The 70,302-nt window shown below is 31.3% G+C and overlaps 8 protein-coding genes across 14 annotated transcripts in view; 4 read left to right on the top strand and 4 right to left on the bottom strand.

Annotated features, from left to right (window-relative positions):
* The window catches only part of LOC111279394 (uncharacterized), a 4,335-nt gene extending 1,301 nt beyond the window's left edge, over positions 1 to 3,034 (bottom strand). The window contains exons 1-6 of the mRNA XM_089756716.1: positions 2,675 to 3,034; positions 1,942 to 2,484; positions 1,319 to 1,468; positions 875 to 1,060; positions 348 to 769; positions 1 to 139 (exon numbers count right to left, since the gene is read on the bottom strand). The exon at positions 1 to 139 is cut by the window's left edge and continues 487 nt beyond it. Of these exons, the coding sequence (XP_089612842.1) occupies positions 1 to 139; positions 348 to 769; positions 875 to 1,060; positions 1,319 to 1,468; positions 1,942 to 2,484; positions 2,675 to 2,864 (1,630 nt within the window). The 5' untranslated portion in view covers positions 2,865 to 3,034. The remainder of the gene's footprint in view (positions 140 to 347; positions 770 to 874; positions 1,061 to 1,318; positions 1,469 to 1,941; positions 2,485 to 2,674) is intronic.
* Positions 3,035 to 29,500: 26,466 nt separating this feature from the next.
* On the top strand, positions 29,501 to 35,846 carry LOC111279599 (lysine--tRNA ligase, cytoplasmic-like). Of its 2 annotated transcripts, none has more exons than XM_022866559.2 (17): positions 29,501 to 29,612; positions 29,748 to 29,826; positions 30,322 to 30,390; positions 30,498 to 30,663; positions 30,769 to 30,862; positions 31,760 to 31,845; positions 32,490 to 32,599; positions 32,679 to 32,741; positions 32,889 to 33,014; positions 33,105 to 33,387; positions 33,501 to 33,597; positions 33,683 to 33,839; positions 34,591 to 34,734; positions 34,821 to 34,889; positions 34,984 to 35,127; positions 35,322 to 35,373; positions 35,579 to 35,846. In XM_022866559.2, exons 1-17 carry the CDS (start codon positions 29,527 to 29,529, stop codon positions 35,590 to 35,592), a joined length of 1,839 nt encoding a protein of 612 aa, XP_022722294.2. In that variant the 5' UTR covers positions 29,501 to 29,526; the 3' UTR covers positions 35,593 to 35,846. The 2 variants fall into 2 exon arrangements, with proteins under 2 accessions (XP_022722294.2, XP_022722293.2); XM_022866558.2 differs by having other exon boundaries at positions 35,576 to 35,846.
* Positions 35,847 to 43,000: 7,154 nt separating this feature from the next.
* On the bottom strand, positions 43,001 to 48,333 carry LOC111279291 (disease resistance protein RPS2-like). Of its 2 annotated transcripts, XR_016334508.1 has the most exons (4): positions 48,258 to 48,333; positions 48,053 to 48,140; positions 43,684 to 47,627; positions 43,001 to 43,567 (listed from the first exon to the last, which is right to left on the bottom strand). XR_016334508.1 is itself a non-coding variant. In XM_089756032.1 (3 exons), the coding sequence occupies exon 3, from the start codon at positions 47,620 to 47,622 to the stop codon at positions 43,801 to 43,803; it is 3,822 nt and encodes a 1,273-aa protein (XP_089612158.1). In that variant the 5' UTR covers positions 47,623 to 47,627; positions 48,053 to 48,140; positions 48,258 to 48,333; the 3' UTR covers positions 43,001 to 43,800. The 2 variants fall into 2 exon arrangements, 1 of the variants encoding a protein (XP_089612158.1); XM_089756032.1 differs by having other exon boundaries at positions 43,001 to 47,627.
* A 225-nt stretch (positions 48,334 to 48,558) lies between these two features.
* LOC111279292 (putative disease resistance protein RGA4) lies at positions 48,559 to 53,475 on the top strand. 2 transcript variants are annotated; one of them, XR_016334509.1, is made up of 3 exons: positions 48,559 to 51,862; positions 52,398 to 52,577; positions 52,745 to 53,475. XR_016334509.1 is itself a non-coding variant. In XM_022866311.2 (2 exons), the coding sequence occupies exon 1, from the start codon at positions 48,640 to 48,642 to the stop codon at positions 51,811 to 51,813; it is 3,174 nt and encodes a 1,057-aa protein (XP_022722046.2). In that variant the 5' UTR covers positions 48,559 to 48,639; the 3' UTR covers positions 51,814 to 51,862; positions 52,398 to 53,475. The 2 variants fall into 2 exon arrangements, 1 of the variants encoding a protein (XP_022722046.2); XM_022866311.2 differs by having other exon boundaries at positions 52,398 to 53,475.
* Positions 53,476 to 53,770: 295 nt separating this feature from the next.
* On the bottom strand, positions 53,771 to 54,940 carry LOC111279392 (receptor-like protein kinase ANXUR2). The gene has a single exon (XM_022866381.2). It carries the CDS (start codon positions 54,938 to 54,940, stop codon positions 53,771 to 53,773), a length of 1,170 nt encoding a protein of 389 aa, XP_022722116.2.
* A 942-nt stretch (positions 54,941 to 55,882) lies between these two features.
* On the top strand, positions 55,883 to 57,855 carry LOC111279698 (large ribosomal subunit protein mL43-like). Of its 2 annotated transcripts, XM_022866703.2 has the most exons (5): positions 56,012 to 56,027; positions 56,199 to 56,243; positions 56,534 to 56,613; positions 57,306 to 57,412; positions 57,560 to 57,855. In XM_022866703.2, the coding sequence occupies exons 3-5, from the start codon at positions 56,534 to 56,536 to the stop codon at positions 57,730 to 57,732; spliced, it is 360 nt and encodes a 119-aa protein (XP_022722438.1). In that variant the 5' UTR covers positions 56,012 to 56,027; positions 56,199 to 56,243; the 3' UTR covers positions 57,733 to 57,855. The 2 variants fall into 2 exon arrangements, with proteins under 2 accessions (XP_022722437.1, XP_022722438.1); XM_022866702.2 differs by lacking the exon at positions 56,199 to 56,243 and having other exon boundaries at positions 55,883 to 56,027.
* A 1,531-nt stretch (positions 57,856 to 59,386) lies between these two features.
* Positions 59,387 to 61,627, bottom strand: LOC111280059 (small ribosomal subunit protein eS4-like). The gene is made up of 5 exons (XM_022867213.2): positions 61,559 to 61,627; positions 60,850 to 60,927; positions 60,584 to 60,764; positions 60,179 to 60,276; positions 59,387 to 60,043 (listed from the first exon to the last, which is right to left on the bottom strand). The coding sequence occupies exons 1-5, from the start codon at positions 61,559 to 61,561 to the stop codon at positions 59,615 to 59,617; spliced, it is 789 nt and encodes a 262-aa protein (XP_022722948.1). The 5' UTR covers positions 61,562 to 61,627; the 3' UTR covers positions 59,387 to 59,614.
* A 3,995-nt stretch (positions 61,628 to 65,622) lies between these two features.
* LOC111279914 (uncharacterized) lies at positions 65,623 to 69,747 on the top strand. Of its 3 annotated transcripts, XM_089756442.1 has the most exons (7): positions 65,623 to 65,979; positions 67,027 to 67,098; positions 67,212 to 67,279; positions 67,974 to 68,121; positions 68,217 to 68,300; positions 68,647 to 68,739; positions 69,561 to 69,747. In XM_089756442.1, exons 1-7 carry the CDS (start codon positions 65,947 to 65,949, stop codon positions 69,564 to 69,566), a joined length of 504 nt encoding a protein of 167 aa, XP_089612568.1. In that variant the 5' UTR covers positions 65,623 to 65,946; the 3' UTR covers positions 69,567 to 69,747. The 3 variants fall into 3 exon arrangements, with proteins under 3 accessions (XP_089612568.1, XP_089612569.1, XP_089612567.1); XM_089756443.1 differs by lacking the exon at positions 69,561 to 69,747 and having other exon boundaries at positions 68,280 to 68,300; positions 68,647 to 68,906; XM_089756441.1 differs by lacking the exon at positions 69,561 to 69,747 and having other exon boundaries at positions 68,647 to 68,906.
* The last annotated feature ends 555 nt before the right edge of the window (positions 69,748 to 70,302 follow it).

Here is a 70,302-nt window from a genome sequence, read left to right as displayed (position 1 = left end):
ATGATGTAGCAGTGTCTCTCATCCATTTCTCCCCTTCCTTCACCAACTCCTTATGTTCATCATCAAACACTTCTCTTGGAGTTTTTTTCTCAATGTTTCGTTCTTCCAAGAGTAATGGATGGACGAACCTTTCTACTGCCTATAAAAAGACAAGAAATCATAAGAAATTTTTTAATACAGTCAGGGTATTTTAATGATGATAGACGAAAATAGATAAATTTAAAATATTTTTAAAAGATGATAATTTAAAATTTAAAATTTAAGAATTACTAATGAAAATAAAATATCGCACAAAAATCATAAATACGAAGTGTAATTTACTCCTAAAGTTAGTAAAGATCTATTACCTTGAACCATTGCATCTCCCACTGCATTTGCAAAGCAGCACCGTTAATATGCCTAGAAGGTATACACCTCCCAGCTAAATGCAGTATGTTTTCTTTATTCTTGCATGGATAACTTGCCACCCATTTTTGGGATAGACCCATTTTGTAGATCAAATTGAAAACCTTTTCTCGGCGATGTAAAACTGCAAGCTGAAATATATTGTAATTGTTATCGTCATAGAACATTGTTGAAGCTGTATATACTTTTAAAATTTCTTCGACTATCTCTAGAATTCCCAAACTTGCAGCTTTCAAAACTGGTAATTTTAGTGCATCTGAGGCATTGTCGAATGTCCAAATAACTCCCGCGCACATTGATTTGACAACTTGACGAGCTTGCTCATTCATCAACTTGGTTTTATAAATGCGTTCGACCCTTGGACCTACCATTCAAGTGGTATGAAACAAAACTTTATTCAATATTAGGGAGAAATGATGAGCTAATTTGGTGTAAAAAATCAATAAATCTAACTAAGTTAGAAAATTACAGATTAAACAAATTATTAAAAAGGCTTGTCGTCTGCACTGCTCAACGAAATTTGTTGAGCTCTTGATAAGTTCTCCACCATCATTTGCAGAATTCTCTATAGCTTTATCAAGAATATTAATACGCAAAGAATCATCATTTTCGGGTTGAATGGACGGAATAGCAACTTCATTTGTCACTGAAATGCCTGCAAATTGAATTTAAAATTTAATTTAGTTAGATTATATAATTATTGTTAAAATGTGATATCTAATAAATTTAAAATTCAAATTTCAGCATACATAATTCCTTCAATTATCTTCAAGTTGTGATTTTTTTTTATAAAAAAAAAATAGTGCAAATTAAGTTTCAGAAAGAAGTTAGAATAAAAAGAAAGGTTAAATTATTTGTGAATAATGAACCACATATAAAACTTATGGATAAATATAAATGTAAAGAGACGAACCTTTGTATATCAAGCGTTCCCAAAGTCCAAACTTACATGCACTTTCAAATCCGAGAGGCTTTTCAGCCAATTGTTTTAGAATTCGTTTCCTTTGCTTGAGACTATCACGACCTAATTTTGGATAACGTTTAAGCATATCAAGAGCTGTGCCTGTTGATGCAAATATAGACTATAGTTTAGAGAACAAATATAAAAGCACAAAAAGTTTTTTACTTGCACTACTTTTCATGTTTCTTTTAGTAAAGATGCTAATGACCACTCAAGTAAGACCTAATGTTAAAGATGAGCATCTTTAGAAAAGTTGTAATCAATCAAAAAGCATGATCATGATCATACTAGAAATTAATATCGAGTAAATATCAACCCATATGGGTCAAGATATTCTTCATCCAGTTGGTATATATAAATATCTAACTCACCACAGTTAATCTAGTTGATAGGACGATGAATTATTTTTTTATCTGAAAATAAAATCTGAATATATGGATTAGGATATTGTTGATCGTCTGAGTAAAAAATTAGTTAATTAATTAATTATATATATATATATATACACACACACACTAGGTATGTATTTGTTTTGACCAGAATTTAACATCTTGGAAGGGTGAGTTTTCTCTTACCATAGAGGTTAGCAGATATCAGATATTGGACAATCGTAGCGCCATTATCACCTGAGAAGAAGCTCTGATCATCCATTTGAGTTGTTTGAGCCACTGATAACAGACATCGAATCGTTTCCTCGTGCCCAAACCTGGCAGCAGCATGGAATGGAGAATCACCACTGTAGTTAAACCTTGTAAGTAATTCTGGGTTCTTGAGGGCCATCATCTTCGCAGCTTTAGTGTTCCCCACATAGGCCGCGACGCTGAGGGCTGTGTCATGTTGATAATCGGTTTTCCCAAGTGAATCTGCGTTAATTTTCCTTACAATTTCCTCTACAAGCCAAAGGGCTTTCTCCGAATTCACCAAAATGTGCAAAATTGTCTCGTAAAAGGCTGTTATTGGAGATCTAAGAGCATCATTGCCAAGTAACTCCAGTTGCTTTTTCACTTCTTTCCAATCTTCATGTACTATAGCCTTCCAAAGCTCCTCATATTGAGCAAGATCCGCCTCCACGTTCCCCTCCTCCTGCCTCTTTTTCTCCATTAGATGCCTTATCATTACTTCAAGCAGGAGGAAAATATACATTGGTGAGTATTTATATAAAGAGTAGTTAATGTCTGTTTGCATCGATCCGAAAAGGAACGTAATGAACAAAACTAAAGAACCTCTTGCCGTTTAAGAAAAAAAAAAGAGTAGTTAATATATATATATATATATATATCTAATAACCCAATTGCCTTAATTGCTTACCTTCTGCATTTTTCTGATTTCTATCAGTAGAATTATTGGTCGTTGATGATGAATCTTCTGCCTTTGTTTCATCTTGCTCATCATCAAGGTTCACGTTACCAAAGCGGCCACATATTCGGAATGTCGTTTCTCCATTTGATGGTAATTGGCCTGTAAATGGCTTGTTTTGTGGTGGATCTTGATCGGCCATTGGTGACACACTGAGAATCTTGGTTGAAGACTGATGGAAGTTCTCATGAATTTATAGAACTACCATGGGTTAATTATTGATGAAATTCGACATGAGGTCCAACGTTTCAATTAATTAAGCTCCATTTCATTGCCATTTTGGTTCATGTTCTCACTTGTCTTTGTTTACTTTTTATTTTTTTCAAATTCCTAATATAAAATAAAAATTTATATTTAATGTTTATTATATGAAATATTGTTATACCATAACAAGGCTCGTCTTTATTATTTACGTTTTACTTTTTCAAAAGTTATAATATAAAATAATTTAATGTTTTTTACATCAAATATTGTTATACCTTAATATGGTTCGAGAGCTAAGATAAAGTAAATTTCATGACACTATTAAGTAATATTTAAATTATATTTTGAATTAAAATATTAACCTATGTTACCTATAAGTGTAAATTTTTTAATGTCAATTTCTAAATATTATTTCTTTTTTTTAATCTTAAAGCCTTTTTTAATTTTTTTCTAAAATTACAGTAAATGCTAATTAAAATTAATAATGAAAATGACGTCTTAACAACCAAGATGTTGGTTCACATTGCATTTCAATTTGATCAATAATTGTCATTTGTCATGTTTTGCCAGGGTTGATACTTACCGAGAAAAAGAGTTTTTTTTTCACTATAGTCCTACAAAAATAATTAATGCGATCACTGTTTATGATTAAGCAATTTGATGATGATGAATATTCAGATTCAGATTACTCAGTGGAGATCCTAAAATCTTTTGAGTTATTCAACATCCTGGAAAGATTTGAAGGATAACGGGGTTGCTGACAAAGTCTGTAGAAAATACATTTTCATCAGCGGTTTTGAAGAATGTTTTCTGTTTTGTCCAAAAGTGTTTGGGTAAGACAAGAGGGTTTGCTATGGTTTGGGCTGCACCGGTATTAAAGAAAGCTGTGACTGTTGTAGGAGGGGAATGTTTGTGAGTGAAAATCTGAACTGGAGCTAAGGGTAATTTTGGAGGTTGAATGGTTTGGATTTTTTGGAGTTCTTGAACTGACATATACTCATAACATTGATCATCTGTGAAATCATCTGAGTATTCTGAGTAATCTGAATTTGCATACTCATCATCATCAAACTGCTTAATCATAAACAGTGATCTTTCATTCTGCTCATCATCAAGGGAGAAAATTGATTCAAGATCATCATCTGAGAGATTGATACCTGAGATATTGGCAATGTCTTGGATCATCTTGACTGATTTTTTGTCTGACTTTGGGCAGTTCTTTGAGAAATGTCCTGGTTTTCCACAGAGAAAACATTTTGAACTTTTGATCTTTGGGTCTTTCTTCTTTCTTGCAAATTTGAATCTTTGAAATTTTTTGGGTTTATCAGCATATCTGGAGAATTTCTTGTGTCTGGGTCTGGAGATTTGTGGAGGTCTGGAATGTCTGAATCTTCTAAAATGTTTCTTTTTCTTGTTGCTGCAAAAACATGTGGGATCTTTGGAGGAACATTTGATTTGTAATCCTGAGGAGGAGTAAGAACAGGGCTTTTCAAGCTTTTTGGAGTTGTGCACCAAGGTTTTGATGTATTTGTGCTCTTTGCAAATCTTATCAAGGGCTTTTAGCATCATCTTGTAGATGTCTCCAAGGGTCATAGATTTGACATCAAGGGATCTGAGGTTCAACTGGGTTCTTGTTTGCTGGGCAAGTTCTTCTGGAACTGAATTAAGAAATGCTTGCTTTAAGTTGACATCATCGAATCCACCAAGTATGTAGAAATACTGGGAGAATTGTTGATAGTGTCTGTCAAGGTCTTTTGGATGGAGAGAACAGCATTTGAGTCTGAAGAATTACTTTCTGATCTTTTCTAATCTGTGAGTTTCTTGTCCATAAAAGATTACTGTAAATTGAGAGACAGCGTCTGTGATTGTTGGGCATTGAAGAAACTGGAGTTGTCTGTATTCACCAATGTTGTCCCAAAAATTTTTCAGCGTTCCAACTAGTCTGGAAACAAATCTGATCAAAACTGTGTTCATCGTAACATTGGGATGAGAATTCAATTCAACAAGTCTCCATGCTAAGAATTCTTGAAATCTTGAGGGCCATTTTGAAGGAGGAACATCATCAATGGTAAAAACTGAGAATTTTGATGTTGAAGGATGAGCATGTGATTGTTGTGGAGGAGGGTGTTGTTCAGCATCCATTGCATCAGGGTTATGGACTTCTGGAGTATCATCTGGAACTTCAACTGTTGATTCTGTCATGAAAATCTGAGGGAGCATCATTTCATCTGAATCATCAGTATCATCTGTTTCAACTGATTCTTCTGATTTGACAGTATCCATGTGAGATTCATTCTCAAAGGTAAAGGGAAAAATATCTTCAATAGAGAACTGAGGAAGGTTATCTTGTGCCATCTGGTGAAGTATTTCTGGAAGGGTTTGTGTAGGAGAAATCATGAGTTGTACAGGTTTTTGGTTTAGTTGTGGTGTAGGGTTTTGAGGTGTGGAACTTGAGCTTGGGTGTGGTTTTGAGGGTTGAGAAAGTGGTTGTTCTGCTACTCTTTTGGGTTTTGGATCAACTGGTTGTTTTTCTCTAAATTTGTGAATCCATTTTTCAGTTGTACCGAAAGGGGGTTGGTCTGGTTGTTCTGAAAGAGGAGTGAAGTATTGTGTTGGTTGTGAGGATGTTGGAATAGATGTTGGGGGAGGTTTATACTGAAAATATGTGAAAAAAGGTTTTAGAGGTGAGGTTGGAGGATTGTATGGTTGAAATAGGGGATGAGTATAGGCTTGGTAAGGAGTATCATGCATACCAGTATGATATGGTGTGAAGATGTTGTAACTCGAAGCTGCTTATTGTTGTTGTTTCTGACGAAACTGATTTTGAAGGTCTGCAAGTTGAATCTTTAGGCTCTTCATTTCTTTCTCTCGTTCAGTGAAAGCATAAGTGATACCAGTGTTGTTTTCAGCCATGTATCTGAGTTCTTGATCAAGTGTGATTATCCTTGACTAAATTTCAAGAATAATATTCTGGAGATTGACAAGGCTCTGATCAAAGTGTTGACTGACTTGGTCTAACTTATGTTTAATTCTGTGCAAGTAGGAATTTTGCTGGAGAGAATTTTCAGTTTGCCAGTTTAAAACTGCTTCAGCACGAGAAACACTTTTTTGGTTTCCATATTCATCTCTGTCAGTGGGAGTGGGGATTTTTGGAATGTGTTTGTATTGGTCTTTATGAAATTCGTCAAAAGGAGGGAAGGTTGAGTTTGGATAGGTTGGTTGCATCATAGAGATTTGTGGTAAAGGTTGGGTGGAATTTTGAGAGGAATCTGGTTTGTGTGTGGGTTGAGTTGAGTAGGTTTGAGAGGGTGGTTTGTCTTTCTTAGGATAGATGACATAATAGTCAAACTTTCCTGAGGGTTCACCAAGGAGATCAACTTCAGGGTCTACATTTTCATATCTTTCTTTGAGCTTTTGCTGAGAAGACTTTTTCTTCTTTTACTTCTTTAGAATATCATCATCATCATCCAGGAAGCTTTTATCTGCATCTATCTGGCATTCTTTGCATTGACAATTTATGTCCCAATAGCAATGTCCTGTTGGAGATTTATAAGCATACACGGGATTTTCATTAGACTGAAAGTGTGTGACTGGAACATCAAGGAGATCAGCATGGCATCTTTGCATCATAAACTGGGTTGGAAAGATTGTGGGAGGAGGAACATCTTTTTCTTTGCTGTGATCAAATTCAATTGTGACAATACCATCCTGGTTTGTCTTGTAGGTTGGATCAAAGTGTTCAATTGGCTCATCTTGTTTCCAAATCTTTTGATAACTTGTCGTCCATGTCTTTGGGAGAAGGGTGGCAAGTTCTTCATTGGAAATCTACTTTGGAATATGAACATGTTTGGGAGTTCTATCTGCTGTTTCCATTTTAACAAAGACTGCATCACTGGAGTGTGAAAGAGGCAAGTTAATGGCATGATCTTGAACTCTGTATGCCATCTGGTAGTGAAGGGTTACCTTGAGGCCTTTCATTTCTGTGCCTACGATCTGGACTTGAACTTTTAAAGCATCTAACAGGGTTGGATCATGAAGAGACATATTGTAATTTGGGAAGACTGTGAAGAAGATAGTTCTTGCATTGAGTGTCGTCTCGACGATTCCAAGGACTGCATGCTTGTAATCTTTAAATCTGGTGTCCAATAAGGCCATTCTGGTACAGACAGGAATTCCATTTCTACCATGGAAGGTTAAAGCGATTCTGATAGCACCAAAGTGGATGTGAGTGTATCCTTGTTCTGACCACTGGTGAGGAAATTCTTCTGGGATTTGAAGAGTAACAAAGTGCTCTTGGGGTCCTGCTGGAAGAATACATTGATCAAAGTTTGTGGCTTGAACATATTCTTTTGGAGCTGGATATTTGGGTTTTAAAAGAGTTTTTAAAGATCTAGTAAGAGAAGGGGAGGAGTTTGAGAAAGCTGTATAAGGATTTACAAGAGGTAAAACTGTTTGTTGGGTTTTCTTTTCTTCTGGAATATAATCTACTTCATATAAGAACTTAAGCTTAGAAGAGGAAGATTTTTTAAGTACAGGAGAGGGAGGAGAGGATAGACTAAAAGAAGATCTGGAGGAAGATGGTTGAGAACTAGAGTTGCTAAGAGTGGATAGATCCATGAAAGTAAGACTCTCTTTTGGCTTTTCCTTTTCCAATTTTCCAATAATCAAATCTTTTAGAAACATACTTCTCTTCTCACTATCTTGGCAAGTTGTTAGGCCCGTTTGCAAATTATCACAAACTTTCAATCATTGCATATGACGGCAGCACCTGCACGTCATTTTTTATTTTTATGATTAAGATAATATAAATAAAACAATATGACATATATTTTTAATTAGGTTTCAAAAGTCTGCATTTTTTACTAATTAAAAATAATATATAGCAAGAACCCCATGGTTTGTTCAAAAGAAAAAAAAAAAAAGAAAAAGATGAACAAATTTAATAGAGTTGAAATGATTTATCTAATTATTTCGATTTTACTTTTAATTTAAACTAATAGAATGCTCGCACTTCGTAAAGAAAAATAAAGGTTTTGTATTCATTAAAAAAATTATATCAATAACATGTAATATATAAATAACAAAATATATGCATGTATGTATAAATAAATAATATGATTATAATAAGTATATAAAAATGTATAGATATTAACACACAATCATCAATAAATTAATTAAAAATATTTAAAATGATTGATTCTTTTGAATTAAGATTATCCTTTAACAAAGATCAAGTATTTTCAAATTGCATACATAAAATATTCACCAATAATATAAAGTCGATAATGTTAATTTATATTTGATCCTCAGCAAAGAAAAGGAAAATAAAAAATTATTGTCATCATTTAATTAACCCAAATTTTTTGATGAAAATAAAATGATTGTTATTATTTGCACTCCACATTTTTCTCAATACACCTCACTACTATTAGTACCCAATTTTTTACTCAATATGCCCCAAACCCAAAAGACAAATTTACTAAAAAGCCAAATACCACATCTCACATCTCACATCTTGCACCCCATCTCTCCTCCCTCTTTCTCTTTCAACCAAAAATCTTAAAAGATTAATCCCCATTTAAAGGAAATTTCAGCCATTTGATGTTGGAAGGCTTAGAATCAAAGGTAAATAGTTTGTTCTTTATGCTTTTTTGTTTGATTTCGTGTTTAATTTTGTAAAAATTGGGATTTTAAGTTATAGGGTATGATTTGAACATTTCAAAAATGAATTTTCAAAAGTTCTTAAAAATATTTGAAAATGGATGTTTGGAATCTATCAAAGATTCTCTAAGATTCATTTTCAGAATCCCTTTAAAGCTTTCAAACATCCATTTTCGAAAACTCTTAAGAACTTTCGAAATTCATTTTTTGAAAATTTTCATTGGAATCCAAAAATGGATGTTCGGAAGCCTATTACAGATTCCTGAAATGGATGTCTGGGAGCCTTTAACAAATTCAAAAAATCCATTTCTGAAATCCATTAAAGGCTTTCAAACATCCACTTTTGAAAGTTCTTTAACATTTTTGGAAATGAATGTTCGAAATTTTTTAAGGGATTTTGAAAATCCATTTTTGAAAATCCCTTACAAATGTCTAAAAACCACGATACTTTAATATTCCATGCATGTGTTATTATGTACTCATTGAATCATGTATGTTTGCTTCAAGAGTTAATGTGTTATCATTTAATATTTATAAAAATAGCTATGGCATGAATGAGAAAAGCATGCATTAGTCAAGGTAGTGGATGTGCTATAGTCGATATTTAGAGGCATTTGACTACCTTTAAGAGGAGACGACGAGCTTATGATCATGAACCAATTGTTGATCTGACAGAGTAGCCAGATGTTGATCAAACACAACAACTAGTAGAGTAGCCAATGTGGAGCCTATAGAGCAGATTGTTCATCCCTTAAAGCCATTTCTTAAAGGGCTATACTTTTTTATTTCTAAGCTTTGACACTCATATTGTAGCAAAAATATGGAATGGTCAGGTAATAAATTAAATGAGATTCATGATTGTTGCTTACTTTTGTTACTTAATGTATGTAAAATTATTAATTGGTTTATATTTGTTATTATTTTTATAGGAGTGAGCTATCTTAAAAGCAATTAACCATTGGGAAAAGTCACAACAATAGCCTTTAGATGCTTCGTGGTAGCATATTTGTCATCACGTTATTGAGTTAGGATTGCTGCCTTTAATCTATTGCACCTAGCAGTGTCTAATAATATGATAGTGTCAGCATCTATTGAGCAATGGTAGCCGGAGACAAATACCATTCACCTACCATGATGATCATGTTGGATGATGTAAATGTGATTCTCCATATACCCGTCACATGAGCAATGATATCACTATCAAAGTTGATGGCGATTGAGGCTTAGGCATTGTTAATGAGGTTGCTCGAAGTCTTAGAAGAGGTGGTATCCACTGAGAAGAGGATTTCTTGTGGTCAATATGTCAGGCTATAGTGGCTGCAAGATATATTTAGACATGTTATCGATAGTGCTTCTGATGGAGATGTGAAGTGCGTTACCAAAGCTTTCTTGCTCCATCTCTTAGGATACACTATTTTTGTTGACAAGAGTGGAGTAAAGTATTAGTAGGGTACTTACATTTAGTCAACAACTTGAGCACAATCGATACGTATGCTTGGGGGCATTTTGCTTGATGTATTTATATAAGTAATTTGATATAGCGAATAGAGCTAAGGTTAATCAAATTGTTGGTTATATTACACCTTTTTAGGTATATAAATTATATTATTTTAATGATTTATATATTAGTTATATTTGTTGATAAAAGATTTTTTTCATATATCTATATTATATAATTTATGTTTGTTTATAATAAAATATATGTTTGGATTTATGAGCACTTTCCTATACTTAGTCCAGTAGGCAACATGAGATATTTTGATGACAGCTTCGTGCTCAACGATGGAGCCTTATAAGTATTCTAATTCACTGTCGCAACTATAGGAGCAATTGGATGACTTACCATCAGCTCGGGTGTTTTGGAATCCTTATAAGACATAGCGACAGCATCACCCTTTATTAGAGATTTTTTTTTCTAGTTGTATGATGTGCGAGGCTATCATTGAGTCATATCATCCCAAAAAGGTGTTTATGACAGTTCGGTTATGTACAAACCATTCTTTTAGCCCCTCTAAATTTGTATTAAGTAGAATGTGATGCATTCTCCAATACATACGAAGTGGCATATAACCTTTTACATCAGTTATAGAGATAATGGGATATGCATTTTTTGCCTGTCGAATGTCAAGAGCATACATCTACTACATTGAACAAGTCTTTACCAAATTATGATGCTTAGAATGCATCAGTTTGTCATTAATACATACAGAATCCAGTGCATAGATAACAATTTCATTCTGCCCCAATTGTCTTAATCATATTGATTGTTAATAGGCCTACTAGGGATACGATATGTTATAACTTTAGTACTAATTACTTATACAATAAACCCAATTAGATGTTTTGGTTATTGATTTTCCTTGTTCAAAATTTATAGGTGAGTTCACAAGCATTAGCAGTTGTTTGGGCTACTATTTATGGTGGTTTACATTAAGAAGTGGAGGTATGGCAAGATGTAATTTTCAAAGTACATGACATATTGTCTAGGTTACAAACATCAATTCCTGGACCATCTTTTATTCCAGTGCCTGATCCCATTCATTCCTAACCTTCAGCCCTGATGATAACATTGCTCGATTCCTTGCGTATCTCATCTCCACCATCGATGGGAGCACTGCTCGATTCTCACACTTTTCACCGAAAACATTGATAGCAGTAGCACCCAATCCCCCAATATCAGAGTCAGCATCTCTTGCTCCATCACATAATGTATATATTCGAACCAAGAGACATAAGGTTTAGGTTGTAAGATTTTATTATTTTAAACCTTAGACTTACATTATGTTTAGTACTTATCTTTCTATATGATTAGTTCCTTTACTTTTAGTTTTCATTTATGTTGGCAGATATAATATTTGATTTATAAGTTGCTAAATATAAAAATACAAAAAATCCATCAAAATATTCCTCAAATTACCCATCAAAATACAAAATTCAAAATATCAAATATAAAAAAAAAACCATCAAAAGTTATACAAAATATTTATAAAAAGTCATCATTCAATTTTAATTTTTTCTTGGGTGGCTACAATAGAGTTATTGCTAAATAATAACTTAAAATCCTTTATGCGCTCTACATATGAAGCCTTTCATTCTCGAGCACACTCATATTAAACCTTCTACTAGTTTCATGCAATCAAAGGTATTGGTGAGAATGGCTTCATGAACACCTACAACCATTCTCACCTGCATAAAATAAATAGATTTAATAAGTATCAATCTTCGATAAATATCAAATCTAATAAAAGGTACTTGCAAGAAATGACAATCATTTAAAAATCTAATTGTAATGATTTTGTGCTTTAATGATACAGGTGGTACAGATCTAATCGGGAGATAGGTTAAGCACTATCTCAAACTGATATGGACTAGCACGATATTATATCATGAGGTAATCAAATGACCTATATCGGGTAAGGTCATCCATTTATTGTATGAAACACAAGTGTTGAAACACAATAATGTTTGTACCAATTCCTCGACACCTCAATGGTGCCATACAATGTGACATATTCACTTTGATATTAAAGCAACTTATTAATTAAATCTCATCACACTTATATCCAACCATTTATACCCAATCCAAGTAATCTAACAATAGAACTAAAATCATAATGTCCATCTACATCAATATCGAATATGGTTGTATATATGGATGTAACTCCACTGAAAAACTAGATAAATATCGCATTTATTTGTTTACTATGCGAATGTTGAACAAGAAGTTTATCGATCGACATTGTCACTTTCACTGAATTAACAGCGTTTGGTGGTGATGTACTATCCTGTACAGATAACGTAATCTCACTCTGTGATGGGTCACATCGCATTCATTTATTTATTGATTTTATTCTACGATCTTTTGTCTTAGCAATCTCTAGTCATGGCATCAAAATATTTATTGCTGGATGAATTAGTTATCGTAACTTTCTTTTTATGACTAATTTACCAAGCTTATTAAACTCATTGAAATGCTATATAATTTGCTTAACCTCCAACATAATGGTTAACTCTTCTGTTATAACATCCACTTATTTCTTTATTAAGTCCAATTTCTTCCAATGAGGATGCACTTCAGATAAAGAAATTTTACTTCCCACCCTTATGTGTTCTACAATCTCATGAGCACAAAGTAATCCATGTGTGTATCGGATAACACAACCACAACTTTACTTGTCAATCCTAACCTGATTTGCTTGCTTTGCCTCTATGAATATTATATTGAGTGCATTCCTAAAAACAAAACTTCACAACTCTTTAAACAAAAAAGACTTGAATGAATGCTTGACAGTTGAAACACGTCTCTCAAATAAAGCCTTTATATTTGTTGTAGTATTTTCAAAATATATTACTTTATTCATCCAAGCAGCAACAAATCTCTCTTTATGTTTTGCCAACCATTGATCTTTGGCATACTTAATCACATCTAGATAAGTCTAATAATCAATCTCCAGTAAACTTAGATGCCTTTCGTACTTATTTTGGGTAGAAAAAAACACAAAGACACTTCAACTTGACATGAATACCCCTCACTTTTTCTTTCATTCAGAAAACTTTTTATAATTTGCAAACACATTGTTTAGGATATAAAATCTATATAAAAGATTTGTAATCCTCTAAAATACAGTGTGTATTACGTTCATCAATGCCAAATCTTTGTTAGTAAAATGACATTAAGAAATGTACTAGGAAGTATCAAACTTTTTAACTTTAACAATGCCTAACTATAGTTGTCATAGCATTTAGCCTTTTAATACACAAATGCAATAAAAAATTTCATCTCAGTGGAAGTCACACCGACAATCTCTAGCAAAGGGAAACGATATATATTTATTTTATAAGTGCAATATATAATTAGGACATTTGAAAATGCATGCAATAAATCTATACTACAGGGTGAGCCAAAAACAAGTCTCTTACATCGTCACTTAGCTCATAAGTCTTATATCACTCTAAATATTTACAATCAAATAATTTTTTCATGAGTTGTTGCATTTATGATCTACCAACTTTTTCAACATATTTGTTTCTTTGATGTTCATTATATAGTCTTTATAGTGCCAACATTCTTCTCATCATGTTGTTTTATGGTCAATAATATATTTTTAGATCTAACCAAACTGTTTGACATATCAATGACTATTTTTTTCTTTGTCAGATAATCCACCCATAAATTAATGTTCCTTTAATTGCTTTGTTGGTACAAGATTATGAAACCCACATACTAGCTTTACACCCCACTTATCATTGCTTACCAATTTAAACCCATATAACTGAAATGGGCAATCACACTTTTTTATTCTTGTTCCCTTATGTTGCATTTTTTCTACATTTGGCTTATTCTTTTGTGCCTATATTTTCTACTATGCTCACATGCGAATTTGATTCTAGCTTTTCTGCTTGGACCTCTAAAATCAAAGTTTTTAATCATTATCACAAAATTAATATCTTTTCCCACCTATCTTACCCAAGAAATCAATGCTTCTCTATTATAAAACAATTGTACAACAATTTGAGTTGTCACATTTTGCATCTACATAAACTAACATTAAATCATAAATCTTTATAAATATAATCTTACCTTTTCAGTAATAAGTGAAGAACTACAATCGTAGTTGGTATTTAAATTCTCTATTTCATTCCACACTGTCATTGCATTTTGAGAATTATTTTGCATGTTAATCAAACAAAATCAAAATTCTAAAAAAAAAATCTTCAAAAAATGCATTTTTAGAAAATTAAAATGTTTTTTGAAAATACATTTTTGATAGATTGACGATGTTTCCAAAATTGAATTTTTAGTAATTTTACTTTTGGAAATTTATTTTCGACATTTATTGTGAATTTTTGAAAATGAATTTCTGGTAAATACAAAAACATTCTAGATATGTATGTTTGGCTACATTCAAATTATTTTGAAAATTCATTTCTTGTAAACCCTATCCGAAAACATAATGATAATTTCAAAAATCATTTTCCGAAAACTTAATTTTAAAAAAGTATTTTCGAAAGTTTAAATTTTTGAATTTAGGGATAAATTAACTTACCATATATTCATCCTCCCAATCTTCATTGCTGTAATTTTTTTTACCTCAAGTTCACTTACCATTGTCACAGCTTATAAGAAATTATAAATTTAGATTTAGATTTTTTACAATAATCTTGTTGCTTGTCGAGAAGAAGAGGAAGTAAAAAAAAAAAGGAAAGAAAAGTTATGCTAGGGAAAAAACAATAATAGAAAAGAAGAAGGGTGCATTAAAGGCAAAATTATAATTAAATTATGAGTATTTAAGTAATTTTATTAAAACTTAAAAAGATGAGGTGTGTTGAGAAGAATATGAAATGCAAATAGGGGCACTCAAATAAAATTTAACCCAAACAAATCTAACTATTATTGCAAATACCCTTCAAATAAACTTTAATTACCCATTCCACTTGTCTAAAAATTGAGTTTTACACTAAGTTGGGACAAAATTAATATATTATTGTATTTGTATCGATGAGTTTATGTGATGGAAAATAATCTACTTTTAGATAATTACTAATCTTGTAGGCTAGATAGATGATGTGTCAAGATCATCAAAATTGAATCTAGGAGCTACCAATATTAGATCCAACATATAAAGCCAAGAGTTGTTGGGCAACTAAAGAAGGGATGTGATTCATCGGCCTAGGTAATATGCTCTCCTACCTCAATCATATCCTTTTAATATATATACAATTAAATCAACAGTAAAATTATTTACTTAACACTAAATTGAAGTTTGGTACAACTATAATATATTGTATAAATAATCATTTAAAAAGTAACGTTGAAATCTTTCACTTTCTTTTTTATGTATTTTGCTAGACGCATTGCTTGTCAAATTCAATGTTTGTTTTTATACAATTAGAATATTATTATTTTAATCAGTTATTGAATTCTTTTTCTTTTTTCATCAAAAAGTTTTTTTAAACTTTTATATATTATTTTTATTCTGGCCTCCGAGACAAAATTTCTAACTTTGCCACGTTGTGCCCAAGCAAATTCCTTGCTATAGCCAAATTCACATGAGTCCAAACCAACGGTTGTTGTGAGAAAAAGAAAAAGCCTAATTTAAAATTTTTTTTATTAGAAAAGAGATTGTAATATAAGAGATAAAAAAAATTTGAAATTTGAAATATTAAATATTAAATTTACTAAATGTCATCTTGTAAAAATATATAAACTATTTAGATTAAAATTTAAATTCATATAATTTAAAATTTTCATATCAAATTTCAATTATTTTTAAAAATTTAATTCAATAACAAGCGCATATTTTGAAAGTATAATTGAGTTCATTTTCACCTAATGAAAGAAAAAGTACTATTGATGCAACTGAGGCAGGATCCTTTTACATTTTTCGTTTTTTGGGTAGAGAACAATTAGCTAAGGCATGAAATGAACAAGAAAACAAAGCAAAACATCAACAAGTGGCTATTAAAAGAGTTTTTATATGAGAGATTCCATTTTAGATTGACAATAGATGAAAGCTGAAACAACGTGGGAAAGAAACAATAATCAATTTGAGGGCCATTGTTATTTCTCTTTTATAAAGTTGGGTGACAAAAGCTTCCTTCACAAAAATGGGTCATAGATTTTGTCGCATTTTATACAAGAAGAAAGTATTGCTGAAGTATGGTGGCCAAAGAAACGCGTGAGTGCTTCAAAAAGAGAGACCCCATTAGGACAATTATCCATTTCCCTTTATAAAGTTGGTTGATAAATGTTTCCACTAGTTATATAAAAAGGCTTAAATAATAATAATAATAAAAAAACTCTAGAACCAAGATTAAATAATTGATCAAACTCTTATTCATTTATAACAATCAATTGAATCTCAAATATTTATTTTCGTTTAATTATGTTTTTAAATATCTATTTTAATTTAATTAAGCTCTTGATATAATGAAAATAGATGTTGATGATTGATCAATTTTTGTCTAATAAAAAACTCAATTGGGTGAAATTATATGTTTAAGAATTTAATCAGTTGTAATAAAACAATAAGATCTTAGATGATTATTTAATTTTAGTTCATGGATTTTTTGTACTTAAACCTATATAAAATTAAGTAACAAAATTAACGACTGACTCAATTGATAATGTCATTGATCTCAACATAAGTAGGTTTTTTCTTTATTATTTATATATATACATAAACTAGAGTTAGGATATGCCACAAGTCCCAACAAGGACATTGGCCTTAAAAGTTTACTAGTAGCAGAAATCATATCTAGGTTTTACATGTAAAATATTCAATTTTTACCAACTTAATTAACTTTCGTCGAACAATATAAATAGTTTTGGGTGGCGTATCTTGTTATCATATCTAATGTCAACTATATGTGCCCTATCCTACGAGTTGAAGTGATCTATCTATCTATTTCAAATTTTGTTTACCAAAAAGAAAACCCGGTGAAGGAATTTTTCATTTTATAAAACGAAAAGACTTCTATAGTAATATGATCAAATAAATCGAATTCAAAACATGCTCAAACTACAACACCAGAGTTCAAATGATTTATATTTGTTTTACCCTAACATATATATATATATATATAGAGAGAGAGAGAGAGAGAGAGAGAGAGGATTCATTTATATTGATGTAAAATTAATTTAATTTTATACATTTTCATAATTGTCATAACTTATAAGTTTATGAACTTGACTGCTAAACATAGGGTTACCACCAACCGAATTTGTCTTTTTTTTAAAAAGATCCTAAGCTTAGCTCAAGTTCTTTAAAGTAACATATTCTAGTTTACAAGATAAAACTAAGTCTAGGGGTATAATTATATATTAAAAAGGTTACAACACTCCTACATTGTCGGCAAAAGAATGGTAACAACTGTTTTCGTTTTATCTATTAAGCCTCAAAAAAATTGTACATATTGTAACTTATTCTTAACTAATTTCAATATTTAGTTAGAAATTTAAGAGAATTTTCTCATTTTAAAAGTATATAAAAAAATAATTGTCTCATTATCGAAAAATTTTAAACTTAAACTTTATTTTTTAAAAAATTTTATTTTTTCATGAAATTTCAAAAAAAAAAATCTTAAGGAAAAGTTATATTTCAATTTTTTTTTTCAAGATTTGAAATTGTTCTCGTTTAAAAAAGTTGATATTTCAACTTTTTCCTTAAATTTTGAAATTATTTTTGTTTTAAAAAAATTAATATTTTAACTTTTTCCTTTAATTCTTGAAATTATTCTCGTTTAAAGGAAAATTCAATGTTTCAATTTTTTTCTTCAAAAATTTGAAGTTATCTTAATTTTAAAAAAATTTCAATATTTCAACTTTTTCGTTTAGTTTTTGAAATTATTTCAGTTTTAAGGAAAGTTTAATATTTCAACATTTTTTTCAAAAATTTAAAATCATTTTTAATTTAAAGAAAAATTGATATTTAAAAGTTTTCGTCAAATTATTGAAATTTCAAAAAAATTTATTCAAATAAAAAATTTAAAATTTAAAAAAAAAGATAAAATAAAAGAAATTATCAAAAATATGTCTCAATCCAACTCAGTGAATCGGCTCAACCGCTTGGCCATAGAAATAGAATTCAGTTGGATTACTTTTTAAGCAGCTTGAATTGCGGCTGGCTTGGTGGCTCAACAGCAACGCAACGTAGTGGGTCGCAAATCAAGTGGCACAGGTTGGATAAACACAAGGGTCACTGCGCAGACCTTAGCCTTTTTACTTTAGTCAAAACGGCGCTGTATTGCTTCTTTATTTATGTTAAAAAAATTTTCTTTCTCATTCATTTATCCTTTTTCACTCTCTCTACGCCCCTTTATTCTCTTCCATCTCTCTTGAAGAACCTCACCAAAAAATCAAGCTCTTTCCAAATGCCGAGATAATTCCTAGATTTTGACCGTGGTTGCTACCGTCGCACGTCACCGGTCGCTGCTTTAAAATTCCCAAAATAAGTCTGTTCAACCTCTTTTTCTTATTTTTAGCTTTAGATTCTTCCAAATCTCAATTGAAATTCCCAGATCTAAACTCTAAGCCAAGACTACAACTACTTGTTTTTGCTTTCATTGCCACCATATCTCTTTAACTCCCTCTAAATCATCTCTAAAATTCCTACTCTTTTCCTAATAATCCAAACACCATTGAAGACCTTAAAAACCTAGCGAAAGGCCAAAACCCTAAAAAAAAAAGCCTCACGGACTGAAACTCTTTCTTTACTTCTTTTTTCCTTATAGTTGATTATTGCTGGGTTTATTGTGGATTTTGCTGGAATTTTTCTTATTCTTATGTTTCTGTGTATGGCTATTTTCATGAATGTGCTATTATTTTTCTATATGACTATTTGAATGAATGTGCTACGTGTTGTATTGAAATTCCAAGCTAGGTCTCCTCTTTTGTTGATTATTTTGAATGTCTTTGGTGGTTTTCGGTTACTATCAGAGATTGGAGTTGTGACTGTTCTGGTAGGATTGTTGGGTATGTGGTTGCGATCTGGGTGGAGACTAAATTGAATGGTTGGTTAGGGGTGAGCAATTGATTGGTTCAATATGTTTGGTTTCAAAAAATTAATAACTGAATTAATCGATTTTTATTCAATAAATAATTGAATTGATTGAAAATTTTTAAATAACAGATCATAATTAAATCGATCAAAATCGGTTTGATTTGGTTAAATAGTTAAACTTTTCATCGTTTTTTTCTCTTATTATGAATAATTTTTTAGTCACAAATTCAATCCAATAAACTCAAACTCATGTATTATTCAAATTAAATTATTAAAGAATTTAATAATTTTAACAATATTTTACAAAAAAAATAAAAATAAAAATACTCGTCTCAAAAATTTTACTTGTACCTATTAAAAAGTTAATTAATTTGATCAATTTGGTTATTAGTTTTAAAAATAAAAAATTAATCGAATTAATCAATTTAATCAATTTAAAATATCGATTATAACTAAAATTGAATAAGTAAATCGAATCAATCGAATTCACTCGATTTCGGTTGATCTTGTTAGTTCAAACCGAATCAACCAAATAAATAGAATGCATGCAATGAATATAATGTGTGAAATGCACGTATAAAATCAATACCATTAGTCCTTAATTTGGGTAATACTATTCTTGAAACCATCTATCTTTTCCAAATTTACACCATACAACTTCAGAATGAACTGACAAGTTCTTTTGTGAACAAAAGCAAACATTCTCACATTTTCTTGCCTCAAACATCTTCGTTCTTGAAAACCATTTTTCTTGTATATGAGTCTTTTTCACTAGTGGTCCTTTACATTTGGTATTTTGCTTGCGCCAGAAAGATCTCGTTTATTATAGCATTCACCTATTTCCCACAATGAGCATTGGGATTCAAAAATATTTCTTGAACATTTTTTAAAATTTTCAAAAATAGCAATAGAAATTGTCCTACATAACTATCTTCCTAAAAATTAATCATTTTTTCTATATGTGATCAGTTCTTTTAAAAACTAAAGATTACTACTTAAAATAAATGTGATAAAACATAACTTGGTCTTTCCAAAAGGATGCAATGGTTTGGCACATCATGATCTTAGTTATCAAAAGAGATTTGGCTACTAAATGAGAAATGCCATATCAATGTCTTTTTATCTAGGCTTACAAATGAAAATCATTTTTTAAAGCACAATCTATTTTGGTTTTTTTTTTTTTTTTAAGTTCTTGATTTGTGGTATTTTAATAAATTTCAAGATTAACTGTAGCAAACTCAAAATTTTATATATGAAAGAAGAATAAGGCTTAAATTTTTAAAAAAATCTTTATAATTACGTTGATCTCCTTAGGCTTTTAAAAGGCCTTTAACATCCCCTGATTTATTAAAAACATCTTCCTCTTAGTGCTTTTTGCTTCATCATTGATGCATGAGTTGCTCTAAAAGCTTCAATTTTGTTTTAAACTATCGTTCCAAGTTGTCACCCTAAAGCTTAATTCTTTTATTTTTCTTTCTCTTTTATTTTTTTTGTTGACTATTCCATCATGCATTCGAGAACTCAAAATTCATCCAAAACCAAATCATGTATCTACATATAATCAAAATAGACATTTCGAAAGTTATAAAGTAGGTTAGGATTTTAAAGAAAGGATAATAGACCCATAATCAAACCAAGAATCATTTAAAAAAAAAAAAAAACATATTTCCTTTTCTTAAAACATGCCTTTTCACTTTTCAATTCTTTTTCTCCTTTCTTTTTTCTTTATTTTTTTTATTCTTTTTTCTTGCATGTTTCCAACTTTGACAACATGAGTTTAAAATTTTTGAAACTCAACTTACTTCAAACTTGTCTCTTAACATAAGGCATCATTTTCCTAACCCTTAATGTAAGATCTAACACCATCTTGATGAGATTTTTTTTTTCTTGCCCCCAAATTTGGAGGGTGATTCTTTATTAAGTTTATTCAAAAAAAAAATAGGCTTAAAAAGGGTACAAATTTATATTTTCTTCTTTTATGAAAGAAATTTGAAAGATGACAATTTTTCATTTTAAGTATGTATCTTTCCATTGAAAAGCAATGCTCAGGAGATGAATTTCTTTTCTCATTGGTTTTAGATTTATTTGAATGTCTCACATGCACGATGTCACAATCAACTCTTTTCTTTTCATCTTTTTTTTTTCTATTTTTCACAATTCTTACTCAGAATGTACTATCTCAACTTTCTACTCGAGTGAAGTCTAATGTCAAATTCTTCATTTTCATAGTCCATTTCATATATTATTGTCATAATATATAAATCCATAAATCTATAACTAGACTTAACAAGAGGAATTGCCACTAATATTTTATTTAGGTGTGATTGGCTACTTAATGAATCTATCCTTTTAAGGAGCTCCTAAGCTTGACTAAGGGTCTCTCAAAAATAGGTTCTGGTCTATTAATCAGAACAGAGTTTAAGAGTTCGGTTATATACAAGAAAAGTTATAGCACTCTCAAATGCCCATCAAACAGATAATATCATTTTATTTTAAATTATCCTAAGGTCTTGATGCTAATGGTCTTAAATTTAATATTGAAAATAATTCTTAAGATTTCTCCATCAATTTGGTAGAATTCTTAAAAATACTTCCTCACCTCAAGAGTATTCAAGAATCTCATTTATTTTCCTAAAGAGGCTCCAACGTCGGAAAGCTTAATAATTTTATTTTTATTAAAATTTTGTTTTATTGAAAACATATTTAATTCTTTCACCATTTGGGCCAAAATTAGAAATATTTTTTTACCTAGAAATATCTTAGATAATCATCAATTTGTGATTACTAAGAATTTCATCTTCAAAATTTATTTTTTATTTTATAAGTTTTATTTTTAAATTTTTCACCATTTGGGTCAATTTAGAATTTAAGCTATTGTTAATTTCCTAATCCTTAGAAAGAAAATAATAAGATAATTTTTTTTTTTAAGTCTCATTTAAATTTTTTTTACTATTTGGGTTGAATTTAAAGAAATTTCTCACCTAAAGATTTTTTATGAAATTTACTATTTGAAATTTCTAAGATTCTTGGATAATTGTCAAATATTTTTTTTCACATTTTTAAGTTATGTTTTTTTATTTGGAAAAAAATACAATTACTTTTATTGAATTTCATCTAAATTATTGTATCATTTGGGTTAAATTTAAAAAAATTTCTTACCTAGAGATTTCTTAAAAAATTTGTCATTTGAAATTTCTAACAATCTCATCTTAGGAAATTAGCATTTTAATTTCAAAATTTTATTAAATTTGTGTTTTTTATTTTTATTTTTGGGACAAATTTAGAAAAAAAATTTTACCTATAAATTTTATAGAAATCAACCTTTTACAATTTCTAAAAATTTCATAATTGGATAATTATTATTTATTCTAAAAATATTAATGTTTTATTTTATTTTTATATTATTTTTTCTTCTCTAATTTTTTCTAAAATTTAATCATGCAATTATACTTTAAAAATAAATAAACAAAATAAATAAATAAATAAATAATACCAAAACAAAGACTAGCTCAACTAGAGGAACAAGCAGACAACTAAGCGACTCAATTGGTTCAACTCGGCTAGAGAGTCAGCTCAACTTCGTAGGTCACAAACTGGGTCACACACGGGCGAAAGTAGGGCACAAAAAAAATTACGGATCCTAGGCTGAATTAAATGTCAAAACAACATCATTTTAATTGCCTATAAAAAGGCCAAAATTCTTATTTTCCTCAAAATCCTCTTACACACTCTTTCTCTTTTCTCCGTCTTTTTCTATAGAATGAAGAATCTTGGTTGAATAGCTCACTGGATTTCTGGAAACCTACACTATAATTTGGGTTGTATCATTAGAATCTTCAAGTTTTGTTAGAAACTTCATCAGAAATTGGAAAACTCATCGAAAACTTTAAATTTCGCCTGAATCTTTACTGAAAACTGTAAAAGTTCGCCATAATCTAGAAATTTTATAGATTTTTCCCAAGAAAAAAAATCTTCAAAAATCACCAAGCTTTCAGAACCCCTGCCAAACTACTCATTTTTTTTTTTTATATGTATCTATTTTGCTTATTGATCATTTTATGTATGCTCTATTGCTTGATTTGGGTTTGTATTTATAGGGCTCTGATCATAAAACCCTTAAACTAAAAATAGTTTCAATTATTTTTCAATTCCAACTTCAAATTTCAAGTCCAACTCAAACTTTACAACCCAAACAAATAATTTCATACAAACTCAAACACTTAATTTTCCTTTTTGTTTTTCATTTATTTATTTATTTAACAAAAATAAATTAAACAATTACAACCCTAGAGGAATTAGTGTATTTACAGTTATTCAATCAAGATGGTGCACAGAAACATTTGAGACATCAAGTAATTTGGCTTTTTAATTAAATTTACCCCAAAATAAAGGCGAAAGACCATATGGTAAAAGACTAAAAAAGAGAAAAAAATGTTGCACAAGTCAAGATACTAAACAACTTGAGAAAATATGGCTTTGTTAGAATTTGCGATTTGTGAAGGAATTTGGATGATGAAGTGCTTGAAATAGCCTTGAAATTTATTAAATCACAAAAATCCAAAAAGCTTAGAAGAGTGCCTTATGCATTAAAGGATTTACAAATTAATCAAGCATCTCATTTCCCATAACCCAAATAAAAATCAATAACTTTCAAGATTCATCATAGTCAAGTGAAGGTAAGGTTTGTGAAACTTTTGTTCCTAGTGGCTTTCAAGGTATTAAATCTTCCAATTGAAATGAAGAATCAAATGTTCAATGAAATGGCTTAGGATGCTCATTCTTAACAGTAATCACCAAATTTCTTAAGATTTTTCACATGCATTTGGAAAATTAGTTATGCAAGAATTCAAACAATCAAAATTGAAAGAACTAAAACTTATTACAAACTTATAAATTTTTCCCACAATAACTTCATGTTCAAGACATCAATACATAAAGAAAAATCAACCTATGTTAAAGCAAATTTTCATTGTTCAAAAAAGTCTTGGGTCAAGGTATCACTTTTGATGAGACAATTAAGAATTTTAGTGACGATTTTATTGTGACTATGAGTAATTTTGTTTCAAATATTAGGTTTTTTGTGATGAAATTTTTTTATGACACTATTATAATAAGTAATTGTGACGTATTGCTATTCAATCATTAATATAATAGTAATTGTAATGGTATAAACTTTTTCACAATTAAATTATCACTATAAATATGTTTTTATGACACAAAATTATATCTCACTATAAAATTGTCACTAATAAAGTGCAAAAATTAACGGTAAATGATATTTGGCAGGAACTAATGTTCTAGTGATTAGATATAAAGTGGTCACTACTATTAGACATTGTTGTGATGAAAAAATAATTTGTCATATAATACTTTACTTTTTGTTTCAAAAGTTTTTGTCACTAGTAAACGTTATATATTATTGTTGACTATATGTCATCACAATTACAAATTTATCACTGCAACAATTGAATCGTCTTAGAAAAATTATAATCACTAGAAATTGGTTTGTCACAATTTATATTGATAAATTTAAGAAATTAATATTTTATTGCAATAACAATTTGTATATTATTAAATTTATTTTTTATTGCAATAACAATGGTAAAAGGCTTTTAAAAATAAATATATTCAAACTATTAAGATTGAAAATTCATCACTAGTGTTAGCGTATTAATATATATTTACAAAACATAACATAAATTAGACTCAATATTTAAAGAAAATATAAAAAAATAAAGATTTATAATCAATAAAAATTTTTGTACCCAAACAAAAGTCTCAAAAGATTATCAATTAAATCAAATATGTATATTCAAATTAATTCAATAACCGATTGATTAATTGAATTAGTTCGATTTAATTGATTTATTCAGTTTTAATTGAATTCGAACACCTCTATACTTGAAAGATGAAAGTTAAGTCAAAGAAAATAAAATGATATGATCATTGTGGTAAGTCATGTCAGGGATCTCCAATTCACCCAATACGGTCATTGTAGAAAATTTGTTTACAGTATACTAGTTTCTTTTCATGTTGAAATTATAATATTATATCTTAATAGGAGTCTGATAAAAAATAATTTAATTAATTGATGGTGGTTTTCATAATTGAATAATAATGATAATAATAATAAATTAATAATCCATAAAATTTTAAATAATAATATCATGTCAATATATAAGATTTAAAAAAACAAATTCAAAGCCAATATAAGAGTTACAGAGGTTTCTAATATTATCAAATATCATCATGTCAATATATAATCCAATGAAAATTTTAAATATAAGAACAAAAGATATAATATAAAAATAGTTTGATTAATAAATATAAACTCCTATTTATTTTAAATACAATTATACAATTATAAATATGAAACAATATAATCCACAACTAAACTATATAAAGTACATAGGGTTTTAATTATTTTCATAAGATCAAAAGTCAAATATATATATAAAGGGGTCATTTGATTTATTAATTTTGCTTATAAAAAAATTAAATTACTTATATATATATATGATAATAAGCTATTTTAAAAATAAATATTGCTTCTATTTTATTATAATAAATTATAATTAAAATAAGCCCATTAAAAGCCCTAAAATGGAAAGAGGAAACATCAATATTTAGGGTTTCCCTGTATATAATAAAGATCTTGTCTCATTTCTGTTCCCTACCCCGTCACTTCCCTTTAACTAAGAAAAGTGCTTTTTAAGCTTTATGGGTTCTGCCGTTCATATGTATCAAAACAATAGTATAATTAGTTGATCAGTTGAATGGTAGTCTTGGATCCTAATAAAAAAAAAAAAAAAAAACTTGTTTAGGCTCATATTGCCATTGTCATTGTACTCTTGATTGCATAATCTCTCCCATGACCTGTGTTATCATAAAAAAAAATGGTTGAATTTTCAGTTTGATTGCCACTTTTTGATAATTCTCTTATGTATTTTGCTGAATTTGAGAGAAAGCCAAAATTTTTATGTTCATGAATGTTATTTGTAATCTTAGTTGAATATATGTTTCTTACAGGATTGCAACACAGTATATTTTTTCTTTCTTTCTTTTTTCTAATAATAAAATGGTTAAATATCTCATTTATTCTACACTAATCTTTGATGAGGAATGAGGCCACGAAGGATGGCACCTCTTCAGCTAATAGAACATCAAGCTCGATTCAAATAAAAACGTGAGCCACTTTTTCATCATCTCTTTATATTTCAAACTTAAATAAGCAACATCAGGAATACTTTATTAGTCTTCTTACGGATAGGAATATACTTTTATTGTACTACTCAGGAGTTTTCTACCTTGATTCTAATATAGGTCAAATTCGATAATTTTGTATTTGCAATATATTTGATTCATGCCTTCTAGTGGATAGATACAATTATATAAGGACCTGATAACTATACAGAAAACATTTTTTATAACTCTTTTTGTCCATTTCACTTTCTTTGTTAGCCTTTGGTAATTGGTTGCATGTAAATCCTTTTAAAAATGTATGCTTTGTGCATCCAACAAAGTAGTTTCACATTGTTCTGTGACCTATGTCGATAAAAATTGATGGAAGTTTTGCTCTCTCGATGAAATCAAACTAGGCTAGCTAACAGATAAAGTATGTTAACTTTAACTTTATTTGCTTGATTAAGGACCGAAAAGTATCATTTATATAAGGATTTAAAAATTTTCTTTTAAGCAAGTAACTAAAAAATTCACTGTTATTTTTATTATTCTTAGGTGATAATTTGATCCATCATGTGCTTGATGAGCTATTGTTTTGATGATTGAATTTATCAATAGACATTCTCTTTTGCTTTTCTTTTTCTAATTATTTTTTCATCTAATCTGATTGAAGGGTGAAGTTTTAAATTAGTTTATCTTTCAACCTGAACAAGATGAAGAGCATGATAGCTAAAGCAAAAGCACAAGAGTAAAGAAAAAAAGTAGTGCAAGAAGGCAAGGAACAAGAATATAATGAAAGTATCAAGCGTTACAAGAATAAAGGAACGCATTGTACAAACAAGGAGAGGAATTTTTATTAAGAATTATGAAAAAACTATAGATTTTTTTTAATTTTTTAGTTAAGTAAATAAGTTTTTGTATTGCTGTTATTTTGAAGATTTAAAAAAAAACATTTATATCTAACTCTCTTTCATAGAGGTTAATTCTCCATTTTTTGACATTGCTTAAATATTGTTTGCTTGAACCAAATCAACTTATAGCAATTATTCATAAACTTTGTCATCTAATACTTTTTGAATGCTCTTGCAAGAATTTTATTTTAACTACATGTGTAAATTAATCCAATGTGAAGCAAGGGATGCATACTAGTACTTATTTATTGCCTTGTGCTTTACTGCCTTTGTATATTCCCATGTGTGATTTCTGGTTTGCAGTTTCTTGTTTGAAAGATGTTATAGATGCTTTGAGTATTGTATCATGATGTTTTGCTATCATTGATGGGGCTGGGAGGCAGGTTGTCAACATCCAATCCTTCATGCTGAGGGTTGATTCACAAAAACATACTGACTTCTCTCTAACAAGTTCATTTCGAGGTGGCCGCCCTGGAAGAGTGAAGAGAAAGAACCAGAGAGCCAACTTTCATGAAGGCTGCTGGTGGAGATGGTGATGAAAAGGAAGACGAGCAAACCTAAGGCTACTGCCACCACTAGGACATTATCATATTTGTGGAATAAAACTTTTTTTAGTAATTATTTAATTTTTTGGTAGAAAAATATTAGTAAGATTTTAGTGATAATTGTATTTTGGATATTACTTTTGAGATTGGATTCAAGAAATTAAAAACTTAATATATATATATATATATATATATATATATACACACATTGGTATCTTATTTATAATCATTTCATCATTTTTTTATTTTATAAAGTAAATGAGGTGATCACTTTTTCTGTCACTATAATCATATTATATTTTGAAATAATTTTTTAGTGATTATTATTTTGTAATTACAAGTGTAATTTTTTGTAACAATTTATTTTTTATTGTCACCAATGATATTTTTTTTTATATAATTGACAAAATTTATTGTGACAAGAATTAATTTATTTGTGACAATAATTATTGTAAAAAATAATTTTAATATTTGTGATATAATTCTATTCAAGGAACATTGGTGACAAAAAATTTGTCACTAATAAAAATAACACAAGTAATGATAGTTTTGTAATTATTGCAACCCTTAGAGTCGTTATTATCATCACAATACAATTATGTTATTGTGATTTTTTTCCATCACTATTTTTATTTTTTTTAAAGTCAAAAAAAATTGTCACAATAAATTGAGCTATTTTGACAAATTATTTTAGTTATATGTTTTAATACTTTTTGTGTTAAATTTTGTATCACAAGAGAAAAAAAATATATTGTATTGACTTAATAAATATTATTACTAAAATAAAAGTGATGGAGTTATTTATAATGACAAGTAACGACTTTAAAATTAATTATTTATCTTTTTTAAATATAAAGGTAAAAAAATTTAAAGGTACATTGGGAATTTATAAAAGTGTCAATATTTTCTAATAAAAAGGAATATAGACTTTGTAGCATATTAAAAAATAAACAAACAATATTTCCTTTATCCTTTTAATATTTTTATTTTTTAATTTTTTTTAAATTTCTTTTTCTATTTGTTTCTTCTCATCCATCTTTCTATATATATAAAATTTATATTTGATACATTGTTATTATATGAATCTTATATATTATAAATGCATTGTTACCACTTTATTAATTTGTAAATTTAAAAATTAAGACTGCTTGAAAGATAAGAAATGATAATTACTTTTGTTTAAAAATTTTAATTTTTAATATTTATTTTTAAAATTTTTTAATTCTCTTAAATTTATGAATTAATGAAATAATAACATATGATGTATTAACAATATATAAAATGTATATGCTATACCAAATATAAATTCATTTTTAGATTTTTTTTTGTTTATTAATTTTGTTAGCTACTTGTTAGTATTTTTTACTTCTCTAAAATTTGTCATAAAATAAAAAAAATGTAAAAAAAAAAATGCTATTGATGTTCAATAGTCATTGACCAAATTAAAGTTCAAGTCAACACGACAATTGCAATTTTAAAAACAAAATCCAATAAAAATTCAAGTGCGAATCATATTTTTCCGTGATACTGGATTCAATAAAGTGTTAGACTTGTCGACCGCCCGAATCTTAGAAAAAAAAAAAATAATAATAATAATAATTCAAATTTTACTTCAAAAAAGAAGGGTTTTTTGAGGTAAAAAAGAAAAAAAAGTTATTTTCCGTTATATGATTTACCGGTGCGGTAACCAAAGAATTACCCAGTAACCGCCCAAAAAATGCGTAGCTTTGGGTTTTTGTTTGTTTTAAAACCCTAGCTCTTTCTTCCTCGCGTAACTCTTCTTTGTCTCACTCTCTCAAATGGAAAGGTCCGTCGAAGAAACGGTGAAGGCAGTTTGCGATTTATCAATGGATTCCGCAGCTACCGGTGAAACTCAGAGCAAAAAGTATGTCTCCTTCCTTTTAGCTTTCGCTACTCACTTGTTTGATTCCTGAGAAAATTAGCAGGAAATCGAAAGATAAGCAACCGGATATTTTGATTATCAGTCTCATTTTCTTATTTGTATAAATTGTGTTGGCAGTGCTCGTAAGAAGGAACTTAAAAATAAGCAGAAGGAAGAGGAGCGTCGCCGTAAGGAGGAGGAAAAAGCGGCCAAACAGGTACTTGATTGCATATCAAACAGAATGCAAGGATAGCTAGAGACGCGAGTGAGATTTATTATATTCGAAATGGAAGATTGTAGTTAGGTTCTTAAAGGAAATGTCTTGTGACAAATATATATATCATTTGCTTGCAAGATTTGTAGAAAAGACGAACTCTGGCTGTTTTCTTTTCTGTTTTGGTGGTAAAAGGAGGTTAAATGTAGTCAATTCAGAGTTCTAGATATATATATATATATATACTGATATATTAATGCATTCAATGCGGAGTTTTAGACACAAAGACAAACATCTATGGTTGTACTGATCATAATAATCAATAGCTGCAGATGAATGTATAATAATAGTAGGCTTCCGTGGATAGCTTTTAATTAATTTTAAATACTGGAAAAGGATGACCAAGGTTATCTTCTTCCTCTTCATGTTATTTATCATTGTTGAAATCTTACTATTTCATTAGGATCTCTTTGCTAATTAAATAATATTTTTCTTCAGGCTGCAGCCAAGGCAAGCTCACAAAGTCAAAAACCTGCAGGAACTGATGATGAAGATATGGATCCCACGGTATATTTTACTGATTGCTATAGTCATGCTTTGCACATTTCAAAATTCATTAAGATTCCAATTAATTTATTGGACATACTGTTAAAATTTAACCCTTTTCTTGGCAGCAATTCCATGAAAATAGGTTGAAATTTCTTGCAAGCCAGAAGGCAGAGGGGAAAAATCCATATCCTCATAAGTTCTTCGCATCTATGTCTATCATTGAATATATAGATAAATATGGAAGCTTAGGCAATGGGGAGCATATTGAGGATGTTACAGAATCTTTGGCTGGTATTTAAATCAAGCACTCCTACTCCCATTGTATATTATCCAATGCATCATGGTTGCTTTTCATTTATTTTATTTTTGAAATGAATCATGTTTCTTTTATGATAGGGAGAATTATGAGCAAAAGAGCATCCAGTTCAAAGCTGTTCTTTTATGACTTGCATGGTGATGGTGCCAAAGTCCAAGTTATGGCTGATGCGAGGTATACAACCATTTTTATTGTAGGACTTATATGATCTTATTTCTTTTTCTCCAAATTTCCTCTTGTATTGGGAAGTTTGTGGGAAATTCGAGGTAAAAACAATTTGCTTTATCCTTGATGTTAGATTTTCTCTGCATTTTACACTCATTGCAACAAAAAAGCTGCATTTTTAGGTGCATCATCCAGCTAAATTACTGAGCATATGGTGAATATGTATTTTATTACAGTATATTTTCTGTTTTTGAATCTTATTATGATACATGATTCCTCCTCAAGTGAAGGGCATTTTAGAAGAAAAATACTGGATTGTAGTTGGTTTGCAATCTATTTTGCCATCTACATGTGTGATGAATATTTACACTGCTTTATGGTTCTATTTTGGTTTTGACCTTCTCATTTGTATTCATGGAACAATTAAAAAAGCTTGCATGTTTATCTCCAAAAAGGCTATGGCTAATATTTCAAAGGCTTTCTTGCTGACACTAAAGCAAGCTTGTATTAACCACTGAAAATGCTATAGTTGATATTTCGCTAGCTCTCTTGCCAATCGTAGGAGCGTGGTTGGAATTTCATTATGATACGATGTTTTATTTGCTCTCCTATATGCCCAATATAATCTCCTGTATCCATAATTCATGTATCTATCTTATTTCTAAGCATTCAGATATATTGTAATCTGCTACAAATCTGTATGTATAGGAATAGATTAATTGAATGTCATTATTTTAAATAAATACAAGTTAAATGTTTTGGAGGCATTACCTTGGCTTCTGTGAAATTATTCCAGTTGAGGTTAGTCATTGGTTATGAGCCTTTCTGTCTCTTGTCCTGTTTCCTTTCTTACCAGCCAACTCCATCCTCATACCTCTCTTTATGTTTTTTCTTCTGTTACTGCAGCAAGTCAGGCTTGGATGAAGCCGAATTCGCAAAATTGCATTCCAGTGTGAAGCGTGGTGATATAGTTGGTGTCACTGGGTTTCCAGGTTGGGGAAATTATAAATTATTCCGTTGTTCCCAAATGTTGGTCTTGTTTTTTCTTTTCTCATCAAACTCCTTTCTTTCCTTGGTCTTTTTATTAAAATTTATATTTGATTACAACAAGAAACTAGGTGTTTTCCTACTACATAATGCTGGCAGTATGGATCATATAGGTATATTATTTATTAAACTTTCAAAAATAATTAGTAAAAACTTTAAATAAAAGGCTTTCAAATATATATTAAAAGATTTAACTTAAAGGTGTGTGGCATGGGAGGCAGAGAGTACATTTCTATTAAATTGATAGTAAAATATGACTTGTAATTGGCCTTCATGATATTATAGCACTTCTTTGTATGCTTGTAGTCGTCTTTCTTTTTGGTTGATAAGTTCTTAAGATGTCTCCATGTTTAAATTTTTTTATAGTGACCTTTCTTAGTTAACATATCTCGAGCTTTTTATTAAAGATGGTGTGGAGTTTCCTCCTACCTCTATTAACAATCCTTCTTTTTCTTTTCTTTTTTTTTTTTTTTTTGTGGGGGGGGGGGGGGGAGAGGGGAGGGGTTAAAATGAACAGTTATCGACAAGCCTTCTTCTCCTGGTAACTCTGTTTTTCACTTTTCGAATTTTGTTACTTTGCTTCATTTAGGCAAAACTAAGAGAGGGGAGTTAAGCATCTTTCCAAAATCATTCATGGTTTTATCCCATTGTCTCCATATGATGCCGAGGCAAAAAGCAGGTCCTGATGCCAGTGTCAAGGTAAACAAGTGCATGGTGTGACTGTCTGATTTTTGTTATGATCTTTTGATGATAACGATATTTTCTCATTTATTCTCAGAAAACTGACATATGGGTCCCAGGAAGTACCAGGAATCCTGAAACATATATTTTGAAGGATCAGGTACTATTTCATATTTAATTATACAAACTTTACTGGATATGCTGAAATTCTAACGGTTTCCTGCCCGTCAACTATGTCAGAGCCTTAGCAGATTTTGGCATCCGTCACTTAAGATGCCAGCTAATGCATGTTTATTTTCCATGATAGGAAACTCGATATCGCCAACGCTATCTTGATTTGATGTTAAATCTGGAGGTTCGTCAAATATTCAAGACAAGATCTAAGATCATTTCTTATGTAAGGAGCTTTCTCGACAATCTTGATTTCTTGGAGGTTAGTCATCCGTCCAGTATATCAACTATCAGTTATTTCTTTATTTCTTCTTTAATGGCACTTTCATTAATGTCAAAATTTCATCATCAGGTTGAAACTCCCATGATGAACATGATTGCTGGAGGTGCAGCTGCCCGTCCATTTGTAACCTATCACAATGAATTAAACATGAAGCTCTACATGCGTATTGCACCTGAGTTATATCTGAAGGAGCTGGTAGTTGGTGGGCTGGATCGTGTTTATGAAATTGGAAAACAATTTAGAAATGAGGGTATTGATTTGACTCACAATCCTGAATTTACTACCTGTGAGTTCTATATGGCTTTTGCAGACTATAATGACTTGATGGAGCTCACTGAAAAAATGTTGAGTGGTAAGTAACAAAAATGGCTTGACATTTGAAGATACCTTTCTGCTTGTTGTTTTCGTCTCATTTTATCATTTCCAAATTTGTTGGATTTTTCTGACTTCATTAATCTGCAACAGGGATGGTTAAGGAACTTACAGGCAGCTATAAAATTAAGTATCACGCAAATGGCCTTGATAATGACCCAATTGAGATTGATTTCACTCCGCCTTTCAGGTTCATTGATTGCCTTTACTGGTGATGTGAACAAAACTTAAAAACAGCCTTGGAAGTGACTTTTGCTTTATCACTATTTTTACAGGAGGATTGACATGGTAGAGGAGTTAGAGAAGATGGCTAACCTCAACATACCCAAGGACTTTTCCAGCAATGAAGCTAACAAGTATTTGGTGGATGCATGTGCAAAGTTTGAGATCAAATGCCCTCCTCCTCAAACAACAGCACGTTTGTTGGATAAAGTATGTCTTCCATCTTGCCTCTTTCCTCTTTCTCTTTGAATATTTGTTATGTGAATCAAGGTACTCCATAGGCTTTTCATTTAGTAATAACTAATAAGCTTTATGCAATCTGGAGGGTACACACCATCTAATGTCCATCTTTGAGATAGTTCCAGGGTCCGATTGCTAATCTTTTGCTAGCTTACTGAGCAGGATGGTCCCTAATCTGTCAACTGGTTTTTTTTTTCCGTTAAATTGAAATGAAAGGTAAATGCAAGAGAACAGAAACTGTCTTGACTTAAAGGATCAAAGGGAAGTTTCTTTTGATGTGATATTTTCTGGTCTCTATTTAATCATTGGTTGGACTTCTGTATTATATTGCTGGCTGAGTCATACCATGGCAATACATAGAACAGTAAGAATTGTAACTTTAACTCCATGAGTGTTTATGTTGCCTTATTGGACATGTGGCTGTCTGCTGCTTAGGCAACCAGAACCTACAGTGGTTTCCCCGCCTTATACCTGATTAATTACTTAATGAGAATCTCAGTTCCCTTCCCCTTCATTTGTTCACATTGAGATTGTATTTATGTCTAATTTGATTCTTGTGAACCAGGTTTTAGCTTCTTTGCGTTTATGCACTTTTTGTGGGACTGCATGGTGATATTTGGATATTTTGATTGGGTTTGTGAACCATCAGAACATGGTGACACGGGGGCCTATGCATGTTTCTAATAAAAGTTTTCTTCATTTTTATTTTCTTTGATTGCAGCTTGTGGGGCATTTTCTGGAAGAGACGTGTGTGAATCCTACTTTCATTATCAACCATCCTGAAATAATGAGTCCTTTGGCAAAGTGGCATAGGTCAAAACCGGGGCTGACTGAACGTTTTGAACTGTTCATCAACAAACATGAAGTAGGTTTATTCAACATCAGCACGTTTGTTTTCCTTCTCTCTTATTTACTTAGGCTTACGCATTTTGTTACTTTCTAAATACTCAGCTTTGCAATGCATACACTGAGTTGAATGATCCAGTTGTACAACGTGAACGTTTTGCCGAACAACTGAAGGTATCAAACACTGTTATAATTGTTTTTCAGTAGTGTCAACATTAATTAGATTATATAGGGACTTTTTCTCTTAGAGATTGTGTTGGAATATCAGGACCGGCAATCAGGTGATGATGAAGCAATGGCTTTGGATGAAACATTCTGTACTGCACTCGAGTATGGATTGCCACCAACTGGTGGTTGGGGAATGGGTATTGATCGGCTAGCTATGTTATTAACAGATTCACAGAATATCAAGGTTCCCTATTTCTCTCTCTCTCTCTCTCTCTCTCTCTCTCTCTCTCTCTCTCTCTTATCTTTGTCTGTGTTTGTGTAACCAGTCACTCATGCCTACTCCATGAGTTTTTTTTTTTTTTTGGGAAAATGCTGTATGAGATTCCGTAGTTGACTTTTTATTGGTCACTCAAAATCTCTTGCATCCTATTCGAACAGGAGGTTCTTCTCTTCCCAGCCATGAAACCTCAGGATGAACCATCTGCTAAAGGTAATTAATTCAATTTCAATTTCATGTTTAGCTTGAAAAACAGCATATAACATTCTACAAGTAATGCACATGCAATATCTACAAAACTGCTTTTATTTTGTTCAGTTCTTGACTTGTAATCATGTTGGATTTGTCTGATTAATTTTCAATTATCATACATTTAATTTGTGGCGTAACACTTGATGTGATTTGATGGTTTTAGCAGCTCCAGCAACTTAGGGAGTTAAACCTGCTGAAATATGACACTTGTGCTTTGATCTACTATGTTTACGGTAATCCCTGCAGTGAGAGATGTCAAAGTTTTTTGTATCAATTGATTTTGTCAAAAGAGAGTTTTACAGTTGTCATTCAACCCTCTATGTTGGGGCAAATATTGGTAGTATACATGTTTACGAATGTGAGATTAATTTTAACTGAATAGTCAGTTCGAATGGTATCAAAATATTTTAAAGCATTTTTGCATTTTCTTACAAGCATTCGGACCGATGTTGAAATGAGAATGATTTGGACATGTTGGGAGGCCTTTTGCCTTTGTTAGTTGCAGATATTTGGAGGCGATATTAAAATGGATTTTTCCATCACATTCACGAAAATGATCATTTTTAAAGGTGGGTCTTCCCCCAATTCATGTTTTGCCAGCCATGTGGTTTTGACGAAATCTCCTCTTTTCATGTTGAATGTCCAGTATGGATTTATTTCCTAGTGTTAGAAATAAATGTGAAGGTAAAAATAAATAAAAGAGTTGCTTAAATAACAATTAACTAGAAGTCTAATGCCATTCATTGTTTGGGGTGGTTCTGCAATATTTTATGCAAGTGGTATAGGAAAATAGATAGAGAACAATGCGTCAACTATTTAATGAATAAGACTGGCATAGGATGCTGCTTGTCAATGGATCAAAAGAGCAGGTGCCAGATTAGATTCATCATTTGGAAACAGCAAGCATTCATACACATGCACACGTGAATTCGCGTAGCATGTGACTCTTGTCGGGTGATTATATGACTGTCAACACAGCCAAATACTGAATTGCTGCCATGTAATCCCCAACGTAGGGTATTGGCCATCATCATTGCTTTACGTTCACCAATTTACTCCTAAATTTGATGTTATGCGAGACCGCAGGGAGCTGATCTTCCTGCTTTGGGAGCCCATCCTAATGAAGTTCCCATTGATGGAAACATATACCATCAGACATCAGCAAAGCATGTCGTTTCTTGCCAGATCCCACATTTAATTACAATAATAAATTCTGTTATTACTGTTAGTCTAGGATCCATCAACATTCTTGGTTGGCATTCATGCTTTCAAAGTTATTAATTAATGTCAGTCGTACAGGCAACAATAGAATTGTGTGGTTTAATCTGATTATAGAAATGACAGCCAAATTCGTTGATTTTCTCCCTACAACTATTCTTCTGTCTTTCCCCATTGTAGGAATTTAGGAATATAAATCCATTTATGAAGATACAATGCTCACAATGTCAATCATAATTTGTTGGGGTTGTCTCTGTCTGTCTGCTGCCAAAATAATGGTCAGAAACTTGCAAATTAGTGGTCTTCTTTCCCCTACTTCACTTAAAAAGAAAAAAAAAATCAAGGAAATGGAGTGCTCACATTTATTTTATATAGATGCAACGTAACATCAAAGAATATAGGTATTTGAGACAAACTATTAAAGACATATTTAATTATATTCAAAAGATTATCTGTTTTCCATTGTATAATTTGATTCTAAGTGGATAATACTGTGAATAAAAGTATACGTCAAAATTAAAATATTTATAATTTTTTACTTGTACATATCGCATAGCTATAATTGATGAAAGTCTTTTTAACTTATTGGTAGTAGGGTTTTCTTTCTGAATAAATAAAATTGTCATTTACCCCCCCAAAAAAAAAAATTCAAGGAAATGGGCAATCATCAAAAGTTTGGTCTTTGCTTTTTCATTAAATATTAATGTTTCATCATCAATAAGAAGAAATAAAGATGAGAAAGTTTGTGGACAGGCCATCCAACACATAAGGATAAACCAAGATAGAAGATCATTAACCTTAGGAAAGAATCCTTTTAGTGGTAAATTAATTACTATTAGATTGATTACCCATGCGATGCCATGAATTAAATTTTTTATTTTATCATCTTATTAGTCATTTTTTTAATTTATTATAAAATTTATTTAATTAAAAACTAAAAAAGACAAAAATTTTAAAAAACCAAATGAAAGTGACATGTGGGCACTTTCAACAACCTCATTTCTTCACAAAATTTATTTAATTCAAAAAATTTTAAAAATATGAAAAGAAAAAAAAATGGAAAAACAAAAATAAAATTGTTTATTATTATAGCGGTTATGTTGGCATGGCAAAAAAGAACAAAAAGCTATACGAACGTGCTATTTTCAAATTGATTGATAGATCGCTTCATCTGTTTTGATAAATCAAAAGAGAAGGAATATATCAATAAGAAAGGGGAACTCCCTCATTTATATCTACCAATCTAGAAAAATCTCTTTGACAATAATTTGTGGATTTCAATTCAAGGTGCACCTTGCCTATTTTCAAGTAGTTTTGACCCCTATTTAGATAGCAAGAAATTAGTCATAGTTGAAAATCCAAAAAATCGAAAAAAGTGAAAAACGAAAAAACAAACAAAAAAACTATTTAATTAAAAAAATAAAAATCAAAAAATTGAAAAGGAAAAAAAAGAAAAGGAAATCACTTGAGGTTGCAAGGATTTAAACCCTTATCATTTGAATTAAAAGTCTAGTACTCTATCAATAGATCACATAGTTGTTGGCACGTGAATATTTTCATTGAACTTACAATATTAATTTTAAAAATTAAGATATTACATAATCTTTATTAATCTATATATAAAATATAATATTAAATTAATAATAAAATATATATTTATATATATATATATATATATCTCAAAATACGTTGAGGTAAAGCACTCTTAGTTTTAGACCCAATTTCATTTCTTTAAAAAAAAAAATTACTTGTCCCATCTCAATCTTGATTTAAAAAAAAAAAATTGACTCCTATCTAATCAAAGTGAATCAAAACTTGTCAAATATAGATTATTTTACTATTTTTATCAATCTACACATTTGTTATAAAATTTATCTAATTAAAAAATATTAAAAAAGGTAAAAGAGGAAAAAAAAAAAAAAGGCCAAATGGGAGTGCCACATGAGCACTTCCATTGGCTTTCTATTTTTTTCATAAAAATAATTTAATTAAAAAATAATTAAAAAATGGAGCTTATCGGGATATCACTTGGACATTCTAATTAAACTTTAAATGTTAATATTTTAAATTAAGGTATAAATAACAACTTTATTAATAAAAAATTGAAAAAACAAAAAAAAAAAGATCATTACGATGCCACGTAAAAATTTCAATTGAATTTACAATATTAATTTTTTAAATTAACATATTCAATAATAACTTTATTAATATAATACATATATAAAAATATAAAATTCAACAAATGCTAAAATATATACTTTTAAATATACTAATACATATATAAAAATATAAAATTTAACAAATACTAAAATATATACTTTTAAATATACCACACAGTAAGGCCTAACACAAGGCATTCTAAATTCACTTCTGACCCAACACTATTTCGCTTTAAAAAAAAATTGATGCAACTTGATCTAATACTAATTTTAATAAAAACACTTATATCTAATTAGAACTGATCAAAAGTTATCAAATACTAATTTTTTTTTTATCTTTATTAATTGGCTTATTTTGTTTTAAAATTTATTTAATCAAAAAATTTTCTAATTTGAAACAAATTTTTTTAAAAAAATCAAAATCTAAGTGTTACGTGAACATTTTATTTGGCTTGCACTTTTACAAAACTATCTAATGGTTAAAAAAACAAAAACAAACAAAAAATTTAATCAATAATATCAAATGAGTCTCACTTTGAATGTAAAAAATATTATTTGCTAAATATAGAGAGAAGAAAAAAAGAAAAAAAACATAAAAAGAGGAAAAAAAAAGAGATTGAGGTGTATCAAATAATAACTTTATTAAAGTATCAAATAATAATTTTATTAATATAATACAGATATATATAAATAAATAATAAGATATACTTTATATATATACTTTGAAATGGTTCAAGATAAAGTACCTTAAACCCAATTTCAACTCAATCCTATTTTTCTAATAAAATCTAACTTGTCCTAACTCAATTTTGATTTAAAAAATACTCATATTGAATCGAGAGGAATCGAAATTTATTAAATACTAATTATTTTATTATCCCTCTCGAATGGTTCATTTTGAAATAAAATTTATCATACGAAAAAACAAAAAAATAAAACAAAAATATATGAAAGAAGAAAAATAAATAAATGGGAGTGCTACGTGGACATTTCTATTTATATTATTTTCTAACAAAATTCATCTAATTAAAAAAATAAATAACAAAAAAGTAAAAAATAAAAGAAAAATAAAAATAAAAAAGAGAAAGTAAAAAGTGAAAAGACAATATATATATATATATATATATATATATATATATATATATAACTAGGGCCAGATGAATACTTCATTCTTCGTTCACAAAAAATATTTAACTAAAATTATCAAAAATGTTTTAAAAAAAAGGGAAAATAAAACAAAAGGATACTTAACGAGGTGCCAAGTGTACATTCCATTGCTCAAAATTTTAGAATTTTTAATGTATGGATGAGGATGTCATGTGTACACTTCATTCTATAATTTTTTATTGTATGGATAATGTTTATAAAAAATTATTTTTTAATATAAATTACATCTTAATTATATATAAATATAATATATTTATTAAATTAATATCTTAAATTAAAATATCAAATAATAACTTAATTAATATTATAAATATATATGCAATTACATAAACAATAAAATATATACTTTTATATTATCCAAAGTGGGTCAATACAAAATACTATTAATTCATCATCGATCTACTCCATTTGTCTTTTAAAAACTTAATTTAAAAAAGTTGATTCCCTATCGAATCAAGATTGATCAAAACTCTTTGAATTCAAATTGTTTTACATCCTTATCAACCAATTTCTTTTGTTATAAAATTTAGCTTAAAAAAAGAATGAATGAAAAAATTAAATTGATGTGTTAGGTGAACACCTTCATTAGCTTTTTTTTCACAAAATTTATCTAAATAAAAATAAAAATAAAATAAAATAATAAGAAAAAAACTAAATTGAGGTGTCACATGTACACTTTTATTAATATTTTTTCACAAAATTTATTTAATTAAAAATTCAAAAAGATAAAAAAAAAATCATAAAGTGACACATTAACCATAAAGTGACATGTAGATACCTTAAATAATGGTTAACTAAAGGTCAACAAGAGCAAAAATAATAGTATGGATAGATAAATTTATTAATATAATAAATAAATATTAATGCAAAAATGATTGAATAATAATAATAATAATATATATATATATATATGTTTATATGTATCCCAAAGTAAAACATTCTAAATTTACCTTCAACTCAACCATAATTTTCATCAAAAAAAAAAAAAAATCTCATCGACCTTGACCAAATCTCAATTTAGAAAAAGATCTATCGGATCAACGCGAGTTGAAACCCATTAAAAATTAATTATTTTGTTATTTTTATTTCTATTGACTTTTTTATACAAAAGTTATTTAATTTTTAAAAAAATAAAAAAAAACTAAAGGAATGGCAAAAAAAAGAAAAGTAAAATAAAAAAAAAATAAGATACTATACAGACACTTCCATTGATCTCATTTTTTACTAAATTTAATGTATAAATTTTTGAAAAAAAAATCTAGATACTTGACACCTTTTATTGATATATTTTTTCTTTTAAAATTATTTAATTAAAAAATAAATTAAAAAATTTTAATCAATAATATCAAATAGATTCACAAGAATTTTTTTAAAATAAGACAAACTATTAGTTATGTAAAGGAAAAAAAATTAAAAGTAAAAAGGAAAAAAAAAAAAAAAAAAGGAGGACAAAGGGGTTACCACGTGAAAGATCCTTTGGAGAGTCAAAATTAACAAAATTAATATATAGGATGGACCGACATGAAAATTTTTTTAAAATATTTATTAAATATAAAAAATAAAAAAAGTACATAAAAATATTTAAAAAATGAAAACAAGGATTCAAATGGCCACGTCAAATATCTTTGATGTCAAATGGATTGCACAAAAAAATTAAAAATTATAAAATATTTATTAAAAATATAAATAAAAAAAATAAAAAAAATAGGTGACGTACTTTTGATATCTAATTGGTCTCACAAAAAAATTTATAAAAAATATTAAATTTTGTACAATAAAAAGACAAGAAAGGTAAAAATAGCAAAAAAATAAGTTTGGTATAAGTGAATCTCACGCACAAAAAAATTGCATCATTAAAATTATATTAATTTTTTAATTTTTAATAAATTAGTTAAATATAAAAGAAGGAAAAAAGAATTTCACAAAAAAAATTGGAAAATATTTATTACATATATAAAAAATTAAAAATGAGAAAAGTAAAAAAAAAAAAAAGAAAAAAAATGAACATGTGGCATACACTTAGTATTAAGTTCAACACAAAAAAATAAAATAAAATCTAAATAAAAATTTATTAATTTTAAAGAAAAAAGAATAGTAAAAGAATGATGAAAAAGGAAAAAAAAAAGTTTGGCATAAGTGGATCTCACAAAAAAAACATAAAATCTTTTAGAAAATTTTTTTAATTTTTTGTTATTTTTAGAAAAAGTAATTAAATATATAAAAAAACAAAAATAGATAAAAAAATCTAATATTTATAAAAACTTTTAAAAATCTGAAAGAAATTTAAAAAAATTTTTAAAAAATGGGAGAGTGGCTCGTGACACTCCTAATGAAAATTCCCATGCTCCATGCAGAGCAAGATTTATATTATGGATGTTGTACAGATATGCAATATTTTATAAATTCTTTTTTTTTTTTTAATTCCCCAAAAGTGTTAGAATAATGTTTCGAAAAAATGGGGTCTTCAATGGGGGGTTATTTTCAGCTAAGCATAAACTTGAGTGGAGTCCATCAATCATTTATTTATTTATTTAATTCTTAATCATCATTTTTAAATGATATTTCAAATCAATTAATTTCTTTTTTACAATATTTTTATTTTTTATGAATTTTAAATTTAATCTTTATATTCACAATTTTTTTAAAAAATATTTCAAATCTATTAATTTTGTAACTTGTCTTTAAAAATTCAGTGGAATATGTTATTGTAAAGTAGACACCACAACAAATTTCAACCAGACGTTGCACAAATAGGAAAAGCTTCGACGAAGTGGAGATGTCAAAAGGTTTGGATTTATTCCACTTGAAATGTTCATATCAAAGAAGCCAACTTAAAGAACGATAGTTTATCAATGAGAGAATGATCTATTTGTTTAAATTCCTGGCTAAATTTCCCATACACCTATTTGTTTGGAAAAGGAGAATGATGTTAACAATTGCCAAGGAACAAGAAATGAGTAGCGACAAGTGATCCAAAGTGAAGTGAAAATGTTCTTGAAAAGAATGTTCCTTAAGGTGGGTTCATCTAAATTTACATCAAACTCTACATGAAAACCAAATAATCATAGAAATTGAGAAAGTTTCCATAACAATGTCCTCATAACCTAGATTCAAGCTTCAACACAAGTTTCTGACACTATATCCTTTCTAGGATTCCAGTACACCTAATGTTTATGACAAAATGTCCTTTTCTAGGATTTCATGGCCCAATTCTTTCCCTAGAATAATAGTTTCAGTTTTAAGGAGATTGTTCCAGAAAGAGCTAGTTCTGACGGTTTCTTTTGGCCATAGTGGTCGATGGACGGCCATTTTCACCTTTCTGTCTGCCTGCCGGTGTGAGGAGCTGATTCATCACTGGAATCTCTTTGCAGGCAAGAATTTCAAAATCTTGCTCCTTTAAGTGACAAAAAAAAGGAGCACCATCAATAATTTTGATTCGTGAATTCCATAGGGAAAGACAGTAACAGCATGCTAAACACTGTGCCAACCACGATTTAAATGAGAAGCAAGCGCTAAGTAACATGTTAGATGACAGCAGCATTCATCTGTGTTGACGAATTTCAGAGCAGTCAACTCCTACAGTTAGATGCACTGCCAAGTGATATCAGCTCCTATACAAGCACATTTGAATCAAATTAAAAAAAAAAAAAAAATCATTGGATATATGACAAATTACAATGCTCATGCTTCATAATCCAGGAAAAGACAAAGGAAAATTAGACAACACCTGTTCAGCCTCAATTTGTAGTTTGTCAGTAAAAGCTCTTGCTTCTTACGCATCACTAAATCATCAAACTTCCAAAGCCTTGAGTGATAAAGAAGACATCATTGATAACATCTCCTCTTATAGATCATCCTCACTAACTGGAGTAAAACGGTCTTCAAAATGCATGCGAAGAGCAGGTTCCTTCCATTCTAATGCATCCCACCAATCCTTCTCACCTTTAATCTCCTTCAGAGTGCGTTTCAACTCTGAATCTAAATTGATCTTCTTAATATTAGGGCAATTGTATACATTGATATACTCAAACAAGGGCCAGGCACCTTCCCAAATGTTATCTAACACAGGAAGGTAGTGAAGAGTTAATGTCTTGAAATTGAAGTGAGAAATGTGACTCGATTCAACAGTCATATCATCAACTATAATTTTCTCAATTGCTGCACAATCATCCACTATCAACTCCTCTAAGTTTGTGATGAATTGAAGCATGGAGTTTCTCAAGACATATTTCAACTTTGGACATGCATGCACATGCAAAGTTCGTAGCATAGCAAAGCTTCCTTCAGGAACAACACCCACCCAGATGGATTCCAAATTCCACAAATAGTGGATATTTAAGTGCTCCAGGCATGGAAATACGACCTCAGCAAATTCCTCATTATCCACAATAGCTTTAACTGAAGGACATTCACTTACTATGCAGTATTTCAACTTATTGATGTTTCCAATCCCAAATTTTGATATGCTGCTTGTGTCCAGGTGATGATCTAAATAGAAAGCAGAACAACGGGCAAGGACTTTGACAATTGCATCGGGTATCTTCCTACCATTAACAAATCTCAAGCATTGGCCCATTAGACCATACTCAAGCTCCACATAATGTGGGACACGTGACACAATACGCTTGATGTCATGGCCAACCACAATTTTATACTCAGTTAAGCTCTGATCAATCCATGCTACACTTAAGAGGAACAGTTCAAGAAGCTCCACTTCAGGGAAAGAAAAAGAGAGAGAAGTTAACTTTGTCAATTTGCTCACCTCGTAAGTGATAGATTTGACACACTTGTCCCACCGCTCATCTCCTGGGCACACATTAATCCCTAGTGATTCCAATGCATGGAGCCTAGATATTATCCCACTAGAAATCAATCCATGAGGCAAATTAGCGTACTCACAGCGGTTGATAGATCCATAGAAGCATACATCCAAGTATTTCAAAGAGACTAGTTCACCAATCTCATCAGGTAAAGTGTTGATCTCGGTGCCTCTAAGATCAAGTATCTGAAGAAGTTTGAGGGATCCAATTTCAGAGGGAAGCATAGCTAGGCGTTCACAATGACAAAGAATGAGAGTTTCAAGGCTTATAAGGTTAGCAATTGTTTTCGGCAAACATTTTATTCTGGTCTTTGATAAATTCAACACTTTCAAGCAAGGCATGCAGTCAAAAAAGGACATGGGTATCACTCTCAACCTGAAATTCCTTTGAAGAAACAATGTCAGGAGTTCAGGGCAACTTGGTCTCTCATGCAAAGTGGACAACTTGTTGTCCATCAGAAAGATCATCTTAGATTTTTCCCATTCCTCCACTGAAGGTGGCTTGGTCAGACCTGAACCAGCTCTCAATATGAATTGATGACCACCAGGAAAAAACAATCTATTGCTCTCGGGGCTTTCATGAGGTCCAAGCAATGAATGATTTTCTAGGTTCAATGGTTTTGAGTAAGCTCTCAAAAGAAACTGATTACCTTCTTCCTGTGACAAGATTGCCAGTGCTAAATCTCTCATCATGTCATGCATTTTTATGGCATGATCGTTAATACTTTCTAACAATGAGGCACGTACAAGAACAGCGACTATAGCATGGCCCCTCTTATATGCATCAGCCATAATCCCCTCAATCAAACCTTCTTGGATAGAATATTTCACAAATTCAGAAATATTAACCTCTTGCTCTTCAGAAAATAAAGCACAATGAAGGAAGCAACTCTGTAAATCATGAACTTTCAATCGGTCAAAACTGAATTTTAGCATTCGGATTATGTCATTACAATCTCTCACATCTCTATAAGGGCCTGAAAATTGCCTGAATGCTTGCTCCCATGCAACGACATCTTCTTCCCCTGACAGAGCTCTTCCAGTTACAATAACCAGCAGAGGCAGACCTCCACACATCTCAACAATACCTTGAGCAAAGTCCTGTATATCTGGTGCATCAACAATGCCACCTACTTGTTCACGAAACAATTCCCAAGCTTCTTCCTTAGAGACATTTCCCACTTCAATCACATTAGTCAAATGCATGTCATCACAAACCTTCAATTTTCTAGTTGCCATTATCATTGCACAACCATTACCCAAGCTAGGATCTGGTATGCCAAGTGCCTCTAAATCCATTCTCTCCCAGACATCATCCAAAAGAAGCAAAAACTTCTTGCCTTCCAAATAATGGAACAATTCTTCTCCAATTTTAGAGTCGCTCTTGGAAAGAGGTGATTGTAATTCCCCTAAAACTTCATCTTGTGTGGATAATTGCCTTAAAACTTCATCTTGTATCTTTCTTATACTCCAATATTTTGATACAGTCACCCAAATGATCAAATCAAACATGTCTTTTGTCTTGGGATAATTGATCAAGGCTTTCAGCACAGTAGTCTTGCCAACCCCTCCAATGCCATAAACACCGATTTTTCTGACTGTATCATCCTTCAAAAGTTCCAAGATCTTGAACACATTGCGCCCAACAGTTGTTTTGGCAGCTACTTCTGTTTCATAGAAACCCTGTCTGTCTTCTGTTTGACAAGGATCCTTAGTCTTCATTTCATCAGTAAGTGGGATTTCATCTTTTCTTAAAGATGTTATTGCAACTGGTTCTACTGGGGCTATACTGCTTTGGTGAGAGGTGGATGCTCCCACTTCAATAGTAGGTTCAACAGATTGTTTGACATTTACTATTAATTCAGAAATTTGGCTTGCTTCTTGTGAACCAGTCTCTGATTCTGTTTCATGACTGGATGGAATTTCTTCAATTTCATCAAGCATGGTCCGAAGAATTTTGGGTGACAAAGATGGTTTTATTTCTTCTTCAAAAGAAATAAGCTCAATCTCAGATTCATGTCCTGTTAAGTAGTCATTTAGTGAAGAAGATACCATCTCATGCTTTGTGATGGGGTCTAGGCTAGATGAAGCGATCTGCTCTGATGGCAACAAAGACTCTGCAGATGCTTTCTCAATAGCCAAACAAGAACCAGCTATGGCAGATGGCATGTCAACTACTGTTCCAATTGTTGTAATTGATTCTGCTTCGTTGATCACCTGAGATTCCACTGATACAAATGGCTGACCTCCTACAGGTTTTATAGATGATGATGCCATTAAGGTTTCATTCTCAACATATTTATCAGGGAGTATCTTTTCCCTATTTTCAGCTTCCTTTCCCATGGCATGACATGTTTCGGTTTCTAAATATGCCTCAGCTTTAGCTCCAGTTTTCCTCCACAAGTAGGCATTTGCAGTTCTTTCAGCAGGTGCAGGTCCAAAGCTCTTGCCCTCAATCATTGAACAACTAATTGTTTTAGTTGCTCCTACCAATGGACAACTCTCCAGCAAATGGGTAATTCCATCAAGTGTATTCACCAAATCAGCATGTGGTAGTTTCAAGGAAAACCTCAAATTGTCTGAAGTCTTCTCATGAAACTTTAGTAATTCGTTTGCACGAATTTCAAACTCTCTCACCTTGATCAGCCATTCTCGACATTCCTTAGTTCGTGTTGTCCCAAGCATTAATTCTTTGATCATTTCTTCCTTCACAGAATCTCTTAGATCAAACAAATATTCAGTCTTCGGTATAAGTGATGGATAAATCCTTTCCCTGCGTTTCACACATGCAACTTTCTTACACCAGGAAACCACATGTGAAAGAGGGCTATCCTGTATGAAATCCATCCCGCCTGCATAATAGACCAACAAATTAGATGCATATAAAGCCATAAATTCTAGTATCAAACAAAACCTAACATAATTTACACCTACCCTTAGAGAGCTTGTTTGGTTTCAGAAAATGTTTCATCTTCTCTATCTTGGCTTTACTACTTTAGACCGCCATCAATCATATAAACGCTAAAGCACTAATTTGAACCTTAATAGTGTATATAATTTTAAAAACCTTTGTTTTCTAGTTCTATAGAAGATCAGAAAATTTCCAGAAAAACAAGAGTTCCCAAAACTTATAAAGTTCATCATTCAGCAAAACCCTAAATAAAGTTCAATTATTTAAATAATTTCATTTCAAATTTACATATTTAGAACATATAAAAGTAAATGCTTAGAGAATATTATAACAAACAGAAAATTTTTTATCATTTATAGCTGATACCTCCAAATTATCTTCCTTGAGTTACTGAACGAGAAAAGCTTCAAATAAATCTGATTTCCATCCACGGGAAAAGAATCCGACAAAAAATCTGAAAATAATACATCAAAATCACAGTCAAACTTGAAGCAACTAAATTTGAATTTAAATTCACCAATTTAGAAATGAAAAAGAAACGAAATAATAGATCCTGGAAGTCTGAACTAACCACAGCGTTTTAACCCTACGCCGGAAACAACCACCTGCCACTGCAATCTGCAAAGTAGGTGAAAACAGAGTCACGTGAAGGGCTAAAATTCCAAGGCGTATTGTTATAGCGGCCGGCACGAAGAATTGATCCACGCAATAATTGACTTTAAAAAACAATAGTGGTTTGACGGTTCTGACCAAAAGAAGAGTTTAATGGCAACAAAAACTCGTGCTTAGTTAGTTTAAGGGGAAGGGTATTTTAGTACATTCATAATTTTATTTTATTTTTGCATATGAGACAAACGCCTTTCGGCCTGGCTGAGCAAAGACGAAGCAGAGTTCGTTCGACTTGAAAATCTGCTTCATTGAGGGGATTCAACTTTAATTTTTGAGACGGTTTAATGGCGGACACTATTGCGTCTCCACTCCTCCAATCAATTCTCAACAGATTGAATTCCTTTTGCCTTTCATTTGGCGACGGCGACGAGATGCTGACCAGGTTGCAAAGCGCTGTGGCAGCAGTCAAAGACTTAGCTGCAGTGGCGGAGCAGCGGTTCCAGATGGCGGAAGAAATCAAGGGTTGGTTGATTGAAGTCAAACGTGTGGGTCACGAATTGGATTATCTGTTGGATGACTATGAGCAGCAATTGCGCAAGGTAATGGATCAAAACTTAATTAGCCGCTGTTTTTGTTTCCTAACTAGAAATGAAAACCGGCGACCGATAGAGCATGTGCTCGGGAAGTTGACCACACTCGCCAGCAAAGGCGATTGGCCTTTGGAAAGTAATTGGCGACCAGATCTTTTTTCTCGATTGAATTCTGGAACTAGTTTTGTGGGTTTAGAGCCGGAGATTGTGGGCAGGGATTTGGACAGGGATAAGATAATTAGTTTATTATTAACCAAGAGCGAGCAAGATTGTCAGGTGGTCTCTATTGTAGGCGTAGGGGGAGTGGGAAAAACATCACTTGCTCGTCTGGTTTTTAATCATGAGAAAGTGATGCGTGCTTTCACGTTCAAGTATTGGGTTTCTTTAGGCAATAATCATTGTGTTGATGTTGAAAGGATTGGGGAAGCAATTTGCTCTCAGAAATTTTTGAGATTGGATGACTTGGAGGATAGTGTTAGAAGGGAACTGAGGGGGAAGAGATTTTTAATTGTGCTTGATAATTTGTGGCAAGAGGAAATGGATCTATGGATCGCAGTAAGAAAATGGTTTAGTGTGGGTTCTCCTGGATCTGCTGTTCTAGTCACTACTCGCTCAACTGCTGCTGCTGCTGATTCTATAGGTTCCATGCCTTTGTATTACTTGCAACCTTTGGGTAGTGCTGATTGTTTGGATATGTTTTGGAAGGTTGCATTGTTACCCAGGGAAGTAAAGGAGGAAAAACAGGACACTGAATTGTTACAAATTAGCAAGAATCTTGTTGCGAACTGTAAAGGTTTGCCTCTTGCCATGAAGATACTCGGTGCCTTATTGCCCTATAATGGAGAAATGGATGATTGGTTATCCGCTGCTGCTCTTGCTTTTCTGGAGCTGCAAAAGTATAGTTTCACTTCCCAAATTTTACCAGTTCTGCACCTCAGTTATGATCTTTTACCATCCAATCTGAAACAGTGCTTTGCTTATTGTTCAATATTGCCAAGAGGATTTTGGATCAGAAAGGAGAAATTGATGCAATTGTGGACTGCTGAGGGTTTTTTGCAAGCAAGTGGCTCAAGTGAAAGCCTTGATGACATAGCAGAGGACTGCTTTATGAAATTGTCACAGCGCTTATATTTTGAAGACATAGTCAGAGATGATTCTGGGAACATATCATGCAGAATGCATGATTTAGTGTACGATTTTGCATTGACTGTTAGTTCAACTGCATGCTCAGTTATGGGAACTGGAAGTTTCAAAAATGTTTCTGCAGAACTTCGCCACTGCTCCCTGGTATTGGAGTCTGAGCCTTCAGCACCTCTAAGATATTTGAGTAAAACAGAAGACTTGCAGACTTTGCTTTTATTATCGAGTAAGTTTGACAGTATCCTTGATACAATTTTCTCTAGACTTAGCCACCTGCGTGTGTTGGACTTTAGCCAAAGTGGTATTCGTGAGTTGCCTGTTACACTTGGTGCTTTAAAACACTTGAGGTACTTTGACCTATCTCACACATATATTAGAAAGATACCAGAATCTATCAGTAACCTGAAGTATCTGCAGACGTTGAAACTCTCTGATTGTTTCAACCTTGAAGAGCTGCCCAAAACTGTCCCCCAGTTGACAAATCTTGTAAATCTCAGTATTACATCATGCTGCTCTTTGACTTATTTGCCCTCTGGGATTGGTAAATTAAGGCTTCTTAAGAAGCTGCCAACATTTGTTCTGGGAAAGAGATCTGATAGCGCCAAATTACATGAGTTGAGTGGGATGGACCTTGAAGAGAGACTAGAGATTAAGAATCTTGAGAACGTGACAAAGGAGGCAGATGCACAAGATGCAAAGCTGTTTGAGAAAGTAAGCCTTCACTCATTGGTATTATCATGGGGTCAAAATGGTTGTATGAACGCTCAAATGTCTGCCAAAATACTGGAAAACCTGAGCCCACCCCAGAACCTAAGGTATTTTTGTTTAAAAGGGTACAGAGGTTCCAGGTTTCCATCATGGATGAACCAGGGTCTTCCGAATCTGCTGATGATTTCATTAATCAATTGCAGTAGTCAAGAACTTCCACCACTGGGACAGCTACCTTTCCTTAAGGTTCTCTATTTGAAAGCGATGCCTGAAGTGCGGACAATAGGCCATGAATTTTATGGGAATGGTGTTGTTAGAGGATTCCCTTGCCTGGAACAGCTTGAAATGTATGATATGCCTAACTTGGAGGGATGGAAAAGTATACAAATGGAGAAAACAGAAATCTTCACCGTGGTTGGAGGATCTTCTGGTCCCTTATCGCATGAAGCTTTCCCTCGCCTTAACAAACTTGTGGTCAAAGGTTGTCATAGGTTGACTGCCTTGCCTGTTTTTCCAAATCTTATAAGCTTAGCTCTTTGTGACAGCAATGAGATGCTACTGTGCTCATTAGTTCATCTGCCTTTGCTTTCCTCTTTGGTCATTGAAAAATTAAAGGAGCTTGAATCTTTAACCGAGTACTTTAAAAGTTCCTGCTCTATCGAGAAGCTGACATTGTATGACTGTGATCATTTAGATTATCTATTTGAGGGCAACCATACATTCTCATCACTTAAATATTTGAGCATTCTGTACTGTGATAGATTGATGTCATTGCCTTCGAGCCTGAGATTGCTGACTGCCCTTCAGAGGTTTGATGTTATTGAGTGTGGACAATTGACCGACATTTCTGTTCTGCAGTCCCTTAGTTCTCTTCAAGAATTAACTATTGTGGGTTGCCCAATGTTGCAATCAGCACCATCTGGCATGCATAATCTTACCAATCTCCAAAGGTTGGTAATCAGAGGATGTCCTGCTTTACAATGGCGACTGGAAATGCATATTGGCGTGGACTGGTCCAAGATTGCACATATCCCATTTGTAGAGATAGAACTTAGAGAGGTTGTTAGTGAAGAAGATTAGAGACTGAAGAAGCCAAATGTCAACTATATCTTTTGCAAATCACCTGCAGGTCTGTCAACTTAAACTTAATCTCTTGTTACACTCACTCCTTTACAAAGATGCATCTTTAGTTGAAGCCTTTTTGCATCCCAAATTATGATTTTCTATTGAGCAGAGTAGACTCAGTAGAGGATGTATAATCCTCTACATTGTTGGAAAGAATAGTTGGAGTAAGTGGAGGTAAACATACATTGATAATTGTCATTAACACACCACTTAGTAACCATTACTAAAAGGGTTATTGTATTATATACTGGCAGTATTACATGCTGGTTATTGTATTATATAGTTTCTATATGTCCATTGAACTATAAATAAGCAAAGCAATATTCAATTATTAAGTTGACATTATTCTTTAAGTTGAAAAGTGGCTATCATGTAAAGCAGCTTTTGGAGCTTTTTAAACTTCACCACTGGTTTATTGATTGTAATCTTTACTAAAATTCATATAAATCCTGAAATTCAAGCATTTGGCTTCAAATCTTTGTGGCCTAATAGCAATTAATGTTTCCAACCATCCATTCAGACCTGTTTTTGTTATGCAGTAATATGGAGCTGTGATTAAATCCTGAAATTGATGTATACAACTTCAAGTCTCAGTGGCTAGTGGTAGCAATTAATGTTTCCATTGTACCATTCAGCCCTGTTTTCTTATGCCATGCTGGAGCAGTTGATTTTGCTACATCTATTCTCATAGCATGCTCCCATGTTCTTCCCTCGTTAAGGTATAATACCATTTTGCTGGGTTTCATTTTTCAGAATATATTCAGATACACACCAATACAACAGATATAAGCCCAGCTTTTCTTCTCTTCTTCTTTAAAAAATAAGTAATATTTGGCTACCAGTAATTAGTTGCTAGCTTTGTTTTCCTGCACCATACATTTTTCAGGGATACCTCTCAAGGCAATGAAGGTGGTAAACGGGAGTGGTTTGAACAGTTGTGATAGGTTTGCACGTTTAAAAGAATGGCAGGGAAGGATCATGGAAATGCAGTGACAATGCAGAAATAATTTGAAAGGATGCAGAATACAAATGATATTTGCTTATCAATGGTTGTGTTCTCTTCAGGGCAACTGTACTTTTTGTTTTCTGTTCTGAGGAAGGCAGATAGGGCACTTCTTGCATTGTACGGAGGCCCACTTCAGATGGTTCAATCTGAAATCTTAAATGCGATGGGGAAGAGAAGTTTAAGCCATGTTGATGGATAACATAGATTGCATTCTTTCTGCACTTACAAATCGGGAACACCAGTATGGGCAAATCAAGATATCTTTTTGAAGCTGAATAGGTGGACAGAGATGATTGACCTCAAAATTATATTTGCTATTAGGTTTGCGGTAAGTTATGAGGGAGGCAATGCTACTATAACTATTTTATGTCAAATGTAATGTTGCTGGAGCAATATGTAAAGAATACAGGAGAAGAAGCGTCATCATGCACCGCGGCATATTTTAGAGGGAGCTTATGATGAAGAAACATTAGAGGAAAACTTTCATGAACTCTTTGGTTACATGAGATGCTTTTTTAGGTGATAAAATCTATGCATTTTTGTTGTTGTATTGTTATGCTATGTTTTGAATAGCAAGATTTGATCTACTGCAATCTATAATGTTTTTTGAATGATGCTTGCAATCAACAGTGTGAAGATTTTTTTTTCGATGAAAAGAGAGATTCTGATAGTAAATATATGTTGCTAGTTTCTCACAGGCTTTGTTCCAAAAGTAACATTTGGATTTTAACACAATAATTTGTGTTTTACGCATGTTAAACTTGAAATAAACAAATATAAATACATTAATTTTTGTAAATTAAAAACTACCAATCTTTGTAAATTAATCATATAGCTGTTGTACGATAGTCTCATCTAGACAGCATTGTTGACAGTGTCACTGTTTCAGGCAATTATTGATACTTTTCAATCGCGAAGAAGTTCCTCAAAGTCGTAATCAGATTCAGATAACTCTGAATCTTGGATCTCTATCTCGACCAATGGCTCAGTCCTCTTGGTTGGTGGTACAATAGATCTTAGCCAAGAAGGTGAGAAAGGTACATCAGCTTCAATACACTCCTGTAACAACAATGTCAGCTGAAGCCTCTTCACGACAGCATCGATGGTAGGCCTTTCATTTCTGCGTTCGTTTGTGCACTTATACGCCATATCCGCGTACGCTTTCAAGCACTCTGGAGCAATCTCATCCTTCAGGCGAGAATCAATAATTTCATCAAGCCTACCCTCTTCCACGCATTCTCTGCACCATTGAACTAGGCTTCTCCCTTGTCCCTCCTCTATGTCGATTTCCCGCGGCTTTCTAGCAGATAACACCTCAAATAAAACAACCCCAAAACTATAAACATCAGATTTCTCAGTGAGATGGCCAGTCAATAAATATTCAGGGTCTATATATCCCACAGTGCCAGCAACCCGGGTGATGACATGACTGTCCCATTCTGACAAGCTCGTTGGAACCAATTTGGAGATCTCAAAATTCGAAATCTTTGCAAACCAGTTCTGGTCTAGAAGAATGTTGCGAGTTTTGATGTCCCTGTGGATGATCAAGGGGTTACCTGTATGCAGGAACTCTAGTCCACGAGCAGCTCCAATGCATATTTCAAGCATTTTTTTCCAAGATAGTAGGGGCTGGGAGTCGTTTCTTCTGTGAAGTTGATCATGGAGGCTTCCACGGGGCATATACTCGTATATAATAAACTTATTTGATTCTGATCCGTCAAGGCAGTAACCAATCAAAGAGACGATATTGAGGTGATGCCGATTTGAAAGCACTGCCATCTCTTTCGAAAGGCAATAGTCGTCCTTAAACCACTTGATCGCAACCGTATCCTTAAAACTGTCTTTAATGAAACCTTTGTATACACTATAAAAACCATCTTCGCCAATTTTCAACCGGAAGTTGTCAGTTGCAGTACGGAGCTCTTCAAGTGTAAACCTTCGATAAAATCTCATCCATGGCGGTGAATTTTCATTTGTTTTCTTTGCTTTCCTCTGTACAGAAAATAAAGAAAACAAATAAAGATCACAAATGAACTTGATGCTTAAGGAACGGTTGGGAAGTTTTGATTTGACCATGTCGATGAGAAATGGAGATGGAGAAAATAGGGAAAGAGCAATTAAGAACAATAGAAGCCCTTTGAGACCGATGAAAAATATCAAACGCGTAATTGGGGGCGCAAAAGGTCAAGGCCAATCACTCGGAAATGGAAACGAGAAAGGAAAAAACTTGCAGAAAATCTGAAGGAAACCACACAACTCTTTCTGGGTCTTCGGTTTTTGAGAGATTACCTCTTACAACCAGACAGTAGTTGACTTACACTTCAACCACTGGCCCACCATTTTTCTAGTTTATTTTTATATATAAAAGTTTAAAACACTCCCTCCACCAAAAAAAAAAAATTTTCTTTTCACCAATTTGCAATGATCCAATTTGTGCACACGATGAAGCCCTAAACATTTTTGTTCGCAGAAACTATGTTGAAACTTGAATTTTAGTGAGGAAACTAGAAGTTCAAATCTTCAAGATTAAATAAGCATGATAAAACTTAGGTAAATTTGGTAAATTTTTTTATTAAAAACGAATAGATAAAACTTTTAATAAAAAAATTTAAATTAATAAATTGATAGAATTTAATAAAAAAATTAATAATTATAAAAAAATTATTTATAATTTAAAATTTGATTGATATTTATTTAAAAATAAAAATTTTATTAATATTTTTATTTAAAATATTAATTTAATAAATAAATCAAAATTTATTCTTATTTTTTTAATTTTACATGTTTCGTTTATATAATAAAATTTTTTAATCTATTAATTTTAATTTTAATTTTTATATTCTTATTTTCAATAAAAAATTTTAAAAACTTCCCCTATAAAACTTTCTTTTCCTAAGCAAGAACCCAATTTCGTACATTCGAGATTGCTTTCTTGCGATGTGGTCATGTCTTAAATCGACAAAGGCTGAGACAAGGTAAAATTTTGGGGATGAACAGAACGAAGTTATTTAAACAAAATGGGCCAATAATTTTAAATTTTTATTAGAACCAGTGTCTCAGCCCAAATTATTGGGCTTCTTTTGTATGTTTCGAAGTGGTCTACTTATTCCCTCTTCCCAATTCAACACTTCCTGCGCTCTCACAATCTCCTTGCGAAATCAAGGTTAGTCGCTCTTTATCTCTTTCTTTTCTTCTATTGCCCTTTGTTTTCTATTCCCAGAAAAAGAAGCAATAACTGAAATCCACCATCATTATGTTTGCTTTTTTCACTTTTCCAAACTTGTTTGGTTTCCGAGAAAATCTTTAATCTTCTTAAAAATTTTCATTTTTCCAGGTTTTAGGATTACTTCAACTGAGTTTTTGTCTTTGCTTCAAATATGTGAGTAATTTTTAGGAAGACCATCATTTTTCAAATTTCTGATTAACTACAGAAACTTTAATTTCAATTGAAATCTGAAATATATAGAAACACAGGTGTGCCTGCGATTCGAATTATTGTGTATTTATTTCTTTTGTATTTTACTCATTGTGAGTTTTACTAAGCGTGGAATTGTAAATTTTGTGGAAAATTTTGGCATAAACAAAGGGTCTAATTCATTTGTGTTAACAGCAATGTTCCCTGGAAAAATGGGTTAAACAAATAATTGGCTTATGTATTTGAAAATGCAGATGGCATTAAGAGGAGTTTGGCAACTTCAAAAGCTGATTGTAAGCTATTGTGATTGGGGAGGGAGTAGTAGGGGCATCAGGTATGAATTTAACCTTTCTTATTTCTACTTAACTTTTATTTAAGAAGTTGAAAGAAATGTGTTGTGATTATAAACCTGTAAGAATTATCTTCTTTACATTCTGGCTTATACAGGTTTGATACATTTGCTTGACACCTCTAGAGCAAAGTAGGTTTTTAGGAATTTCAGTGTGTTGTGTTTCACTTTTCTATTATCAACATTGCAATGTGTTATTCTTGTCTTTGCCTGCATGGTAAAGCAGACACCTTTTTTGTAAATGTTTTCTTGATATTTTGGCAAAGAGTTGTGCAAAGAGTCATGTTTCAATTTTAGGTATCATCCATCTTCATGATGTGGAGACCCGTATCTATGTATAAATTAAACTATTGAACAACTTGAGTTTGCTTAGACTGACTAATTTGCAAGGTAATGAATGAATCATCTTCTATACGTTTATCTCATGCCAGTATTTAGGTTCATGTGGCTTTCATCTGCACCTAATGTGATAAGTTGGATACTTTAGGATTTTGGACATTGGATGGTTTGTCCAACACTTGGCTTTTGGACTCATATGCCATGGTAGTCTCAAGATCAAACTTTTATAATTAATAATAATGAGAAGCATGTACAGATATGAATTCTCCTTTAAATGGCTGCTGAATTCTTCAAAGTTGGTCTGAATTTCATGCTAACATTTTTACATTATTATCTAGGGCGTTTATGGAGTCGCAATTACCAACATTCAAAGAGAAAAACCCTCAGTTGGAGTTGGTTACTGAACTCATCCGTGGACAGCATCCACTTTTGAAGGGCTTTTACAGTAAGTTACTCTTACTTTCTTGGATGAGTGCTTCAGACATAAATGTATCCAATGCATGCGTTATTCTGAAATGTTAGTCTCCAAACACGCATGTTTTCTCTCAAAGCACTTCAACAATTTGAGTCATACCTCATGCCAATTTTTCAGAGAACAAAAACGAGCGGGTGATATGTGTGAAGAACATGACTCCAGAAGATATCCTTCTTCATGCAACAAGGCTGAGGAATGCTTTGGGAAGAAAAGTGGTGAAATTGAAAACAAGGCATGTAACTAAACACCCTAGTGTGCAAGGTACATGGACAACTGACGTGAAATTTTGAGACACAATAGTACTAGTTCAAAATTTTGCCAGTATGTTGCTTTGTTGTTCTATTTAGCCGTGATGGCAACTAGCTGAAACAGTGCCTGCTTGGAGGTAAATGAAACTGCTCGGTTTTGCACCAGCATAATGATGTTTGAATCATTAAACATGGTTCAAAAACTGTCTTTGCATGTTTGATGAGTTTGAAAGCATGGTAATAGTTGTTTGGACCTAATATTTAATAATTATCCGCTAATTCTTAAGGTAAAGACCACAGTAGAGATTCTTGATGAGAAGTACCTTTGCTTAAGGACTATATTTCATAAAAGTGGTTGCCACATACACTCTTTTATTTACACAATTAAACCCAAAATTGGAAGCAAGACTTCAAAATATTCAGATAGAATGATTCATTATAATTACATTTATCAGTTCAAACTCTCCATTCAAAGGTATCGCTACAAATCTATGATTATGTTTGGTAAGAAGGAAAATGGAAGGAAAAGTAAGTAGAGGAAAGAGTTATTTTACCTTTCATTGTGTCTCAGGAAAAGATGGAAAATGGTTTTGTCTTTATCAATTTTATTCTTCCAATATTCTGATTTAAAATCATCTTTCAACGTCTGTAAAAGGATTTTTCATGTTTGCTCAAAGGACCTAAAAGAAGCAGACACAACCAAGGAATGAAGCGTTGAGACCTCCATCAATGTGCGAAAAACGTCAGTGACCTTTTATCTAATAATGCAGAAGGTCAACATCATAAATGTTCCCAAATTTTTTAGATATCAAAAATTTTAACCGGCGAGTTCTGAATGTCTTGCAAGTTTGGAAATTTGTCATTTTCGAGAAATTATAATGTTTTTCAAAAATAAATTTCATAAAAATCATTACACTTTTCAAAAATGCATATTGAAAAGTATTAGAATTGAAATTATTAAAATTATTTGTAAACAAGGATAATGAAAAAAATTATTAAAAATTAATAAAAAAGTTATTTTTATTATTTTGATTTCAGAGGTGCATGATGTTTGTTGAAATTTTTTTTATGACATTTCAAAAAATAAAAATAAAAAATTATTATTGTCGTGTCTTTAATCTCATACAAATTTAATAATCAATGAGAAAGATATTAAAAGAATTATAACTAATTCAAAATTTTAAAAAAAATTTACCAATATTGTATGCTTATGAATAAAGGGACAATAATATTATTGAATAATACATAATTTTGTCAAAATTTAATATATTAATTAAATAAACCCAATAGATATAAATAACTCAATTTAATTAAAATTATTATAAAATATTTATTAAAAATGATAAATTTTTAATTTATAAAAAAATTATATTTATTTTTTTATCTTTAATTTAATTAGATTCTCATAAAATATTATTCTTTCTTTAATAATAATTTTTTCATTACATTTATTTACAAGTAATTTTAATAAAATTCGTTTTTTATAATTTTTCATAAAATTTCACTTTTAACACTCGAAAATTCATTTTCGAGAAGTGTTATGCGGACTCGAAAATACATTTCTAATAAATGTAATAGAAGTCCCCATTTTGACGCGATACCCTAATCTGTAAAATCTGTTAACTAATGAACTTCCAGAATAACACTATAATAATAATAACTTAACTGACCTTTAAAATTACTCCTAAATCAGTAGTTTCCAAAATCCAATGAGGTACTTGATAAATGATGGTTGAAATGTAACAACATAAACCAAGAGTAACAAGAACAATATAGCAATTGGTCCAAAACTGCGCTCATGAGTAAAAGCAAAGCATAAATTCTAGCATAAACCCTACAGAAGCTAAGACACAGGAAGCAGCCAGCATTCCTCCAACAGATCAATTCTTATGACAGAAACAACACTAGAGATGCGTCAAAAAATTCATACAGCTGCTTGGGCTGCAAGCCTCTTCCTGGCTTCCTCAATGATGGATAGCTTGATACCCTTGCCCTTGGGAAGTGACACCCATGGCTTTGTTCCTTTACCAATCGTGAAGACATTGCCTAGACGAGTTGCAAACTCATGGCCAGCAGCATCTTGAATATGGATTGTCTCAAAGCTACCCTTATGCTTCTCCCTGTTCTTAATCACTCCAACACGTCCCCTGTTCCTTCCTCCAGTGACCATGACAACATTCCCAACATCAAACTTAATGAAATCAACAATTTTGTTGCTCTCTAGGTCCAGCTTGATGGTGTCATTAGCCTTGATCAGAGGGTCTGGGTAGCGGATGGTGCGTCCATCATAAGTATTGAGGTAGGGAATACCCTTCTGGCCAAATTGAACAGACCTAACTTTGCAAAGCTTAAACTGCAGATATGAGACCAATAGAACCAAGTCAATCATGACAATACAATCAACAGGATCAAATAGGTAGAGAAGCTTAACCAATATTAGGCAACGGTAACAGGAAATATAACAAATTGAGGTGCCATTGATACAAACCTTAGTCTCATCACCTGTGATGGCATGAAGGCGAAAACGACCTTTTGTGTCATAAAGTAGACGAAAGTCCTCATTTGTCTTGGGAATTGACACAACATCTGGTAGTAGCAAACAAAGAATGGTTAAGATTCAAAACTGGGAAATGGTTGGAAAATGAGTCAAATCCTCATATAGGAGACATCAAAGTAAAACTAGAAGACTTAATTATCAGCCAATGATGACAGCCCAGCACCCAGCCTCATTAATCCGTGTATTTCAAAATTAGAGCAATTACCACCAAAAAAAAAAAAATGAACGATCTCAAAGACATGTGGAAATCAGAGAAACTGAACTAATACTTTGTATGATTTTGTTATTTTAGAATATAAAAACTTCAATTGATCCACAAAGGCGAATTCTACATACCCATGAAACCAGCAGGATAGGTCTTATCTGTCCTAACCTTCCCATCTACCATAACATGCCTTTGCATAAGAATAGCAATCACTTCTCTATATGTTAGAGCATACTTTAATCTGTTTCGCAGAATGAGAATGAGTGGCAAGCACTCCCTGGACTTGTGAGGTCCAGATGATGGCTTCGGAGCCTGCATGAACAAAGATTAAATACAAAATTAAGAGGGAGCAGCATCAAACTGGAAACCAAGTAGAAGGTTCAAGATGATAACGTACAAATGCACCACCGAGCTTGTCAAGCATCCAATGCCTAGGGGCATTGAGCCTCTTCAAATGCTTTTTCAACCCTCTAGCCTGTATACAAAAGGAAAAAGGAAAAGTTTAAACGAAGCCGCAATGTTATAGACTTTAAAGCAGAAGAATTTTTACATAAACAAAATAAATTGACCCGAATCAAACACAACTAGGAGTCCATGCATTTAAAAACTAAATCATAGATAAACTTAGAATAAAGCAGATAAAAAAAAAAAAAAAAAACCTCCCACCATTTCAAAACCATTATAAAACACAATCAAACGCAAGCATTTGATCTAGTATTCCATTTCAGCAACTACACTTCCTATTTCTCCATAATATGCAAAAAAATATTTGAAAGTATGAAGCTGTTGTTGTCATCCAACAGCCAGATATTAGCAAGACATGAGGAAAAAAAAAAAAACCCAATTTTATGGCTAACGCAAAACTACCCACCAGCCAAAATCAACATTACAAAACAAAAGAGACAATATTTTCATATGTTTACATAGAGAAATGCTATAAAAACACGTTCAAAGTATACAGCGATTCAACAAACTAATCATGAAAAAATCTTAAAGGGAAAAAAATGAAGAAAAACAAAAAGAAATCTGAGAATTGAAATCATAAGTAAAGAATTAGAACAAAATTAAAGTGAGTGAAGAAGTTCAAAGGAGAGGACGGAACTGACCATTTTAGTGCGAGGCGGCTGTTTCCGCTGAAACCCTGTAGATTTCGAAGATGCGAACAAGAGGGAGACAAAACCCTAGCTTCGCTTTATCTATATATAGTGTCATTTTAGGGTCTTAACAGACTTTGATTTGGGCGGGCCGGACTCAGGCCCATTTTGTTGTCTTTTGATTTTTAGATTTTTTTTTTTGCTAAATGTAGGATTTTTAGGTTAAAAACTTCTTGTTGTATCTCTTAAAAAAAATAAAACTAAGTTTTGTTTACAATATTATCATATTAAAATCGAAATTACAAACTTATTGGATAATTTTTGTTGATTGGAATCCGAAAATTATTTCAAATACAAAATTTTCATCAAAATATTTTTGTTTTGAAATAAAATTTAAAAGTACTCTTATTAAAAAAAAAAAAGATTACAAAGTAACTTATTTTGGGAAAAAGCTCGTCAGTAAAGAAACCAACCCTAGTATCATGACCAATCAACAAAGATAAATAGTTAGGACAGCAGCGACAGCAAGAAGGAAAGATACTTCAAAGCAACAGCCGTGGCATGCTTATCTCCGGCAAGATTTGCAGCTCCCAATTCATCAGACACACTTAAGCTGTAAAAGGAAAAAGGTTTTTCCTTCTGTTAGACCCTCGAAAACTGATAAAATTACTACATATAAAATTGGTGAAATCATGACGACATTAATTCTGCGAACTAACCTTGCTGCAGCACTAAGACCATAGGCAATCATGTAGGCAATAGCTTCTATATTCAAGCTACAAATATCAAGCAAAAATGTACAAATCCAGCTCTTGCGAGCTTGGAGAATTTATAAGGGAAATCAATACGATTAACAGTCTGAAAAGAAGGTTACAACTAGAGGTGGTAAACGGGTAGTTTTGAGATCAGATTAATCAAGTAAATTTTAGATTTTATAAAAATATATATATATAGCCATTTCAGTAAGCTTTTCAAATTCAGGTTTAATTTGGATTCTTTTGGGTTTGAATTTTTCATATTCAGGCTATTTTAAGTTTGAGTGTTCACGAATTCGAATTCTAAAATTCTTTCTCAAATCAGAATCGAACATATTTAAGTTCATATTTTTTAAACAAATTTTCAAGTTTGGATTCATTTTGCCACTTCTAGTTGCCATCCATGTATGTTTGCTTAGAGACAAAAGAAAAATGTTTAACATTGTCCAAAAAGATAACAGAGAAGACAACCAGATTGCAACCAATGAAGAATTGAGTTTCGGGTTTGGCATCAATCCTGATAAAATCACAAGAAGAAGCTCAAAAAGCCAAATACTCTAGATTAGCAAGAAAAGAAAAGTAAATAGGTGAGCTTGATAAATATATATATATATATTCAAGTTATAGGAAATTTAAAGATCAATGCATGTTGCACCATTGTCGCATTGCTGCAGAGACGGTATGGCTAGTTTCAAGATTGTGAAAATGTAACGATATAATTCAAACGACAACCCTTTCCAGGTTTTGTCCAATTCCTTGGAGAAGATGACATAGATTGCTAACTAAAGAAATGACATCCATGTTGAAATTGAAGCTGCCAAGGCAGCTCCTTTCAAGCCCATGGCTGTCCAGTGAACCAAACGGTATAGATTCCAGGAATGAATGCCAAATGTGAGTCCTGAGAAGAGGACCAAAGGAAAGGTAATGCCTTGTGCCTGGCAATACAGGTTTATTTTTTTTACAGAGAAGATGGAGATGGAAAAACAAGTCGTAAGTTGTCAAGGTAAATAAGCCAGGAATGAGATGCTTGACATAAAAGGAAGCAGTGTTTGCAACGTCAGGATCTTGTCGAAGCAGGACAAGTATGTGCTCAGTGCAGACAATGAAAGAAATTTGGCAGGATTTTTTTAGATAAACCCCCAACCGTCTGTACATTTTGGCACCAAAATACTTGGCCACAAAGCTTTTCCAATGCTCACATCCAAGACATCTTTTTTGTACATATTTTGGTATTATTCCAAAACAGATCATTTGATTCACAACTACATATATATTTGTATTATTCCAATCATGATCACATTCAAGACATCTTCTGTCTTCCATATCCAATTTGTCCCTCATTTGCTACACAATAATTTCGTTCACCCTACATAAAGCATGCCTTTCCCACATTTTTTCAAAGCCATCATTATAGATCCTCCCTTCAACTATAAAAAAACAAATACAACCTCAAAATCATGGAAATGACAGCTTATGCTGTCCAATATGATACCACTTTTTTTTATAAGGTGAGTTTTTTTTTTTTTTTTTTTTCACGATTAAGGTGAGTTAACCAAGGCAAATTAAAAGGCCATTTAAAAAGTGAATGTCTTAGCTTTGGCCAAAAGAAATGAAAATTTTAGTCAATTATTTATTAAATCAGTTGATATGTTATCATAATTAATATTTAAAGATTATGAATTCGAAAGAATTTAAACACATAATATTTTTTTCAATCAAATAAATAATAAGATAAAAATCAACACTTGTTGATTTGAGTAACAAAAAATTTAATTTTTTTAAGTAAGGTATCGGTCTTGAGTATTTTGAATAAAGAAAATAAATTTAAAAGAATTTATCTCTCTTATGAAGTTCGACTTAATTCGATTCAAAATTAATTAAAGTTTAAAGTGATTATCAGACATGAAATCTAAAAAAAAAATGTGGTAGGACAAAAAAGTTTAAAGTGTAAAAATTTTAGAGAAAAGTGGAAGTACTATAATATAAAAAGGAATTTCTCACAATAAAGAAGTTTTATCAAAAGAAATAATAATCGTTACAAATTAATGTGGTCTAATGGTAATCTAGTTTCAATTGTGTATATATTATTATTCTCCAATAAAGCAATGTACGACGAAATTTCTACTTATTTTACTAATCCTATGGTCACAGTGATTAATAAATAATAATTTTAGGAATTTGGATGTCAATTAAGAATTAATACTTTTTAAGCATTAATAAAGTCAAATATCGAATTCAATATTGATTTGATCATTATATATATTATTAAATTTATTGAATTTTGTTATTATATTTTTTATTTTGTAGATTTTTTAGTGTAAAATAACGAATGGATGAAAATTTACTATTTGCATAAATAAAATATTTTATGAAAATTTGAAATCTTATTTTTTGTTCAAAAAATAAAGAAATTAAAAGTATAATTTTGAATTTATCAATTACATTTGCAAAATATTTTAATTTAATTATTTTTTTCAAAAATTAGTAAAATTAAAATATATTTTAATTCAAGGTCCAAGTTTACCAATACCATAACAAGTTATGATTCAACCATTTAGATCAAAATGTAAGCAAGTAAAGCTTTTTATGAATTGTTTATAAACGTATTTAATTTTTTATTTATTTATATTGATTTATTAAGCTTAATAAATTATTTTAAATAATATTTTTATTTTTATTTATTAAACAATCAAATAAGAATAGAAGTCTATTTCGTTTATTTATATTCATAAATAAATTTATTTAAAGTTTATTTAAAATTCGTTTGTTTATTATTTGTTTATTATCGTTTGCTTATAATAATACTAATAAAATTATATTTTTATTAATTATTTTAATTTTATTTTAAAATTTATTTATATTTATTTAAGTTTATTTAAAATTTTTATTTAAATTTATTTGATTATTATTTATTTATTATTTATAAACATATTCGTTTATATAAATTTATTAATATATTTGCTTAATATTCGTAAATAAATTTATTTAACTTAATCAAATTAAATATGAACTTAACGATTTTTTTTTTTTTCATTTAAGCAAATCAAACTCAAATAAATAAAATAATTTTCTAACCAAAACAAACCAAACCTAAACAACTTTAAAAATAAACAAACAAATCACATGTACACATTCTTTCATTTATGTGTGGATTGTTCACAGACATGTGTTTAGTTACAAAAGATATTTTAGTTGGGACAAAATCGAGATTACAAACCCAACTCAAGAACACTTCCGTCCAAGAAAACATAAGTTGGTTCCATTTCGTAAATTTCGCCACCTTCGCCTTTTTAAACCCCCCACTTCCCCACTCTCTTCTTTGTTCTTCGATCTTCAACGAAAAAGAAAACGGTTCGTACGGAATAAAACACTAGAGAAAGAAAAAGATAAAGAGGAAGGAAAAAATGGTGGATGATTTCATGGTATGTGTAGATAGAATCATAGCATCGGCAGCTTGTTTTGAGTCGTCTTCAGTGAATGAAGGACAACCAAATTCAACAACAAATGGGAATACTAATGGTGTTTCTGTGAAGAAAACAAGGGACGACGATGATGATGAAAAAGAAGTAGAAGGAGAAGGAAAAAAAGGGTCTTGTTCTAAGAAGGTTAAAGAGATGATGGAGTGTAGGATATGTCAAGAGGAAGATGATTTGGTTTCTTTGGAAGCTCCTTGTGCTTGTAATGGCACCCTCAACGTCTCTCCTTCTCTGGGTTTTTCTTCTTTTTCTTTTTTCTTTTAGTTAAAGTTTTTTTTTTTTTTTGGACGTTTGAAAAGATGGAGATTCTTTTTCTTTGTTTAAAGATTGTCTTTTCAATTTTTAATTCTGAGTTTTTTCTTTTTTTTTTCCTTTTATCTTTTTGGGTTAACTGGGCTTCAGTTATCTAGAGATGATTATGTAGTATTTTCTAGGAAAGTGGGTTCAAGTTTTGCGCCTATATAATTCTATGAAGGCATTGTTTTATTTGTTTTGGAAAGTGAGCATTGCTTGGCGTGTTCCTTTTTTAAGTCTTCTTTTGTGTCTCCTTTTGACTGATGCTCTATCCCTCGTACGTTATTTCCTAGGCCTCAATATCAAATTAACAATGATAAAGTTTAAAATGCTTTTGTTGCTCTCTGTTGAAGAGATTAAAAAAAAAGCATTTTCTTATCTAAGTTTTTGTCTCTTACATTTCCATAACTTCTACCAGCTGGCATGAACATAGCAGATGTCAGAATGGTTTCTTTTTGTTTTGATTAGCTTACAGTGATGGTTATTGAATTATTATTTTAATTACTTATAAAATATAATTTAGTTTGGCCTTGGGAGGATTTTCAATCCCATGTTGCATATCTTTAATTTCTATGAACTTTAGGCAAAAGTTTTCTAATTCAGATTGCAACATGTACATTTAACCTTTTCTCTTAGTTTTGTGCCATGCTTTTATCTGTTGGCTGCTGAGGTCTGCAAGTGTAAATGTACAATATGTGAATGAATCATTCCTCCAACATTAGCAAGTGTGTTTAAATATGGTTTTTAAGTTGTTACGACATTTTGTATATTCTTTGAGGTTAAGTTGCTTTGCTTCTCCTGGCATTTATATGTGGAAATTGTCATCGATGTAATGGTCCAACTATGTGCCTTTTTAGTTATGAAGTTAGCTTTCTTCATGGGTTGGTTATTTGGTTATCAGTAGATTAAAATATGTGAAGTAATTTTTAACTTATTTTCAATTTTTTTGCTTTAGTTTGCTCACAGGAAGTGCATTCAAAGATGGTGCAACAAGAAAGGTGATATAACTTGCGAAATATGCAAACAGGTTGGACATTTTTGCCTCTTTAAAAAAAAAAGTTTAACTCTTGCATATACCGAAAGGGAAAAATATGCCATTGACTGATAAAATTCTCAGTATTTGCTCTTTTTTTTTATCAGGTTTTTTCACCAAATTATTCTCTTCTTTCGTCCAGAAGCAGTCCAGATGTTTTGGCCATTGACATAAGGTAATCCTTTTTTTTGGTTTACAGCTTCTATTGCTATATCTTTCTTGTAGCTTGGTTCAAATGGTATCTGATATGGAACTGTGGAACAATTATAATTCTCTTAACATTACTGGTCATTGCCTAAATTAGAAACTGGTTTGGGCATTATGGCAGTATAAATACTGAACAAGAAAACTATTGAGTGCAGAAATCCATCTATGTGCATTGTTAGATTTCAGTCCAATCCAGGCCAGCTTCAGATTGTTTTTGGTTCAAATATTGATAGCTTTGAACCCAGACAAACTATAAACTGCTTTATGGCAATAGACCTGTGTAATATATATGATCAACATATTACAAATTTGCAAGATTGAATGTCAACTGATGTTTGATTAATTATTTGAAACATAAAGTAGACCATAAGAGTTATTTGAAAACTAAGAGGAAGATAAATAGAAAAAAGATAAGATGATTGTAAATGATTTGCTCATACCACTCCTTCTGAAAAATAAAATTTCTGACCTTTTAGCTGGTTGCAAGTTCCTGGACCAGGAACTAGGCAGAAGAGCCTACCAATTATTAGTAGGAACTAGGAAGGCTGTAGTATGACATCCTTGTTTGTGGTCTTGGGGATTGACCAGGCATTGTTTATGGAGCTGCTTGTTTTATTGTGATTATTTAGTTACTTTTATTTTAAGTTAAACTTTGTGATCAGGCAAGCATGGAGCCCACATATTGATCTCCGTGATTCACACCTTCTAGTGCTAACTGCTTCTCAAAGCCAATTACTCCAATCAGAGTATGAAGATTATGCTAATGCAAATAGTGGTAGCCTTGCCTGTCTTCGCTCTGTTGCCCTCATCGTAAGCAAATAAAACTTAATTATTTTTTTCAGCATTCTTTGCTCAAGAATGATAATTTGTCTCACATTTGGAAATTTATGTGGGTTGGTATGCAGTTGCTTATCATTTTGCTCTTACGCCAAGCCCTAATGTTGATAAGATATTCTGGCATGATGCAGGAGTTGTCAGCTTTTATTATTGTGAGTACAACATGACACCTTCGGAACATCTGTTGCACCATAGTAGCACCTCAGTGGGCATTTGCATGTTGTGCCGTACAAATACTTTTATTTTACATGCATCCGACACGTTGCCATAGAAATGTCATCCATATGTGTGTAGGGATGTAGATGTAAATATGTTCAAGCACAATTGCTTTGATTTGTGTGTATAAGTTGAAAGTTTTCTCTTAGAAAGATGTTGATAAGAGTACTGACATAGTTGTAACCCTAGCTGACAAATGTTGTGGGACTCTTGAGATACTTGTATTTATTCTTTATTCCTTTTACTTTCAAGCTAAGACTGAACTAGAATCTCTGTCATCAGTTTGAGGTTTTGCTTCTCCAATTTGCTGGCTTTCTTCAGCCATGCTATGTGATGGCTCGCATGTGGTACTTACAAAGTCGAAGAAGGAGACAGGTTAGTTGTAGCTCCAGATAGATATTCTTTTCCTTTGATGTCACCACCAATATCAAAGATGTTTCCTTTATCTTTCCTTTAACCACAATGATCTAATGGCAAATCAACTCCTTTAAAATTTCCATGCCATGTTTTCTGCTATTGATATTGTTCTATGTAATTAATTATAGTATTAAAGCATGATTCTAAAATGGCATCTAAGTTCTGATAAGTAAACTTCGAAATGGCTCGTGTCTGTGGCGACAGTTAATGATGTGTATAAATATGTGGAAGAAATAACAGTAAGATGACAGTTTTGCTGTGCATTTATGTTATCTTTTAAGCTATAATTTTTTTTCTGTCTCATAGTTCAGTCTGATTGCATCCCCTTTTTAGTACTAAACATGAGCCTTCCATTCTTGCATAACAATGTTGGTTGTAAGTGATGTGCAACAGTAACAGAACTGGAGTATGTCCTTGGGCTTCATTTGATAACTATGTCATGTTTAGCAGGTAATGCATCATTAGCTTCCCTGTGACTAAAGTGATGTCATGTTACAGCTGTTTACATCTATGGCCCACCTGTGTGAATGGTGCACGGTTGAGCATGATTGGGTGGTATTGTATGGTTTGTTCATCAAGGTTTTGTCTATGAATGAAATTATTGGCATTTGGCCCTTGGGTGAAATATTTCAACTTTTAAATGCAGAAAAAAATTTTATAATTTCAAATTTGACTTCTGTATATGTGCGATAGCACGTAGTTTTATCTTGAAAATGCTGTCTTGTTAAATTTTCATTTTTTCTGCCACAGTAATTTATTTTTCCTTCTCTTTTTTAAAGGGTTGAACCAGGTATATGTGTCAACTGCATTTTTACTATGAGGCTCTTCTTTCCTTCCTTGCTGAGGACAGGCAAGTTGTTTCTTGTATGAAAGATGTGCCGAATTTGGCTGAAAGTCAAGTGGCTAAAATCCTTTGTATCTCAATTATTGAACTTGGAAAAAAATGTAAATGTGATTATTAGTTCATTAGTTTTTTTTTTTTTTTCTTTATCTGTTTTCTCCATTTGGTTTAGCAGTTGATATCACTTTCATTATAGCCCTCTGGTAATACTCAAAACCCATGAGCTTATCCTAGCTATGGTTGGCACATTATTGGCTTGAGACCACAGGCAGCTCTTCCTTCTTCCGGTATGTAACCAAATCAAAATCAGAAAGTTCATTGTTTTACCCTCTGAGGACACTTTTTTTTTCTTTGAAATTATCAAAAACATTAAAAAAAAAAATCAAACAAGCAAAAATTCTTGCATCTTTTAAGTTATAATAATGCTTGAATGGGCCTGGATGATCCAAGCAAACCCTTGTGACCAATACTTGAATACTTTAAATGGGTTTTTTTCCTAGGCCATTTTGGAACATTCAGGTATGAATCAACCCTACTTAAAATGTTCAAATAAAAAAACACTAAAAATAATGTTGCTTTCAATATAAGGAAATTCTTGAGTAATGGCATCTGCTATAAAATAAAAAACAAATAGTAAAAGAGCTTAACTATTTGACTAAAAATGAACAAATTATTTGAAT

The sequence above is a fragment of the Durio zibethinus genome, chromosome 27 (assembly GCF_047325235.1).
Source record: "Durio zibethinus cultivar Kanyao isolate XHJ-2024 chromosome 27, ASM4732523v1, whole genome shotgun sequence".
In the NCBI taxonomy this organism is placed as follows: Eukaryota; Viridiplantae; Streptophyta; class Magnoliopsida; order Malvales; family Malvaceae; genus Durio; species Durio zibethinus.
The sequence above is the reverse complement of the archived record's forward strand: the minus strand, read 5'-3'. Positions and strand labels throughout refer to the sequence as shown.

Coding starts and splice junctions, on each gene's coding strand:
- LOC111279291 (XM_089756032.1), bottom strand. CDS start 47,622: ATGGATTTCATACAGGATAGCCCTCTTTCACATGTGGTTTCCTGGTGT.
- LOC111279914 (XM_089756441.1), top strand. CDS start 65,947: ATGATTTGGTTTCTTTGGAAGCTCCTTGTGCTT. Junction 65,980..67,026: donor TTTGGAAGCTCCTTGTGCTT/GTAATGGCACCC, acceptor TTTTTGCTTTAG/TTTGCTCACAGGAAGTGCAT. Junction 68,301..68,646: donor AGTTGTCAGCTTTTATTATT/GTGAGTACAACA, acceptor CTCTGTCATCAG/TTTGAGGTTTTGCTTCTCCA.
- LOC111279698 (XM_022866702.2), top strand. CDS start 56,534: ATGGCATTAAGAGGAGTTTGGCAACTTCAAAAGCTGATTGTAAGCTAT. Junction 56,614..57,305: donor GGGAGTAGTAGGGGCATCAG/GTATGAATTTAA, acceptor ATTATTATCTAG/GGCGTTTATGGAGTCGCAAT. Junction 57,413..57,559: donor ACTTTTGAAGGGCTTTTACA/GTAAGTTACTCT, acceptor CCAATTTTTCAG/AGAACAAAAACGAGCGGGTG.
- LOC111279392 (XM_022866381.2), bottom strand. CDS start 54,940: ATGGTCAAATCAAAACTTCCCAACCGTTCCTTAAGCATCAAGTTCATT.
- LOC111279599 (XM_022866558.2), top strand. CDS start 29,527: ATGGAAAGGTCCGTCGAAGAAACGGTGAAGGCAGTTTGCGATTTATCA. Junction 30,664..30,768: donor TGTTACAGAATCTTTGGCTG/GTATTTAAATCA, acceptor CTTTTATGATAG/GGAGAATTATGAGCAAAAGA. Junction 33,388..33,500: donor CACTGAAAAAATGTTGAGTG/GTAAGTAACAAA, acceptor AATCTGCAACAG/GGATGGTTAAGGAACTTACA.
- LOC111280059 (XM_022867213.2), bottom strand. Junction 60,765..60,849: donor ACAAGCTCGGTGGTGCATTT/GTACGTTATCAT, acceptor TTGTTCATGCAG/GCTCCGAAGCCATCATCTGG. Junction 60,277..60,583: donor CTATCCTGCTGGTTTCATGG/GTATGTAGAATT, acceptor TGCTACTACCAG/ATGTTGTGTCAATTCCCAAG.
- LOC111279292 (XM_022866311.2), top strand. CDS start 48,640: ATGGCGGACACTATTGCGTCTCCACTCCTCCAATCAATTCTCAACAGA.